The sequence below is a fragment of the Thermobia domestica genome, unplaced genomic scaffold (genome assembly GCF_964235325.1).
Source record: "Thermobia domestica unplaced genomic scaffold, izTheDome1.hap1.1 HAP1_SCAFFOLD_190, whole genome shotgun sequence".
In the NCBI taxonomy this organism is placed as follows: Eukaryota; Metazoa; Arthropoda; class Insecta; order Zygentoma; family Lepismatidae; genus Thermobia; species Thermobia domestica.
Genome location: NW_027655920.1, coordinates 79,056 through 151,144, shown reverse-complemented (window position 1 = coordinate 151,144; position 72,089 = coordinate 79,056).

Below are 72,089 nucleotides of genomic sequence, written 5' to 3'. Positions count from 1 at the left end.
AATCGAATAATACAAGTAAATGCTGCACAAAAACCTGTGTATGAAGAAACCACATGCAGGGTTTTCAGATCAGTTGGCCAAAGTAGGTAGGCCTTTTATAGACTTGCTATCATGGGTAGATACTCAGAAAGCCAATGGTTGATATAGAACATATTTTGCATTCTGATCATTCCGCTGAGAATATATATATGCACTTGTTGAGGAAATGGGTGAAATTTTGGCCAAGTGCACTAATGATAATAATGTCAAAATCAAAGTATGTTGATGAGTCCACTACACTTAGTCACGAGCCAATGCTCGTCGGTTGCTTGCAAATATTCTTCCCTAATTCAGTTGATGAAGCAAGTATTTTCTTTCTATTTGCTCAAGTTTCAAACGTTACAACACAGTGTATTTATGATAGTTCAAAATTCTTTTGAATAAATATTCCTTTTTTAAAAATTTTATCATCATCATCATTATAGGTATTCTGCCCTTATTGGCAGATCACTTGCCTCAGCTGAGAAGCTTCCATGCTCCACAGTTCTCCGCTAACCTCTTCGTCTTTCTGTTTTTATATCATCTATTAATTGTAGTCTCCTTCGCCCTCTCCCTCTCTTTCCTGCCACCATACCCTCTAGGGCGTCCCTCATGATACAATCTCTTCTTAGGCAATGTCCCAACCAGTTTATCTTCCTCTTCTAAATAATATCTAGAAGTGTTCTTTCCATCCCCATCATTTCTAACACCCTCTCATTTGTTTTCTGCTCGACCCAAATTATTCTTTTCATTCTTCTCCACACCCACATTTTGAATGCTTCCAGTCGTTTTTCATCAGTGTTGCTTAAAATACATATTTCTGATCCATACAGTACAACACTCCACACGAAGCATTTTATGAGTCTTTTTCTCAACTCTTTATTCAAGGTCTCACATAACATACTTTTTTTTATTCCTAAAAGCTTCTTTCACCATTCCTATGCTTGCTTTTATTTCACGTTCGCACTTCATGTCATTACTAAGAATACTATCATTCATGTCATTACTAAGAATACTATCAGAATTTAATTTTATCATAACCTTTTTAATATCATTTACTTATGATGGTGCATCTAATAGCTTGGGCATGGTTTCTGGATTGGCTACAGGAAGAGTTTTCAGAATTCACAGTGTGGCAGTGTGCTACCTACCGTCTAGAACTTACAGTGAGTAATGTTATTACTAAAATGTATGAGATTAACTACATGAAGATTTATTTTTGACAAACGTTACGCTTTATATAATACGTCATCTAAAAATCAATTACATCAATGTGCTTTTAATCTAGGTATAAGTATCCAAAGTATTAGTAGGATTTTTGGTATAAGGTGGGTTGCAGGTTTTGATAACTGAAAAATCATAAGCTCGATACTGTAACCATAACCTTTTGGGTCACATTTATACAGATGATAGAGGGGTCTAGTATACGCATTTTGCAATATGAAACCAAAGGTCGAAAACGGCTAGTTCAAGCGCCACGCCATCTTGTAGTTGCAGCAGTCTGTGGGAACAAGTCCGACTTTTCAATAACAAATGTGTTTATCAAGTCAGAATGTAACATCCTTTATTGTGCATAACACTACATCGGAGTATGTAAGGTTTAGTACAGACTATCTACTACTGCACTGTGCGTACCAAAAACTATCGCACAATAACTGTGGACAATGACGACCACCAACCTCGATTCACGCATCACAATGTCTAAGGAAATTTTGCTTCACTCGCTCAAAATATCTCCGGCGTCTCCTGCACAATCAAGTAGGCAGATAGGACTCTTGCAAGCAAGACTTCCTCGGATTCTACTGGCAAATTTCTGTAACTTCAAAATGGCATGACGCTTGAACTAGGCGTTTTCGACTTTCTGTTTCCTATCTCAAAATTCGTGTATTTTACTCCTCTATCACCTGTGCAAATTAAACCCAAAAGGTTATGGTAAGACCGTGTTTTGAGATGGGCGGATTTAAGGGCTTTCTGATTTGGGGGTCGAATTCCTGGACTCCTCTCAGTTTGGATTCCAGGAGTTTTCCGATGGGAAATTCTTTAATAATTGTTAATATGAAAGATCGGTTTTAGAACATTTTCTTGTATAATTCTCTATAATACAGTGTAAGGGGATACTGATATAATTTTAAAAATTTTTCATAGAAAGTTGGGGACGGGTAGAAAATACTCTACATGACCCTTCCTCCTACGTAACTACGGAAAAGTTCTCCCATGGTTTTGAATCATTATGTAAATAGAAATGCAATCTTTTAGGTAACATACCCTCACTATATTTCAACATTTATATGACCGGTATGTCGAATCAAAGTCTTTTGTTTTCTTTAACTTCGAACACTGTGTTAAACTTCACGTCTTGAACCCGCATTAATCAATTAATAGGACTTGCCATTGTAATTTATTCGTATGCACACAATAAACAAATTTCCGGAAAACTCATGCGTGGCCAAATTGAAGTGTTCTCAAGTTTGACATAAGAGACCTGAGTTCAAGCCTCGGGTTCAATACATGAGGTCCTGATAATTCGTATGCTGTATATTTATGGTATCCAGTAATGTCACTTGGAACGGCAGAGGGAATTGCCCCTTTGAGTTTGAACTTACACTTTTTTAATAAATTGTATAGTCATCCGTCAAAATCTCAGATGACGCTACTGATGGTATCTACAGTCTTTTTGTTAGAGAGATGTTAACTGAAAGCAATCCTTGAGCATGGCAAAGTTTTGGAGTTTAACATCACTTTTAGCACTAAAACCAGGGGTAGAAGTGAGGGGAAACGCAGGAGGTTGGCTTCCCTTCACCTCCAAAAATACGTACTGCGTCCTCTCACTTCTTAAACAATTACAATGGGCATAGATAGACAGGGGCAAGGGCGCCGGTCCTGGGTCTACCGAGGCCCCCCCCCCAAAGCCCATATGGGCTCCCTCATTGTATTTGTAAATTTACAATATTTGGCATAATTTGAATGCAATTTGTCTTAAAATCCTCATATATGCTTTCTGCATCTGAACGGGACCCCCAAATTCTCAGAGAAATCAGCACTCTTGGACAGGGGAACGGAATAATGTCATGGCGCTACCTAACGTCCCCCTACCTTTTCATGTTCACTTTTACCCCTGACAAACACTATGCAATATGTACACACTTGTTACTAATACCCAGGCCCGTATCCACAGGGGGGGCAAGAGGGGGCCGGGCCCCCCTAAATTTTGGCTGGCCCCCATAAAATTTCACGGTAGGCTTGCAAATGAACTATAATATGGTGATGAAGTATAATAAGATTGGGTCGTGCCCCCCTAACTTCTACCGGGCCCCTCCTAAATTTTTGGGCTGGCTACGGGCCTGCTAATACCCAATAACTTCGTCCTAACAGTTTTTGTGCAAGCATTAAAGCGACGGCATACTCGCATTATACGATCAGCCTTCGCCCGATCAAAAATAGAAATATAGTACTATACAGTGGGCCACAAACCTTAAGTCGGTCATGCGGTAATATGAAAATATGAAATCGGTATTAGTTCAATGAGAATTAACAATAAATAATGGTCAGTATTCCATAATAATACATATTTTGTTGCCAAACAATATATATCAGAAACCAAAATAAACTATACGACTTATCTTTATGTTAGAAGATTCCAGTAAACCTCAAATTAAATGCTTAACTCTTCATTTTATAGACTTACCATTAGTGCTGTCACCTTGTAATCTACATATAAATTTATCTTAATTTCTATAATGTTAGCTAGCATTCAACAATGACAACAAAAGTAATGTTCAAAATTGAGATATAGCAATCAATAGATCGTCATCAAAGAGGAAAATTATATAAGTAAGTGATAACTCTTATGCGTAGTTTTCGAGAAGTCGATAAAAATTTCTTTAATTTACGATGGTCGGGAATGTCTCATTTTTTGTGCTGACTTTGTATTTTCGTGTAAGATGTCGTTGGTGTAGTGCTAATGCTTGAAATTTCCTCTTTTATTTGCAGCTGGTCCCGTTGTTCTCCGGTAGTTGGCGCCAGCATAGTTGTGTTCGAAAATGGAGCCTGATATGGACGTGCGTATAAAACAACGATCTGTCATTGAATTCCTCAGTGCTGAAGGAATTGCTCCGATTAAAATCCATCAACGCTTGGTGAAGTTTTATGGAGACGATATAATACACAATGTCAGGCGATGAGTACGGCAGTTTCAAGGTGGTGAAAAGGGTGTTCATGACAAGCCACGGCCCGGTCTACCCTGCACAGCTGTCATCCCTCGCAATGAAGAGCGTCTGGATCAAATCATCCGGGCTGATCGCCGGATAACGACCAGACAATTGTGTACAAAGCTGAATGTCGGCTGCAATGCCTTGGAAAAAATGCAAGTGAGGCATTACTTTCAGAACGACCCTCGTAAATTTTAAAATTGATCTTACATGACTGTAGTACTTCCTCATCAAACTTTTCAGTATGACATTATACTATATGATTGACGAAATTGAGCTGAAATTTATTGTTAGTTATTAAAATTTTTGTTTAAATTTTATTTATTTTTATCTTTTTCTTTAAATAATAATAACGGGGTTCATTCTGGCAGACGGTGCTACCAAAGAGAAAATTTATATGTAAAATACGATGTGAAGCATTTTACGAAAAGGAATGAGAGTGTGAATATAAGTAGTTACTGTCAGTGCACAGTATGCTTATTGAAATCAATTTTGAGTGATAGTGGAAGTGTTGTATATGTAAGTGTGCTCTTCCACTATCCTCGCCTATGTGTATATAATGCTTCGCTCACGCACTTGCTTCCTACGAACGCACCTCTCGCTGCCACTCTGGCCACCGTGCTGCACTCCTGCCCTGACTCGGTTAGATGGCATACGTGCTTTCTAGTGGCCACCGAGCACAAGTTGGTTCCAGGTTTATGCACTGTAATTTTTATGCCATACTACCATATTGTATTTATGATGAGCTTTCCAGAAGTCAATCTGCAAGTAGTAGTGGAGTTCCTCATTTAGTGCATGCTCTGCTCAAAGAAATGCAAAGGTCTAACTTGACCTGAAAATTTAAGAAATGTGTCAAAATTTGGTAGAATCGTGTGCTCGAGTAATGCCTAATAATAAATGAAATGCGTTTTTTGTTGTTCTAACGCCCTATACTGATGCAATTTAACCTAAGAAAAAGACAGAAATACTAAGCTGAACAAAATGAAATGGCTGAGGATAAATTCTCATGCGTAATTTTCGACAAAATCGAGGGGAAAACTAGCTTTTATGGCACTAAAATATACTATTTAGTTAGTTACCAATAATAATTCTGTTACAACAAATTGTTTATTCATTTATTTATTGTTCGTTGAAATAAGTACCGTACACGGTAATGCTGTAGATATTATGTATTGTGCTGCATCTTCTCCTAACTGTGTACATGGAAGAAGACAACACGCTCGAGACAGTAATATTCCCGGAAGTACTTTTTTCCGCGCGCTACCCTAGCCAGTTGTTTTGAGTTGGTCACAAAATTTGTCATGGGAGTCAAGGCGGAACAAAACGTGCCCTACGGGGGTTCTAACCCGTTCCTACTACCACTACTACTCGTACTTCTACTCCCAAGGACGCCGATATCTCCATAAATTTGGAGGGGGCCCGTTCATATGCAGACGGTATATATATGAAGATTTTAAGACTAATTTCACTCAAATATTGCCAAATATTGTATATTCATGAATACAATAGGGAGATCACATGTGTTTTGGGGGCTGCGGGCCCCCTTAGCCCCCAGGATCGGCACCCTTGCCTACTCCAACTACTACTAGTAGTAGTACTCCTCCTCTTACTACTACTACTACGACTACTTATTTGCACAAAAATAAGTAAATCACTTTTTGAGTATTATTTTCATCTTATTTTAATGAAAAATGTTTTATGGAAATTATATTTTAAAAAAATAACTCCTTGGACTGGGTTTGAACCCACGCCAAAAAGCGATTTCCGCTACTAGCCCGTAGTGCTAGCACGTTCGGCTACCAAGCGTACAATTTCTGCTGTATATATGCTACGTGCCAAGTAACGGATAACACCAATGAATCAATACAGTGTATTTAGTTCCTACTTCCGGGAGTATTACCCTCTCGAGCTAGTCCTTATGAGAAGTGGAAGTAGTATGAATACTACTTGTAAAAATAACTAACAATATTTTATTAATTGACTTTCAAGCTTAAACATTGTATTTAATATTATAAAACTTTCTTTTTCCTAAGAAGTAAAGGAAGAAACTCTTAACGTTATTTACAATAGAAATTCTAAGCCGTATGCGTATGTGTAAGGTGTAATCAGAAATGTCCATGGTTGAGTGTTTTATCACTGTGTTCATATATATATAAATATAAGGCTGTCCCTTATTTAGGGTAATATCGTCTTGCGATAAGCACACCCGTTTAATGTATTCTAGGTGACCGTAAACACACATTAGTGAAATAGCAGCTCCCTACAAGCATGTTAACCTGTGCCGACTTGACAATAAAGTCATTAAATGACGTCTCCACATTGTAATATAATTTAGAATGTCCAACCATGATAACGGAGAAACCAAAAGAGACTTAGAAACGAAACTTTGCACGAAGGAACTAGAGAAAGGACGACATCTGCCAGTGTGCGGAAGAACATCATTGGATGAACAGTGTTGCCAACTCAAGAGAAAATTGTGTTTTGTAAACCGAATGACCTAAATTGGATATCGTCATTGGAAGCAAAGATGAAATGAAAGAGAGACGGTAAATGCAGGTCAGTGTTGCAAACTTTTCGAGAAATGACGTAAAACATGTGTTAAATGCAAACGCCGTAGCGCAAACAGGGAGTGAGGTACTAACGTTTTGTAGACGTTAAATTAAATATTTACAAGAACTGTTTTTGCTGACTCCAAGTCTAGAAGGGTCCGTTGTACAGTGTTGCCATCAACAGAAGAGAAAAGTTGAGTTTGGGAAAGGTACAATAACTCGGAAAAGATCACTAGTGCAGTATGGTATAAAACCTATAATGCAAGGTGGTAGAGCATGAGGAGCAGTACTGCGGTTATATGAGATCGATAAGTCACGTACTGACCGAGATATTCGGTACCCTGTTAAAGCTGAGAGGTAAGGTTTGTAAAAAATGGCAACGATGTACAGTGGGTTGGAATCCTAACAACCTGGTCAAAATATGAAAACACCTCTATATTCATGGGCTTATGTACTCGGGGGGTTTTCGAGGTCGCTGATAGGGATGATGACGTCAAAGTGACTTATCTTTCACGTTTTGTGCCAATTGTTTTAATGGCATAAAATGATTAGTGTTCTATTAGTAAAACTATAAGTTTATATTATAGTGGCAACACTGCTTGTGTGACACTACTGCCGTTTTCTTCGCCACGTGTCTCCCTCTCATATGTATTAGGTTACCTGCAAAAATTTTCATTTTCTGCCTTTTTCCGGCGTTTTAAGGTTTAACTCGGCAGAGCCTCGCCCAGTCACTGTTTGGTATGTTTATTATACGTAGGGGGTAAATAAGGCATTCCCGCACTGAACGACTATCACCATGATGATTAGCGATCCACAATTAGTCAGGGTACCAATTTTCATATATATATATGTATATATATAGGTGTCACGATTCGCATACGTCCCTTGTGAGTTGATAGTTTGGATTTGGCTACACTATGTGTAGTCCTCTTAATATGAAGCCTACACGAATATTCTAGCTTGAAATATATTTGATCTTTTGACTCAAAAATAAATGTAACTTTTATTTGAACGATAGACTGCTCTAAGATGTTACAATTTACTTTGTGACCGTGTGAATGTGTTGCTGATTCTTTATAATATACACCACTCAATAGTGTAACTGAAGTTTCGTTTGGGAACCAGTAGTGTATGTTTATACAATTACCATCATTTAAAATATGTACAGGATGTTAATAAACATTGTGTCGTAAATTTTGGAAATGATTCCTTGTATCAGATGAAAGAAAAACAGTCCTATAAACGTGGATCTGAAAATGCCTTCTTTCCGAGTCATAATCCGCCAAAATTGCGAAACATGATTTTTAAAATGCCCTTACTGGAAACCTATGTCATTTATTTCAAGCGGTTTCAGGAATCACACAGGAACTAAAATGCCTTCTATCTAAACAACAATATTGCACATCTTCTGGTATCTACGCAACAAATATTCATTTAATCTTTAAAAGTCTATATCTTTCGTAACCCATACAAACTTTATACAATTCATTACGCCAACAGGGGAGAATTGTGAAACATAAATACTTAGAGCGCATACTAGATCATGTGTAATTCTATGCTTGCGATAGATTCCTTCATTTTGAAACCAGGACCTTTTACAACAACCGTTTAAACAGGACCCCCTCAACCCTATCGAATTTCATCAAAATAGTCTCAATGGTTTGTGTACGCAAAATTGGCATTTGTCCAAAAGCAATATTAAGACATTCAAAAATTAATTTTGGAGACTATATGAACTGTAGCTTTACAACCTCTGTTCATTGACACCAAAATGGACTCAATCGCTAGTACATAATTTTTCCATTCTTTTTTAAATGTGCAACTTCATTCCGATCTGAAGATGGGCAGGCAATAGAAGGTAACGCCCTCTCTGAGACCATGACCATTCATTTATTGGTAGTATTATTGAAAGATGGGTATCAGAATATTATTTATTTATTGTTTGTTTAGTGATGATGTAAATGATGAGTTGAAATACAATAAACAAAGCACAAGGGGATGTATTAGTTTAAACAAGAGTGTTATTTTCTGCCCCAGGGCTACTCATAGTAGGTGTAAATTCTTGGAGCCCTGTTAGTAAAAACGAAGGAGTGCAGTAATGAGATTAAGTGTATGGATGACGACTATAAATATGGCAATGAGGGTTTTGGAACTCTGTGACCTGTTCACGTTCATGAATTGCAAGAAAATGGTTGACTGGCGAATAAGTGTAACGTGGTCAAGACTGCACTCTGCTCGAGAACTTAATAGGAAATTGGATAAGCGTCTCTGATACGGTGGTGAATATAACGAGAGCGAAGGCATTAGTGATGTGGGAGAAGTGTCGCAATATATCGGTGCGGCGATAGATTACTTGTGTTGAAAAAAAATACCTTTAAGTTTTACGTCCCACGTTTATGATGGCTAGGCTAAAGGAGACGGTGATGATGAGAAATGAGTGAGATGGTGGAATGAAGAAAGTGGTAGAAAAGGTGGAGAACACCGATAAAACCAACGCACAAGGTGTTTGTCCACCATAAAATTCACCTAGCGCTAGCTGGGATCGAACGAAGGACTCCATACATTAAAGGTGAACTTTCTACCACTGAGCCACCGCAGCGCCCTTCTTGTGTTGGAGTGTTACGTGGTAGAGACTATGCAAGGCGTAAAGCATGACGTTTCAGGACTTGTAATTCGTTATAAAACTTTAATGCAATGGTGCTGACAACCGACAATATTTCCAAAAGTTACAGCAGGGCGTACAAAGACCTTGTAAGTTTAAAGTATCAGTCTCGAATTGAGAGCCCAATTTGTGCTTCGTAAACTACGTAACAAATTGATTCGACGGTGAGTATTAGTTTCGAGTTTGGAGAGATGAGCTTCCCAAGTGAGATACTTGTTAAAGGTGACACCAAAATACTTCATACTATTTTGTAAGTTTAATGTGCAACATAAGTGTGTGAGATGTAAACAATCAGGATTTAGAGTCGGACACTAGCGTTTGAGTCCAAATAACGTCATTTAAATTAATAATAAAGTAGAGTTAAATTTCCGTTCCACCTGACACACTATGTTAGTGAACGCAAAAATATTGTTTATGCAAAAAAAGAAATGTGAGACATTTTTGTATTTAGTTGAGGCACCAGATTCCCCAACTCAGCCAATTGGCGCCAAAATGGTCTGAATCGTCAGTATATCGTTTATGCAAACGGAAAAGTTTCGTTTGTGTACAAAATGATGTTTTAGATACTAGCGTATCTATTTAAGGCACCTGTCCCAGAACCACCACTGGTGCAAATTCCAAAATAGAAAGGTTATTAAGAGTATACTATTACTGTTTTATTTGTAGTACTGCCTTGTTATTTATTTGCTCTAGAGATGGTAACTGTGAAGTAATTATTTTCTCGCACACGGTGTTGGATGTGCTCTTTATGTTGGCATCCAAGGTTTGCTTAGAAAATCAGTAAAATAATGCGTCCATGGCACAGAAAATCGGAGCTGTTTACAGCCTAAAGGTGATTCCCTATGCAAAATAAACAAATTCTCGTTCTCCCTGTGATCCCATGTTTATTTCTAGTGAAACTGTGTAGTGTCTTACTTTCAGGAGTACAACCAAATATACAAGTAGTTCTACAAGTCACGCAAAATTATTGCATTCTGAACCACCTTCGAGATGCTCTATTGAAAGATCAATTCATCATTTACGTCGTTACGTTGGGTCCTCTTGGAAAATTGGACACAGAGTGATGACACCTTTAATCCCACCACTAGTAGTGTAATCTTTAACCGGTTGACTGCATGAGCATCATATGTGGGGCTCACCTTATTTTTCACTGGGGTCATGAGCACCATACGTATATGATGCTCATCCTTGATATCACAAATTACTAACTTATCCAGGTTCTTGAGCATTATATATGATGCTCATTGTCACAAATTAGTGTGAGACAATGAGAATCACATAAGGTGCTCGGCTCCCATTGGGTACATTTTCGGGAGAAACAAAATATCGCGACAAAAATGTGATATAACTATCCATATTCGAGCCAAAGGTAATATGAAATTTATGGTCTCCTGGGACCAGTACACTCAAATCACTTTGGTACACGAAATATTCACTTTGTGAATTTGTTATGTTGTGATTAAAGTACAGTATGTATAATTGATAATGAAAACTAAACAATAAAATAAAATAAAATAAAAGGTAAGTTGCTAGTAATAGCACGGATTAAGATTTATATTCGTTATTACATTCGAAATATTTAATCACGTCCCAAAGACGAGCGCATGCATTGAAACTAAAACAGTTGTTATTACGGTAAGATCCCATTAACATATTGGAAGAAAACGAATGATGTTTTGTTAATATATATATATCTTGCTATGTTAAAATACACGCACTAGTTGGGTGTACTCATATACATTCATTTTAGGATATTATTTTCGGTGCAGATTTAAGAGGTGTCGACATAGAAATGACAATATTACAGTTAAAACGAGTGACCGTATGTGAAAAAAAATGGCATTTAATCTTTCCACAATATAGGACTGCTGTATTTTACGCTTATAAGATGAAAGTTACAGATGTAAGATTACATGGACTGACCGACTAACATGGAAAGATATTTAAAAAAAAAAAAAAAAGAAAGAAAAAAAAGAAAACGAAATCTTTGAGTTTTACGTCCCACGATTATGCCGGTTAGGCTAAAGGAGACGGTGATGATGAGTAATGAATGAAATGGAGGAATGAAGAAAATAGGAGAACCCCGAGGAAACCTACGCACACGGTGTTTGCTTACCACAAAATTAACTTGGCGGGGGCTGGGATTGAATCCGGGACCCCAAGCACCAGAGGTGAACGCTCTACCACTGAGTCACCGCAGCCCCCAACAAGATATTTCAAAGTGGTAGGTGATAAGAGGGCGAGCATTCTCTGGAGGAACGCCAATTAGACTGGACACATGTTGCAAAGAAATTGTCTTTTTCATACTGCCATAGAGGTAAAGATGGAAGGAAAGTGAGGAATAGGAAGAAGAAGAACACAGCTGATCGATGATTTGAAAAATAGAAACAAATATTGGGAGTTAAAAGAGGAAGTTGAAGATCAAGAAATGTGGGAGAAATATTTCCAGGCCCATCCCTAAGAGAGAAAGAAATTAAAACCTCATTACTCGCAGGTCCTACCAACAGGCATAATACTTAATAACAACAGCTCCTGCAAGAAGTGACACAATTCCTGCTCTGCATTTCAAATGCGAACTTCAATCACTTATTCATTCAGGTAGCAAGAAAGTTTTATTATTATTATTATTATTATTATTATTATTATTATTATTATTATTATTATTATTATTATTATTATTATTATTATTATTATTATTATTATTATTATTATTATAGACCATCTCTATATGCTGGGAGTGAAGTTATACATATGCAGTTTTATTGCCCAGAGTTTACTACGCTCTGAAGGGAAGGGATAAATCGTTAGATTCAATTACTTAGTTTCATTCAAAATTTCGTCTTACAATATATTTTGATGTTTATTTTTTTAATGTTTTATTTAACCCACAAAAATCCAAACATTGTTCAAGTAAGAATTTTTGAACAAAACTTTCATGGTTCACTAAATGAGGGTCTTAGATAACAGAAATGCCCAAAAAAAATGTTTTTGAATGAATTGGAAACCCAATGTGACACCTGTGACTCAGCGAGGAACAGACGTAGTTTACAAATTTAATTTAGTGCATGGAAAATTACAAATTTTACCAGAGTAATTATTGACCTTTTTAGATACAGGAAGAATAAATTATTAAGGAGTTAAATATTTACTTATCATAGGAATAAATAAAATATATCCGGAAGCTGAGAGGCGCTCGAGAACTCCATGAGCCATATGCAGCTACTGACAAGAAAAGTTGAATAAAATTGCTAAAACCTGAAGAAAAGGAATGAATCAAAGCTTGCTACAAAGGTTTATATGTGGCTTACAAAGTACAATAGGTATTTGTGTAAAACGGTTTGAAACTAACTTTATAAGGTCAACAGGAAATCAATGTGACACCTATGATACACAGGGAATTTGTGTGTTAATGGTAACGTCTTAGCCTCTCAAAAAGGTAATACATTCAGATCTAAGTCCACTCTATTGAGAACACAAATAGATCTAGAGATTGTTTTGTCATTCATTTTGTCAAGATCTAGAGTCTTGTCTTGGACGACCTAAGGAACCATGACCAAAAAATGTCAACAATACAAATAATTTGCATCCTTACTATACATTTTAGTTTGGCTCTGTCAGACTTATAGTGATTGGTCACAAGACAAGTTTCTCGTTTTATCTTGATTGTGGTCTTCAAACGGTATGAGAAGGATCTTTCAAATTCGAGATGAGCAAACTAATTTTCGAGGTGAGCAACGTAATACCTCATTTTCTAGATAAGCAGTGCAATAGCTCATTTTCGAGATGAGTAACAACTCATATTCGAGAAGATCACACGTAATAACTCATTTCCAAGATGAGCAATGTAATAACTCATTTTCATAATGAGTAATGTAATAACTCATTTTCGAGATGAGCAATAACTCATTTTAGAGACGAGCAAGCGTAATAATTCTTTTTCCAAGATGAGCAATGCAGTAACTCATTTTTGAGGTGAGCAATGTAATAACTCATTTCCGAGACAAGCAAATATAATAACTCGTTTTTGAAATGAGCAATGTAATAACTCATTTCCCAGATGGGTATTGTAATAACTCATTGACGAGACGAGATGACAAATTTCACGAGTCTAATGTGCAACACTACTTCACCTAAGTCTTACATTTTAAACGCTGTTTCAGTGTTTAATGATTCATAGTTTAAAGACTATAATTGATAAAGTTATTGTATGAACTTAATGAAAATCATGTATCAACTTTTAAGGATGCATAAGCTTTTGTACACTCCAATGATAAATATGATTTAAATGTTATTATATAAGATTTTTCGTGGACTTCTCTGGCGTGGAACTGTTCTGATGACTTGTAAATGACATTATGAAAAAAAAAATAGGGCATACGTTTTGTACATTAATATACAAACCGAGACGATACAAGAAAAGCTTTCCGAGAATCGATACGAGTTATTTGAGAAGAGAGACGAGAAAACTTTTTTACGTCTCGTTTCGTGGACTACATTACAGGTTTGCCATGTAAGCTGAATCAGCTGAAAAAGGCAGTCTTCCAGATCACTCACTATATTTCTCTCACTCACCTTTGCTGATGATTTTTTTTTATTTCATTCAGTATAAAATACGAATTTTAGTAAAAATTATATACCCAGTAATAATACCAATAATAATAATAATAATAATAATAATAATAATAATAATAATAATAATAATAATAAACTTTATTTTACGTGCTGAGAACAGCTAAAATACAGCAAAAATACAGCACTTTGTCTTATTCTACATTATTTTAGCAATGAATATATAATACTAGTGATAAAATTAGGATTACATCTATATCATTAATTATTAATAATAAAAACATTGACAGTGTAGTGTACGTCAATTATTAAAACAAAGAAGTGTCAAAAATTAAAAGTAATAAAATAAAATAAAATAAAAATAAAAAGTACTAAGTTACGTATATTTAAAATTCTAAAATAAAGTCATATTTTAAGATATGCATTCATTATAGCTTTCTAAAATCCTACAGATTAAAATATGTTTTCTATTATGCGGTTGCAATAAAATTTTTGCCCTTGTACCATATGTTGGAACTTTAAAATCAACATTTTTAAAAATATAGTCTGAGGTATATTGGTTGTCAAGTAATTTTCCTACAAATACAGATTCAATCAATTTTCTCCTGTCAGCCAGTCGTTCCAAATTAAAATACGTTATCCAATGTTCATACGTGCTAGAATAATAGTCAAGTCCTAACTTAAAACAAAGTATTCTAATAAAACACTTTTGCACCATCTCGAGTTTGTTTACGAGAGTTTTTGTTAGGCTGTTCCAAGTCACTGATGCATATTCTAGTTTCGACCTTACCAGTAATTTATATCAGAGTACATATGTATTTGATTGACAGAAAGCAGGCCATTGATTAAACAGGTAACCAATTATTTTTCTTGCTTCATTACATACATTTTGTATATGATCACCAAAGCTTAGTGACCTGTCAAATGTTACACCTAAATCCTTTATTGTGTCAACTTTCTGTATTACAGTACCTTGTATTTCGTATTGACTTACATAGTATTGCGATTTGTTACTGTAGGTCATGCACTTAGTTTTCAGACAATTGATACTCATACCGTTATCCTTGCACCACATAATGATTCTATTTAAGTCATCTTGTAGCCTATCGTTGTCCTCAATATTATTTACTACACTAATAATAATAATAATAATAATAATAATAATAATAAAAGCTTAAATAGGTGAGAAACCATACCATTTTAGAATAATATTTATTTTCATTATTTTACTTAAAAACACAAACTCATTGATTAGTGTATTATTGTATTAGTTTTGTATTGTTCTGTTGTCTTTTATGTGTTTTATTTGTATGTATCTATGTACTTTGTTTAATAATATTTGTTTTCAATTTTTCAGATTAAGGAATAAATACAGGATACAAGGCCTGATTTAATAATAGGGTATCAGGCAAAAAAATAATGAGCCCCACACCCAGCTTTTGGGAAAGATTAAAACGAAAAGAGAGTAGAGATAAAGTGCTAGAGAGAGATTTTAGAGAGTTAGGGCAGATGCGTCTGCCAGTAAGACCGTACGAACACGGCAAAGGCAGGGGTAGTGGAGGACATTTAAAAAATTATATACTATATGTATTTGTACTCAACAAATTCATTTCATTAGTTTGATTCCCCGTAGGAGCTCATAAGGCTCGAATCCCACGTTAAACTGTAGCCCTCTGTCTTATATAGCCTTGGTGCTGGAAGACACCCTAAACTCTAATCCAATTAATTTACAAGTTTATTTCATTTTCAATACCAATATGAAAATGTATATCTCCAACTTTAGAGTGCCACTCAGTGTTGCCAGAGTCCTAGCTCTGGAGTGGGCTGGAAAATAATAATAAATTGAAACAAAAAGGGCTAAATTTATTATTTTATACCAGTGTAATACATGGCTCTATAGCACAAAACTAAAAGAGGTGAAGTTCTAGAACATACCCCCTCCTCCATCCCCGTCTTCCAAGAGTCCAAATCGAGAAAGTGCTCTTTAAAAAAAAAAAACACTCCAAACAGGAGGACCCCGAACAACCGTGGAAGTAGATGAAACTTTTCTCGCACGTAGGAAGAATAACAGACGCCGCATCAGGGACATACGCAGAGGGTAGGTCCTGGAAGTCCGGACCCTCCCCGAAATTTCTACTTTTGTGTAAATTTACCCTAATTTTAGCGGCAACTTTAGGAATTTTAATATAAAATACCCTCATATTGAGTTTGGACCCCTCCCGAAATAAACTCCTGCGTACGCTACTACGCCGCATATTAAAAGGGAAAACAGTTATCACCTTTGGTATGTATTGTAAGGAAACCAAACCGCGCCTCTATTTCAAAGTGACCAATAAACCAAAATATATCATGGCCATATACGAAAAAAATATATGAAACGAGGAAAAAATCAATCATCTCCGAGTTCGTGCTGAAACAGTACATTATAATAAAATATTAAAATATAAATTAGTGCACCTTTTTCTTGCTTATTTCACAACCGAAGGAGGATAGACCCTGGACTATAAAAAGAATATAAGGTAAGTAAACTGACATTTGTAAAAAAAATGTAAAACCAGTCCAGGGTCCTAGAACCTCCCCTGAAAGACATCACAACAGATTAGGGCCTATTAATAATTTTAAGTCACAATGGTATCTATCATTTCTGCATCTAGGAAAGGTCTTACTGACACTTTTGAAAATGTGACAAATGTTTGTTAAATAGAGCTGAATTGGGTAGAATTGTATCAATTTTTTCACAAAAGGGGCTGAAAATGCCAGCGTAGTACGAACGGGCCGATCAATGATAAAAAGGACTGAATTTGGTACAATTGTACCAAGTGTGGCAACACTGGTGCCACTCCTTTATGGAAAATACGTTACAGTTTCATTTTTTTTTTTTTTTATTCTATTGCATCATTCATTGCTCGTTAACTACTGATTAGCGTCCCGCTTAAGCACCGAGGCTAAATACTCTCACTCCGGGAATGAACTTCGTACCACGCGAAATATACAATAAGTACATAACAGTTTCCTTGCTGGAGTAATTTTCCTTTTATAAGAACAAAAATGGCTCTAATACGTAGTGCCAAATAGTAAATTTAGGAAACGGCATGCTTTGGACAATACTGCTTTTTCTCTCTTTCTTGAAGAACAGAATTACCTAACGAAGAAATTAAAAAAAAAAAACACTAAAAGCATCCCATACTGGCATATAACTTATAATTAATTATTATTTTCTGTACAAGAAGCACAGATTTCCTTTTAGTACACTTAGCAAGCCTACATAATAAACGATAACTGTAATAGAACTAAACCAATTTTAACAAAATTTGGTATGCGCCATTTTAGAACATGACCAAATAATAATGTTGTTTGAGGTTGAAATCCATCAAGTATAATGGAGTAAAAAGGCGTCAAATCCACTCTTTTTTGCAAATTTACGCACGTACATACATACAAGACATCATTCTGATACAAACCATGTGAAAAAATATTTGATTCTGACAAAACTTGGTGTTAGTTCTTTATGGTATTGTGAATATTCCTACAGCTTAGGATTAAAATCTGCCAAAAATTAAGGTGTCAATTCAACTTCCACCTCACCTCCCATTAAATTTCATAAATATGTTTCATGTCCTGTAAATGTCATATAGGAAGGAGGGGCAAGAGTACGCAAATTTTATTTTAATTAGTGTATTATTGAAAATAATGTCTACAAGAAAAATAACTTTTGCTTGCATTTAAAACTTTGAAGTTGAGAGCACCAAATATTTGCATCATATGTATATATATAAAAAATAGTTACAATGCAGGATTACAAGAAACAACATCATACAGTTGCGTACACTTGTCCCTATATGTTGGGCAAGAATACGAATAAGAAGGGGCAAAAGTACGCACTAAGAAGGTTTAACATGTCACAAATATAATTGCCAATTTCTTCATAAGATGTACACTGCTCATGCTACCACAATTTACACTTGTTACATTTAATCTGATCTTCTGTTGGAGGATCACTATAGATGTCATCCCATTCTGGACACTTGCATAAAATGTTATCACTTTTTTGTTTACTTTATTAGAAGAGCATTTCATTTTCAATTTTATTTGGACACTTTTAATGTTTTTCCGCTTGTCATTATTTGTTGTAGCCCTTGAATGAGAACGTTTCCGAGACAAATTATGTTTAAAAGGTGACGATGTTAATATTTCAGACGGTGCGCCAACGGTTTTGCGCTTAACAGTTCAGGAACGTGTGGCTGCTAGTGGAGGATTTATTGAAACTAGTGGACAATGTGATGTTGACGGTCCGGGGGTGATGGTGTCTTTTGCTGAACAATGAGCTTCTGATTGTTCAATTTAAAGAGATGAGGAAACATTTGTTGCAACTGCAGATACAATATCATCATCGGAACCAGCAGAATCGTTTCCGTTTCGAGAACTGGAACAGTAGTTGGCAAAAGGTCTGCAACGATGAATACCGGTATGTTTCGATCTCGTGGAACTATATTACGCTGTTCAAAATCAGACACAATGTTTGTAATTGTTGCAGCCTTATAATAAGCTTCTGAAAACAAGAGTACACACGCACCTATTCTTACCTCATCCATACGTGCGTACTCCTTCCCCCTGTTCATATAATGGACTAGTTCAGAACACTACATACCCATCTCATGACACCGGAGCGAAACAAGTGCAAGGTGTGCTCTATGATATGCAGTAAAAGTTGAGTATTATTAGCACATTCGAATATATTGTCAATTTTGTCGGATATACTAAATTCATAAACCACAATATTACATCAAAATAAAGAGAAACAAATTTTCTTACCTAGATTTCTTGTCCTTTTTTGTATTTACCTCAGAAATGATTACTTGCTCGCCTGTATAACTTTCCATCCTCGCTTGATGGTAGTGTTGCAATACCCATAATTTTTCTCCTGATTTTAGCGATTCGTATCCTTACCTCCTTCATACGCTTGCTCACTCCTCCTCTACCTTTTTTGGGGGGAGGGGTCCCAGCCTCGTCCCTTGCAGACAGATTTGATTTGATTTAATATTTAGTTTAGTGTCTTTTCCAGAAGCGAGGCTATGTGAGGTGTGGACCTACAACTTAACGTGGGATTCGAACCACATGAGCTCCCGGATCTCTCAAACAAAAGGCGTGTACACTAACCGTTTAACCACAAGGGAACTCTCCAGAGAAACAAAATCAGAAAAGAACAATATAATGTATTTGCACCCTAGTCCTTACTTACGGTTACCAGATATTTCAGAGAGATAAAAAGATAGATCTTACTATTTTCAGGGAGAAAAATGGAAGAAATATGATATTGAGAATTTACATACAACTAAAGTATTGCTTCACATAGTAATGGGGAATAATCTTTATTGGAAACTGGAGTAGTTTCGTTAAAACAACTGCACAACATAAAACACAGAAAATGTATTATGATACTCGGTAGGAGATCATGTGACTCTATACTTGACGTTAAACCTTAGATCCTACGGGTACATTCTATAACGTTTTTTCCGGAACGCAACTCAAACTATGCAATTTACTTTACAAAAATCTACATAGTAATTATAACGAGTTTTGCATCATTTTGCATTTTAGCACTCAGAATTTTATGAAGATTTGTACTGAATAATATCCACAATCTTACCTAAAATCTGTGCTAAAAAGGCGAAACACTCAAACCCAACCAATTTTGTATATTACGCAAATCTGTTTTTGTCTTTTAACTTCATTTTTAATTTAAAAAAATTGCGTCTCTAAACGGTCCTATCATCACAGTCTCCTTTAGGTTAGCCGGGATAAGTGTGATAGGTAAAACAGTCCCACATCTTTATATACATTTTTGATCCCCAAAAAAAAAAAAAAAAATGTATCAAAAGATTGCGGTCTTAGCAAAGAATTAGTTTTATGGATCAGAGGCCTCTAATTTTTTAATGGCCCCTAAATTGAGTTTTCGTATTTCTTGCGGAATAAGCACATCATATTCAGTTAAGTGATAGTTTGATTTTGGGTACACTATATGTATTTTGCCAGATATAAGGCGTACAAGAAAATTTTTGATTAAAATATATTAGAGATCTTGGGTCAAGGACCAGAAATTTTTTGAACGGCCCCTAAATCAAGTTTTCGTATTTTGTTTACGGAATAAGCACATCATACTTACTTATTTGGTAGTTTGAATTTGGGTACACTACATGTAGTTTTCCAAATATAAGGCGTGCACAGCCATTCCATTTGTAACGGAGGTTACACTTTTACTACTGCTAAATGATATATTATGCAAATAAAACTTGTGCTGTCCGTGTTGTTATAGACCAAACAATGCATGCCCATGCCACCATTTATACGATAAAAGTACATGTGGAAATATCACATCGTTGTGGAGAGAAAACGTTATTTGTTTCGTAACGGAGGTTACAGCTTTTGGGAATAGATTTAACTCTTCATACTTTTCCAATCAGAACTCTGGTTCCTTGTAGCACCGAAACTATTGCTGTTCGATTTTTCTGTTTATTAAAAGATAAAACTAGGAAGTGAAAGGAGAGTTGTGAGGACAAAAAAATAAAATTTATTTCTGACATGTTTATTATGTAACGGAGGTTACATATGATTTGTAACGGAGGTTACAAGTAATTTGAGATCAGTGACTGAAATACTCCTGAGGTGACTACATCGTAATATAACTCGGTTTATGTTACTAAAACAATTATCTACATAATACATTCAATTGTAGGCAGTCTATAATCATATTTATACATACTGTATATCTTAATGAATGTTCGTCTTATACTAGTACCAAACAAGACAAAGACTTGCAAGGCGACATATAATATCGTCTCGATAATATCGAATCGTGAGTGTATAGAAGAGTGTATTATATAGCACAAAAAAGATAATAGTCTGTTGACAACTGATGTCAAGCTCAGGATTTCCACTCAAGAGCAATACAAACTATTGTGCACTGAAGCTAGAAAGCAATGACAACTACAGAGCATAGATACAAAATAACTTCACGTTACGGAAAGAGACAAATGAAACTGTTACTTGCGTAAAATAATTAACAGAAATAAATATACTCCATCAAGTTTTAAAGCTTGTTTCTAGAGGATCGGGGTAATTGGCCTGATTTTAATCAAATATTCATTTATCATATACATCAGCTGAACTCGAAAATTTATACAGTATCCTGTTATCTTCAGATTTGCAGGAGCTAAAATTTTGTCTATTTGCTCGTAGCTAACATACTTTTCATTATGTTCATTAAGCTGAAACAATGTACCGTCACTTCCACACAATTTTAGAAATGCCACCCGAACTTCATCGTCTTCATAAAAGTTTTATGCAAACAGTCCTTTCGATTTGACCAACTATGGCATCTATCAGTTCTTTTCCATGTCCTGGTGCAAAGTTGAAGTTTTTATGTAACTAAGAAACCTATTGTCTTTGATTTCAGTTTAGTGTTGCCAACCTGAAGCAGCATAAAATCCCTTTTCCTTTTCAGTTCAAATGTTCCACAATGCAAATAATTGTTTTTTTTTTTTTTTATCAATGATGTGAATGCTCTCCTCACGCACCCACAATAACTATGCCCTATATAACTACCTAGATTTTCTTTTAACGGTAAATGAAACCGATATTAGAACACTCACATAGGAAAATGACACCTGGAGCGCAAGTGATTAAAAAATGTATTCGAAGAAGGTACCTTTCGTAAGTATATTAGAATTTCAAGGAATATGATCTAGACCCTATTCTTTCCTAGCCTTCACAAACATTGTTTGGGTGTAAATTCAAACGAGAGCGAGTAAGTGAATCTCTCTCGTTCTCTCTCTCCCCCCCCCTCTCTCTCTCCCATAGGTTTAAACAGGGTCAGATTAAGGGGCTAGAGTCCAGGCCCTCCGCGTGGACAGGGCCAGGCCCGTACCCAGGGGGTCTAGGGGAGCCTGGCCCCCCTAAATTTTCGCTGCCCCCCTAAAATTTTCACTGTAGGCTTGCAAATGCACTATAATATAGTGATGAACTATAAATGATTGGATCGGCCCCCCTAACTTCAGCCGCCCCCCCCCCTACATTTTTGGGCTGGCTACCGGCCTGGATAGGGCCTCTACTCTGATCAAAATCTCAACTGGCTATCTACCAGGTAAAAAGAATCATCATCACAAAATAAAATGTGACCGAAAATATGAAACATAATCCCTTAACTTTCCTACTGTTCTTTCACAGTGTATTAGGTGAAGTCGGCATTGGGCACATATTTTTTTCTAGCCTCTGGCCTCCAGGTGAGTTAATCCGTCCCTGGGTTTAAACAATATTTTAATCAATATACATTAAAAAGTACTCCACTTTTATAGACGTTTGTCTGTGTTGTCGGCTGAAAAAAATAGGGAAATGGATCACGTAACGCCGTCCCCCGTGCTTGTATTTGCCCATTGTTTTTTTTTTTTTTTTTTTTTTTTTTTTTTTTTTGAAAGTGGAGAGAAGCCATAGATGATTATTGGAACTGAGGGAACGACCTCGTCCTGCATTCCCCCTCATTTTTACACCTGGGTTTTAGGCTGAAATTAGTGAGAAGAAGGATCACTCGATTCAACAATGCGCAATATTACTAATTAAAAATGTTTTTTTCTAAACTACAGAGAGTTTCAATAAAAAATTATTAGCTTTGAATTTAATTATGTGTAAGTTTATATGAAGAATGAAAGATGGTAGCTTTGTTGGTAAATCTAACTATAAAAACTGTAGCCTTAATTTGAGATCTTATGGCACATATTAACATGAGTAGGAATAGTATTATTCGTTTTGAGTTGGAATATTTATATTACGAGTTAAAAATTGCAATATATTATGGAATATTAAGTCGATTTCCCGTTCGATCCACTTGGAGCTAATTGTGTTTGCAATTATATTTTCAAAGCCACATAGTGAGCTCCGAAGAAAAAATCCATGTCAGTGCGAAAAGTATTTTTGAATAAGCAAAGTCTTGTCAAGCTATAGAATAAGGCTTTTGCTTTATACCGAGTTAGAAGTCATATGCGTACAGGAGTAACATTTGAGGGAAATTCGTATATGAAACAGGTTAATAACCATACACTGGACATCTCATGCTAGTGACACACACGCTATACTTGTCTTTTCTACCGCTAGATCGCACCACAACAAATATTCATGATTCTCACCCCATTATCACGATGTTGCCAGTTATAACATTAAAATATAACGTTTCATCTGCAGAGCGGCAGAAATTTGTTTTGTAATTATTATTATTGTCCTTAATTTGATCTTTCCCTCAAAAATCAAAAACACATACTTAGCATGATTATAGACTTTACTATATATAATAGAGAATAAAATAAAATGTCATGGAGACTTCAGGTACCCGAATTATCAGCGGTAAAGTTTTGAATCATATTTTCGAAATAATAAACAAAACTCATCAACTCGGGACTAAACTTGGCATGGTGGTAAGACCTTGCTTAACCCTTTAACTCGTTATGACGTAGTACTACGTCATAGTACTACGTCATAGCACATGTGCAGTGGAAACGTTTACGACGTAGTACTATGTCTTGACTAAAAAGTCACTAATGTTCAGTAGCAATGACGATGGCCTCTCTTGAAAACTTTTCTTCTTACATTTAAATTAGAAACAAAACAATAGATGGCTCTGAATGCCCATAATGTGCAAACGACATTGGGTTTTGAAAACCCAAATGGCACATTATTGCTCGTAAGAAGAACATAGCTGCTGCTGTAATAAAAGCAGAAACTACATTTCTAAACAGTAGCAAACGTGCTGATGAGGCGGAGACGTCTTTATAACGTTCTTTTGCTTATTGTTGTGTGCGATTGTTGTTTGTGTGAAACATACAACATAGTTTCATAGTTGTACTGTTTTTGTGGCTACGACGCAGTACTACGTTTGCCACCTGAGAGTACACATTTCCAGAAAACTGTGCCAGTTAAAGGGTTAACCTGCTATACAAGAGCGTAAAATAACGTGTAATAGACTTTTGTTTCCCGATGTGTGAAGGTGTAATTTTAAACTACATTTTCAGAAATAAAAGGTATATAAACGAAACGCATCCAATCGGGTTCAATCCTAGTATGGTGATAAAATTTGACCTGCTATACGAGCATTTAAAAGATGATCGTGCAGAGGCCTTTCGGTTCCTTGTGCACAAAGACATAATAAAACCGTAAGAAATACCACTAAATAGGAATTAAGGGCCAATCTTGGGCGAGAAAAGAAATAAAATTATATACTTCTTTTTTAGAACTATGCGTACTCCACTTCTTAAAAAAAAAGTCTTGTAAGGCTTTAATACGGTAATTGAAAGTATATGCTTTCGTCTTATTTAGTACGAGATGAATGAAAACCATGTTTTTGCACATTCATGCAGTGCAAACCATGAATTCATTCATTTTAATTTACTATAGTATTTGCTTTTTAATTTTCATTTTAATCGATAAAGTTACATTAGAGCTAGTGGTCTACTTCCACGCTTTATCGCACGTTGGCAAGATGTGCTGTGGCTGCTCGACCTATTTGTGGGATCGGAACCGCTTTGTTGCACCCGACCCGCTTTCCTCAATCTGGACCTTGGTCCTCGTGCAAAATGTGCACCGTCAAGACTTGTCCCCTAATCTTGACGCCTAGTCGTGTAACCCACATTCTCTGAGGGAGTGGGATACGCCTACTGCACGGCAAAGCCAAAGCCCGACCTACCAGTTACCTACTGGTGGAATCAGACTGCTAGCGAACCAGTTCTACCACACTATGTAGGTATGGCGCTCGAGCATTTCAAGGCAAGCTCACCTCCCCCACACGTTCACCGTTACTAAGATTCCTGGGATTAGCTCCCATGTGGTACCAAATCCCACGGTATGACCACAGCCCGGCAGAGTCTAACCCAAATCCGGAGCCCCAGGCAATGCCCGAGGTGGCTTGTTCAATCCCGGCCTGCCTACCTCTATCGTTCAACTGGAAACCGCCTTCGCGTGTAGAGGTACCACGTACACGTCGAGATCCTCCCGTATCTCATCCCGGACCCAACAGAAACCTTGCCCAGATTCCTGGGATTGGCCCCTCCCCCACCTCCATTCAGTCCCCCAGCAGGCAGGAATCCGACACCCCCCTCCGATAGGGTAATCCAAACAATACTGGACTTTCTCTAATTACGGTAGAGATACACCGTACATTACCAGAGCCAATGACTGAAGTAGACCGTCTGCTCAAGGCAGACATTGTCATTTGGGAGCCGTGTCTCCCCTTTTAGGCAAGCCCAAACAATACGGGGCTGCCTATCTTTTACGTGTTTAGGTACCATGTACACATTGTAGCTATGCTACGTGTCCGAAACCCAACATGTAAACCACCATTAGAAGGGACACCACACATTTCCTCGGTAGGGCCGTTCAAACAATACGGAACTTCCTCTAATTACGGTAGAGGTACACCGTACATTACCAGACCCAATGGCTGATATAAACTGTTTCCTTTTAAAGAACATGGCCATTTGGGAGCCGCGGTTCCCCTGGTAGGGTTGTGGCTTCTGCACTCAGACCACGCTAAACTGGGATGAAGGGGGACCCCACTTCCTCAGCACTCCTGAGGTACGAGTGTGCGTTAGGATACTAAGTATCCCAGACCCGGACCCAAGAGCACGCACTACATACTCTTTGAGGGCAGTACCTACATAATCCTCCCGTAGGGCGCTGGATCTGCCCACACTTTGGACACACCAACTACCCACTCTTTCATACGTGTTGGGGTACCACGTAGCCTTATCTCCCACACACAAGGGCACGGCCTAGTTGCCCATTTAGGAGAATAGCGAAGCCTCACGTCGGCCGGTAGAGGCGGCAGCAGAAGCTACCTAACTCACGGAGGACGTGATGAGGTCACACGTACTCTCCGAGATTCAATGGCCGCCCATTTCGGAGGATAGTAAGCCTCACCTCCGCCGGTAGGTTGTTGTCCAGCGATTAGAGAACAGCCCATAAGAACATGAGCTGATCATGTGGACTGGACATCCGAGATAGTAGCTTCTTTCCAAGCCCCATTCGAACCGATTTCCCCCACTGGCACACGGTTGCTATAAGTCCGTGCGTCATAATTCGGTCATTGGTAGTTGAAATATGAACACGTTTCTTCCTGAGTTTTGTGCCAAATAGATTAAAAGCCCTGCCAATAACACAACCAGCATCATTTCAAACTTCACTTGGAAGAAGGAGGCAAGATTCTTTGCCGACATAAGAATTTCATATTTTTCTTAGTATATTACTATTGAATTGATTAAAAATTATGTATTTCTGAAACCTCGGGGATCAATATCTGCCCTGCTGTCACCAAAATGACTCCACTGAACAGATCACACACTTTTTAGAATTTGCTTACAACGTACTAACGTTAATATTTAAAATCAAGCAACGAACACTTAGACAGTTTCAGTTGTCTCAATGTTGGCATCTGTTAATAAAAAGAACAGTCTCTCGTGTATTATTTTACGAGAAGCAATCATAAAGATCCCAAAATCCTATTGTAGCTCTTTATTACCACAATATAAGAACACATTCACTTAATTGCCTTGAAAATTGGCACCTTCGGAACACACACATACACTTGTTCCACCACTAATGCGATTGGTAGAAACACCGACGAAAGTCATTTTTGGTAACTTTCGTAGTTTAGGTGTCGCGTTAATTTTAATCTCTTCTGCGTTGGTGAAACGAAAAAGGCCCATTTTTGGCTTTGGTTAGAGTCAAACAATTGATGGTTCTAAACTGTTTTTAAGGCTATCAAAGTGTCTGAAGGTTTTCCCCAATTTGTACATGAACTTGATGTTTTGGACGTTACTCGATTTACCACATTGTTCCAACTGCGCATGCGCAAACTGTTCCGATTCATGTTTCAGTTCTGATTCCTGTTCTGGTTCCGATTCTTGTTCTGGTTCCGATTCCTGCTCCGATTCATGTTCCGACTCCTGTTCCGATTCATGTTCCAGTACCTCACCACACACTTCCTGCGTTCAGCTACACTACTCATACAGTGCCTGTTGTGACCCTTTCATACATGTCAAATTCATAATTAGGCACCCAAAAACCTGTACTGTATAAGATTCGTTGTGATTGCATCACAAATGGAAAAACTAGAACAACATTCCGAAAACGTTTAGACCGCTCCTCGTATAAAAGATCGGCTTACAATCGGGTAAATCAGAAACTCGAACTCCTACCATACAACTCCTCATGCTTGTATGATAGGAGTTCGAGTTTCCTGCAGACGATGACATATGCACTAGAGCGTCCAGATTTTCAGACTAAAAAGCCTGACATAATTATATGACAACTTACTCTAAAGGTTGGAATATCCTTAGAAAATTTAAAGTGAGCAGGCGTGCAACCATAATTTTCCCTTATGAGTGGTGTGAAGTTTGCGGATCCATATAACAAGACGCTACGTACAGGTAGTATTGGACTGCTGTTATTCTAAACTCTAAAAAAAAGTAATTGTTCAGTGTTGCCACCTAGATTCTAAGAAAAACTAATACAACTAGACTGGTTTTAAAAGAAAGGAAAGAGTACAAATGAAGTGTAAGGCAAAAATCTTTAAACTACATCAAAATCTTTTCTCTCCTAAACAAGGATTTAGGATTTAGATTTCTGGGCTCTCGGCATCTTATGGCCATTTAGCCCTTCACGTTTGAGGGATGACGTCCATCGGCGAGCACACTATCCGGGGAGAGGGAAGGAAGGAAGGATTGGGGAAGGAAGGAAGCGGCCTGGGACCTATAAGTTAGGTACCACCCCGGCATTTGCCTGGTATGAATGAGGAAAACGCAGGAAAACCTCATTCAAGGTGGCTGGCCTGAAAAAGTTGTTACACTTTCTCGACCGAGTGCCCCCACCGGGAATCGAACAAGGGACCGCTCGCACCGAAGCCGACAGCGTTAGCGACTACGCTACGCGGGGCCAGAGTCTCTCCTAAAGAAGTAGCCTATAGTTTTATTAAGAAAGAGTTGAACTCGACTTACTAAGTTTTAAGTGATTCCGACCTGATGAACCCGTCACGTTGGTAAGGCCCTGTGTGGGAGCACCACACTCTTTTTAGTACTTAGGGCCTCTGTACTACTTAATCTGGCTCTGTACAAGATACTACCAGTATTATTCTGCATCCAAAAAGACGATAAGTAATTCTTATGTATTGTCATATTTTTTTCAGAAAAACTACAGAATTAGTTATTTTTATAAGAAAGAAAAAGTAGATTAAATGTAAGATCAAATAAAGAAAGTGTAAAAACGTATGTAGAATTATGAAATTTTTAAGGGGTCCGGCTCTGATAAACCCACACGTGGGTGCGCTCGTGTAATGTAGTTACAGTTACTTACCTTTTGTTGAAATATCATTTGTTAATTAATTAATAAATCAATACTCACCAAAAATCACTAAATACCATTGATATTCCTTAATTTTTTTTAAAAAAAATGATAATTGACTTATACTGTGGAAAAAACTCGAAACTGTTTCCGCAATTTGGAAATTAACACTTGTAAATGTTCTGCAATTTGGTTAAATATGTCTATTGATCTCTTTAACGTTCCAGCATAAATCCTTTAGGCCAGACAGGCATAGCGGCATATTAGTACAGTAGAAAGAAGGGTGAACCCGAAAAAAAATGGTACAGAAACGATTTATGACTTGTTTGAAAGGTTTATGTTTGTACTTCAACATAACCAAAATCCACCAAAATCCCTCTCGGAAATATCAAGATATGACGTCATCAAAATGGCCGCCTGTGCATTTCGCTTAAGTACATTGAAAAGTGCATAAAACCTCTACCGTTTGTTAGAAAAGTTACATTTTCGGTTCATTTTAATTACATTTGTATGTTCATCGCCACTGACAATTTCCTCACAATATGCGCTGTTTACAACAAATATACGTTGTTCAATCGTTGACACTGCTGTTAATCGATATTTATGTTCCTTTCTTTCTTCTTTTTCTTTAAAATTTATTTATCTTTGAATGCTGAAGAAGAAAATATCGATTAACAAAAGAAAAACTCTGATAACTTAATATAACATGTAGCACAAAAAGCAAAAGGTAGACAAAGTTCTACCAAACTTCAATTGAGTCCTCCAGCAGTTCACCATTTTCTTCAACTTGCAGAAATTCAGTATTCTGGCATCCTTCACCATTACAATGACTGCAGGGCACAACACATTTTAGGCCGTACTTACATGAGCAAACACTTGTTCCACGTGGCCGCTTGGAGGACATCTTGTATTTACAACCTACCGCTTTTAGCAGGTCACCAGGAGCAGGTGCTTGGTCAGTTAAAATGGGTGCCAGCTTCCCATGCTCGAGCTTTCAGCCCCATACAAGAGGACAGTAAAAGTTGCTTTCATGAAACAACATGTAGATGCACTCGCAGGCAGTGAAAATTCGTTGCTCTTTCTGTGCATGGCAGTCTCAGGTTGAGGTAGAGAACCACCGGTTGCAGCTATATTCATGGATAGTTTAGAACGCAGAACACTGAGGGAATCTGAGGCACTACCACCATATAATTTAACAAGAAATTGGAGGCCACTGGATGCAATAGTTTCTTGGGTGGAGTTAACTTTGCCAATCTGTTCACTTTGATGATCCTTTTATACTGCGAGATTTTTACACAACTTCCTTTTCCACATCCGAAGAGAGCGGATGTGGTATCACACCCAGTCATTGCATGGATGAACAACAGATGTGACTGAAGATTTTCTCCCACATTCTGTAACATATGGCGCACACTAATATCTTTAGTTGCACCTGTAGCATAATGAGAATATTTGTATCATCAGCAATTACGGTCACTTCGTGACCTTCTAAAGCTATTTGAAGTGAGGCTGTAACGACTTCGGTGTCTGCGTTACCATAAGCTTAGATCGCCTTGTCGCCATCGTGTGAAAGATACTTGCAGAGTATGGAAATGAACTGTCTTCTGTTGTATGTATTTACGAGGAAAGCATTTTGGTTTATCTGGATTTTCGTGTCTTCAGTAACTTTTACGTTGGCTGACATGACTTCAGCAGAGCGCCGTCGATGTTTATGGCCTTTAATGGAAGACTGGTCACCATAGCCATCAAATACTACTGTTCGCAAATGTCTAAGTAGGTTCCAGTTGTAGGCCATTGAATATGATTAAGAAAAGCTCTATTATCTAAGACATATCTGTCACACACTTTAGGTTGTGGAGTATCAGGTATGCCTTCATTAATATTATTAGGTTAGCCTTGTCGGGCTTTCTCATGTAGCTGTCTTTGAACAATGCTGCAGACTCAGCAGTAAGCTCATATTTGAGTTGTTCAGCCATATTTCCATTTCGTTCAGCGATGGTAGTAACTCGCAAAAACAATACGGACGGATCAATGTGGAGCACTGTGTGACAACTTGATTCCTTTCTGCGAAATTATTAGCGTTTGAACTTGGTCTACTTTTCGAATTGGTGCTTTGCACACCTTTTTGTTGTTCTACCTCTTCTGTATTCTTGTGCCATCTTGAGTGTCATCGCAATTAATCGCATCTTTCAAAATAGCACGAATACCTCATGTCAAATTTCGAAGTGAATCGTCACTGATGTCAAATGGATTGTGAACTTCAAACCACTCAGATACCTGATTTAGATCTGCTGCATCACGGTTCCTTCTAGTCATCCTCATTTCAATGTGTTGTTCTCCGGAAATGTGACGATTTGCAGTTACCGAAGTCATTGCTTCGTGGACAGTAGAACACATATGCACAGTGTGGACCCAAAGCAATCTTATTGTCAGAGAATCCCCTTCTTTGAATCAGACCGCCTCTTAATTAGCGTTTGTTCAATGACAAGGTCTGGCCATAAACCAGTCCATTCGCAACTCGATCGATAGATTGTACAGGCATTTGCTACGAACTGTTCATATAACCACTAATGAAATGTCGGGAGTTTGTACATGAATTGCAAGTAGAGGCGAGCACATTTTGCTTATTGTATGTGTCCAGTTTCTGCAAAGAGATAGGAGCATACGACTGACAGCAAACAAGTACAAGTGTTAATTACCAATACGCTCAGCATGAACAAATAATTTCACACTTTCCACGTACGAGATACTGCAACCACAATCGCGATGTCCGGGAATATTGAAGAAATTCTTTGTACTTCTGGAGATGCTGTTCCACTACAAGTACTTTACTGCAGTCATATTCGCTTAATACTTCAAACAAGAGTATACACCTTGCACTATAAAACAGGTTACATCTTTGCCACCTTAACGCATACAGCACTGATACTGGGCTCGTTTGAATGTTCATGATATACTCAAATCCTGATATAAATATATTTGCACACACACACACACACACACACATATATATATATATATATATATATATATATATATATATATATATATATATATATATAAGTTATTTACCATTAAATGCACACTGAATGTTGATTTCTTTTATTGTTAGATACCATATTTAAAAATGGCGGCAATATATGAACGGTATTTTTCACAGAAGTTCCTTTCTGATGTATTCTCTAAGAAATGAACAAAAAATTTAACTTTTCTAATGAACGGTAGAAGTTTTATACACTTTTCAACGTACTGAGGCGAAATTCAATGACAGCCATATTGATGACATCATATCTTGATATTCCCGAGGGGGATTTTGGTTATGTTGGAGTGCAAACATAAACCTTTCAAACAAGGCATAAACCATTTCTGTACCAATTTTTTCCGGGTTTCACCTAAATGAAGGGTTCTGCTACTGTACTATATTTAGGATTTTGTTTCGGGTGGGGGAGGGAAGCTATGCACAACAGGTGAATAAGCACTTATATTTTTCCTTTTGGGTGCCGATAAATTTTAATGAAGTTGTTTATATAACAAGTTTATTCCGGAGGTCTTGAGCCACCCCCTAAATACGCCACTGGGCAGCCGTATGCATTAACCTCGCTTAATTCCGTATCAACTTCTACTTATTTTTTTAACAAAGTCAAAAAATACCACATTAATGTTTTACAGGTTTATTCAATCTGACAATCTTCCTGGTCAAATTGATATCAATTTACTTTTTTGTTTTTCAATATGTTTAACGTTCGCTAGATGCTACTGCCATCAGCGTATCTAAGGTGCATAAGATAGCCCCCAATTATGTTTATGATTTTATTCCCTTAGTCACCATAATATGTAATCAAATAAGTTCTTTAAAACGATTGCAACAAACAGTAATATCTTTACACACTTCAGCTCGATTCTTATGATCTATCTACACGGACACATTTTAACGTTAGTGTGCCTTGTTGATAAGGTTCTCTCATTCTACATTGGGTGGATAATTTTTTTAACTCTATTGCGAATTCTATGTTCGCATAATTACTATTATAATTGAAAATGAGACAATATCAGCGTTGCCAGATCTAGGATAATGATGCTAGATCTAGCATAATTTGCATGTCTATAGCATCTAGCATCTTGCTTTTAGCATCCTGCCCAAATCTAGCATAATTTCAGCAAGTTTATCAAAAAGCCGCAAAACCTGAACATGAGAAAGAAGTTGGTCGTGGGAAGATAAAGAACGGCAGAAGTGTATCCTCTCTCATTGATTCATACTGTTGGTAAACCATACAGGCAGTCTCATTTTCCGAAGTAAGTTAGAAACGGCTTTTTTTTTTTTTTTTGGCTCCACCCAGGGTTTTCCCTTTAACTGCGAGGCATAGGCGGAGCTATGGGGGCCATTCTCCCCCCAACTTTTTGACAACTTCACTATCTTTGTTTCTGACTTCATGACCATCTTTATTCCTGAAATGAAAGGTCCGAGACCGACCAAAAATCTGACCCCCAGCTCCGCTTATGCTGCAAGGTTATTTTCTTTCAAAATATGTAAACAAACACTTTGCATTCATTTATACGATATATACGTTATTGAGTCTGGCAACGACTGCACTAGTTTAGTTGAGTTAAAGCTTTGGTGCGTGAAGTATTGAGTTCTATCCTCGCATTCTTGCGCTCTGCGTATTTTAAGTTACGTTACCATATCTCAACATCGTTTCTTTTCTTTTAAAACTCCTGAATTAGTAATTATGAGGAGTAATTTGACCGAATCTAGCGTAATGTTGATCAGGTTTTGGAATAATTCCGAGCTGTGAGTTTGGCAACGCTGGACAATATTGATGTAAGTTGTTCCAAAGTAGTAAGGATACTGAAGAAGGGTAAGCACTGCAATGCCATCCGACTATCCTCAGACCAGATCCATAGCCAGGCGCAGGATTATTTCATTGGGGGCACACCTTCTTGTTGGGAGCGTACTAAAAAATTATTTTCATTATATAAAACAGCTTTTCTTTTAGATTTTGCTCGTTGCGTAGCTATTTGCAAATCCATTTTAAATTTGAATCGTAATTTATAATTTTTGTACCATATTGCTGTAAGCGAAAGAAATTATTATCTATCTTTTCTATTGCTTTACGTGGACGTAAAAGAACAAATGTAAAAATTTGTGTGTGTGTGTGAAAAAACTATATATATATAGTCATGCTAGAGATTACGTAAGTTAACAGTTGGTTTAGAATGTGCTCAATGGAGGGTTTCTTTTTTTCTTTTTTTTCTGAATCAAGAAATGGAGACTTGTGATGAATAGCCGAATAAGTATATCTTCATTTTTATGATTCTTCATTAAAAATGAACGGAAAGTTTCAGTTTCTGAAAATATTTGTTTTAAGGGAAAGAGGGCAAGGGGGTATCATATTAGGTGTATGAATATGACTTGCAGAAATGCCACTAGGTGGCGTTATTTCTTGCACGGGCATTTTGTTTCATGTGGCAACCCTTGTATTTAAGAGGTCGCTATGAAACTGTCCACTTTTGTTCTGACGGTGAGTAAACATCATTTGCGTGATGGTTTTATTTCACTACATTTTTTTATCAGAAAAGTTTTGTGAAGCCCATTGCATCGTATGCTTGTGGAAACCTACAAGAAACATTTCCCTTCAGTCAACATGTGTAAAGGATGGTTTAAACGATTCAAAGGTTGCGATCTCAGTGTTGAGGACAAAGAACATGGAAACTTTCAAGAAAGTTTGAAGACGTTGAATTGCGAATCTTGCTGGATGAAGATTAATCCCAAACGTAAAAGTTGTTGCAGAGACATTATAAATTAATCACGCAACTGTTTCCAGATATTTACATGTTTTAGGAAAGATTCAAAATTTAGGAAATTGTCCCATACGAATTAGCGGAAAGACGAAAAGCTAGCGAAATTTTGATTGCAAGGCAATAACGGAAGTCTTTTCTGTATCGAATTGTTACTGGCGATGAAAAATGAATTTACTTGGACAATCCAAAACGTAAAAAATCATTGGTTCATCCAGGCTATTCATCAACATATCAAGGAAAACGCAATATACACGGGAAGACGGTTTTACTCTGCATCCGGTGGGATCAGAAGGGTATTGAAGCCTTTTCACACACTTACTACGGACCACTACCGTCAACAACTACATGATTTGAACCGAATTTTGAAGCAAAGGAATTGTACCAAAAGTAGCAGAGTGAGCCAAAAGGCATGGCAGAGTCGTGATTCTTCATAATATTTCTCGACCATATGTTGCTAAACCTGTCCGGGAAAAGTTGGAAGCACTGGGCTGAGATATTTACTCCACCACGCGTATTCACCAAACATAGCCTCTCCGACCACCATTTGTTTCGTTCGATGTCGCACGGGCTTTCGGAACAACGCTTCAATTCTTATAAAGAAGTTAAAAAATTGGCTTGATGAATGATTTGCCTAAAAAGATGATCAATTATTTTGCCGAGGACTGGTGAACTGAAAGATGGATGAAGGTTGTGAGAAATAAACTAACGTGTTTCGTTTCTGGAAAAGTTCCTCGTCATATGCATACATCTAATATACTTCAACATGCAACAATGTGATTGAACCATTCAATATAGACATCATTCCAGCCATTCGTTTCTCCTTTTTTAATTGGACAAGTGATGCTTACTTAACAATAATTACGTAACTTATATGTACAATATGAAAATGATGCAGCTTTTGTAATGTATTTAATAACCACTTGAAAGAAAAGAGAAGGTGGATTTGAGATGGGGATAAGTATATTGCAAAATAGAGAGACTTTCTTCCGTATTTCTCTCAACCAGAGATAGATTAGTTTGTGTGCAAACTTTTCAGCTGCTATAACTGGGTGCTTCTTATAATGCATCCGAAAGGAAATTCTTTATAGATGCTTGATTTAAAATCCAGCCTAAAAGAAGTTCTGTTACATAACGGAAAGCAACTTGGAACTGTGGCCGTATCATACCGTTATGAAACGTATAGTACTTCGAAATTAAAATACGAAGAACATAGATTAACTGTTTGCTGGTTCATTGTTCTAATACGAATGCAGCTAAGCTCTACAAATTTATATATATTTTTTAAATATGAATGGGCTAGTAGTAAGGGTGTTTATGTTGTGGTTTCCAAGGGGGGGGGCAAGTATAAGCGACGTTTCAAAAATAGTTTCAAATTTTGCTGTAACTAATGTAAAAATTTTATTGGATTTTCGTTATTCTGAAGTACAATTTCCTCTAAGGGGGGAGGGCGTGCACCCCACCTTGCATCCCCTGATGGGCGCCCTTGGCTAGTAAAACCAGAGACTAATAGGGGAATGTCAGGAATTAGCTTCAGCTTGATCTGTAGCTAGAAGAAGCGTAATGCACACTACAGTTATTGATTCCAATAAGGTAATATGTCCACCTCTGCATCTGAAACTAAAACTTATGAAGTTGTTTCCAGAGCTAACAAGACATAAGAGTACCTTGTCGTTACCCCTGTCACTTACTAAATTTGAATTGATTCTACCAGAAGAATCTGCCGAATCAGATAGCCTACCAACTCTATAAGCCATGTAGCCAGCCATACCAAGAATATCGCTGGCCAACGTCATCCAAGAGAACATAAGAGCCAGTATACTTGAGGGAGAATTATTTTGCTTATAACCCAATCCTGAAGCAAATCCTTTTTCTCTCATTCCTTTTCAACTTTTTATCATTCTAGTTGGTTTTCTGTACATTTTAAGTCTTATATTTTAGGTATACATTCTTCGTAAAGATCCCAGTATCAACTAAAACCTTAAGCGTAAGCTTGTCAGCTCCCGTCTTCAACCATCCCTTTGCATTAAGAGTATATCTGAGCTTTCAGGGCTCACAACCTCGATATACGCATGATAGAGATGCTGTGATTTTTACCCCTTAACACTAGATAATTGTCCCATTCAATCCTTCTTTACTTCTTGTTTTAGTTTTCCTTCTCCTCCCAAGGAGTAGTCTAATTTCGTAGAAAGTTTTTATTTTTCTTTTATAATTATTGTTATTGCTGGCTTGCATCCATTTAAGAACAATTAAAAGTTCTTTCTGTCAACTTCTATAATATTTGCAGTATTTCTTTTCCTTTAGCGAATTTCGTAATTATTTCTTTAGGATTTTTGGTAACGTTTGTTACCATGGTGTATTATCGTCTTTGACCGCTTATTTAAGTTCTATAACAAGTATTTAAGCCGGCTTTTTGTTGATCAAGTCAATAATGTACCAAAATAACACACCAGATGCGTTTTGAAACCGGATGGTCAATTTTTCGGCCCCAAGCGGAGGCGAAAGGGCGTGACTTTTTATTTTTTTTCTTAAGGCAAATTTCAAAAAAAAAATAATAAATAAATAAATAAATAATCACGATATCAGATTTGAAGATATCAGATGAAAGTTTTCAATACATCAGATTTAAACTATGTATATGGATTGTGTGTACCTTTGGATATTTCTCAGGTTTTTTGAGAACTCTACGCGAAACCAGGGCCGGGCCGGACTGGCGCAAGTGTTCCGATGGGCTGATTTTTTCAGGAAAAAAATCCAGTTTTCCCGATTTTTCCGGATTAGATGTATTATAAGGACATGCGAGTGGTACCATTGGAAAGGGCTCTTATATTGAAGAAAATAGCGTTTGAAACATGACTCTGGATCAAATACTAATGACACACATTTCTGAAGTAGTATTTTTTTATAGATATGTGTATATATTTATATGAAAAAATGGGTCACCTTGAGACTTTTAAAAATTTCTCCCGACCTTAGTTTTAAAGATACAAGTTTAAAGTTTTGTACATATATTATGTACACAGCAACGTATTCTTTTAATAAAGCCCAGATCCCTACGTGAAACTAGGTCAGTGCTATAGGTGTGCAACAATTTTCAAAATATTGTTTTCAAGAAAATCTCCCGGTTTTACCCAATTTTCCCGTTTCTTGTGGATTATACGAACAAGCAAGTGGTACCTTTCGGAAGTATGCTGTATCTTGAAAAAACCGAAGCATGAACCATGATCCTACGATAAATAGTAAGGAAGCAGTAGCTGTTTGAGTGAATTTACTTCAAGAAGTGGAAATTCTTAAAGGGTTAAAAGAAACGTAAATTTATTCTTTTTTGCTGACAATTAGTCATGTACAGCACCCATTATTAAACATTAGTATGCGAGCTAAGTGAAAAAAAATTGCTTTTATAGCATTATTTTCGTTTAATTCTTGTATATATTAGGGTGATTCAGAAGTAATACCTCCAAGCCCACTTGGGCAATAGTTCTACAAACATTCTAAACTGCTTATCACTAATCCAGTGGTGTTTAAGCTATAGAATATAACTTGTTTCAGGTTCCTATCTCTTATCGTTCCAGAGTAGTGGAGCAATCCATGACATCCAGTTGAAACACGGGTTGTCATTGAATTTCTGAGTGTGGAAGGTTGTCCTCCCAGGAACACTCATCGCGGCGAAGAGTCGTGGATACATCATTACGACCCGGAAACGAATCATCAGTCGATGGAGTACCGCCACACGTCCTCTCTGCCAAAAAAATCAAAGTTATCCCATCTGTTGGGAAAGTGTTGTTGACATTCTACATCATCCAGCCTATAGTCCGGATCTTGGGCCCTGCGAACTTTTGGCTCTTCCCCAAACTTAAGAATCACCTTAAGGGCCAACGCAACAGTTGTGACGCGAGGTGGAAGCAGCAGTTCGGGAGTGGTCTTAGCAGCAGCCACCACAATTCTTTGCCAACAGCCTTGTTAAAACACCTTGCTTCACGTTGGCTCAATTGTGTTGCCCTTACTGGGAACTATGTTGAAGAATGATGCCACCATTTGTAGTTGATGTTGCAAGCTTTGCACTGATACCTGTATCGGTGCTATTTGTGAAAGCAAATAAGGGTATCACCTTGGAGGCATTACTTTCCGAACCACATTCGTATTTATTAGTATGGAATATTGGAATTTATTAGTATGTACTATGTTTTATAATTTGATTTTGAATATGGTTATAACGGAGAATATTAGAGATGCGCACGAGACAAGATTTGTGGCTGTCTCGTCTCGAAAATGTGCTGTAAAAGTGGTGTCTCGACTCGAAAAATGTACATTTCACTATTGGAAGAGCCGTGTCTCGACTCGAATTTTGTCAGGAAAATCCTGTCTCGACTCGTCTCGTACGCATCCCTAGAGAATATCTCTGTTCTCTCCATGTTGCTAGACTAGTTTGCTGATCATGAAATCTTTGTCAGTAATTTTGACGAGACATTTATTGATTTGTTCGAGGATTATGCTGCAATTTATGCCTGGAATGATGTCAAAAACGGCACTGTTGTGCAAGATTGGTATTAAGAGAGGTTAAATTAATGTTTTCGCGTTACACAAAAGGAAAGAATATGTTGATTTAGCATCGTTTAAATACAATCACGATTAATCAAAACATAATAAAAAGGACGCAAATGAAAAAAAAGGCATATTTCACAATATGTTATTATTTGGCATATAAGTGCATATCTTAGCATAAATAATAGCAATTATGATTTGAAATACTTTCAAATTTTAGATTTCTATTTTATATCAAGGAGTTTATTTTGAAAACAAAGCTGTAACTTTCGGAAAGTAACCTCTGATTGGTCATAGTGCGTGAAGTATTGGGAGCAGTGCTACTATCTTTGCACAGACATGTGCGGTAGATAAGTCTGCATCCAGCCGTGGAAGGGTGAAGATTATGTGATCATAACTTCCTCTTTTGTAGCGTCTCAAAATGTGTGTTGCAATAGAGAACCCCGCCAAGTGCGAGCTGTTATACGTTTTCTTACGGCAAAACAGTATACGGCAGCAGCTATTCATCGGAAACTTTGTGCCGTGTGTGTATCAAGCGTCATGAGTGAAGTTGTTCGTGAGTGGGTTCGTTCATTTAAAAGTGGACGAACAAATATTTTCATTACAAATAGATGAGTGACAGGCCATCAGTGGTCACTGAAGAACTCGTTCGGAAAATTGATAGAAAAGTTCGTAAAAATCGACGTTTCAACATCTCGGAGCTTTCCGATGAATTTAACACAAATTTCCAGGATTGTGTTATATGACGTAGTGACATTACAACGGTATATAATGGTATTGACAATCTTTTATATAACGGTAACGATATATAATGGTATTGACAATCTGTACCTATTTTATTGATATATGATCAGAGGCGTAATAATCAAACATATATACAATCTGAAAAAAAAAAGATAAAACGAAAAATACTTTATTTATTTAGTTTTTCGTTCTAGCCCTAATCCGCTGAAATATCAAATCTATCTCTATGGGTTATAACATTAAACAAGGTTAAATTCCAAAGTTGGGCGTCCGTTTCCATGAAAATTTTTAAAATTTACAGGAAAGATATGGATAATTTAATCGTTTGTGTGCTTGAAAATATATAAGAGTCTCGAAAAATCTGTTTATTTGCTATATATAAGCGGTTATAAACATGGGACTATACGGCGTGCGGAGGGAACTACTTGGCGCAAGGTAACCGAACAGTTGCATTGTGGGAAAGAAACGAGCATTTATGTTAGCAACATGGCGAATGTACAAGGGCAATAAACTAACAGTTTTAACATTTGCGAAGCAATACGTTGATAACGAGCAAAATCTTTTAAAAGTTTGTGAAGAGCACGGATTAATAAACCTAATAACAAATTGCAGAAAGTGTGCAAAGGAGATAACAACGAAAAAACGTGGCGAAAGCGGACGCCAAACTTCGGAATAAATGCCCATTAAACATATCAACTAATGACTACTAACCATTTTTAGTCCTTTTAAATCACACGAATCGTGTTCAGATATCGTCGATTTATTCTTCTATCTATACATACATATTACATCCACAGCCATTCATTTTGTGTATATCGTGTCAATAATAATGTTTACCACTACAACCGATTAATTTAATTACTTATTTTCTCTCTTTTTTTTTCAAAATGTATATATGTTTGATTATTACGCCTCTGATCATATATCAATAAAATAGGTACAGATTGTCAATACCATTACATACCGTTGTAGCATGAAGTGATGATAAGGAGCGCAAAGATACGGTCACAAGCTGGATTAAAGCACAGGCAGAAGATTTTTGTGCTGATGGAATTTATAAGTTAGTGCTGAGACAAGATAAATACTTTAAAGTTTATGGAAACTATGTTCAAAAATAAAGCAAAGAAGTAGTTGTCAGATGTAGATAATATACGTTAATATATTCTGTATATACACCGTGAGCATAAAGTCCTGCCCTAATTATTAAAATGTATTACGAAATAACCGTTGGACAGAATAATGTAAACTCTGGTCCGTTACGTAGGTTAGTCAAACGGTTCTTCTGTAATAAATTGTTGTAATCAGGGAAAGACTTTATCCTCACCCTATACAATAAATTCTTCTTATTTACTTTGGTGTGTCTTTCTTAACCAATCGGAGATCACTTTCCGAACGGCCCTCGTGTGTTCAATGTCCGTATTTTTTACAAAATTAAATATACACCATCATCACGAAATCTAACTTCTTTTAACTTAAACATTATAGAATATGTGTTAAAAATTTTGTTTACTTTGCATAAAGTTTGTTTACATAAATGTTTCCAACTAGATATCTTTGAACATTTCATTTAGAATCATAAAATAGTTGTAACCACAATGCCCTTATTTGTATATACATGTCTTAATGCAACATAACAGGAATCTTGCAAGTAAACTGAGGAGTTAAATTTCATTTGAAACGTAATATCATATATTAAAACTTATATACATACGTTTCAATTAGTAGTTTTACAGAATCAATGTCAAAACTCAGACAGATAATTTTGAAGTGAATTTTCTAAGGTTGCTCTGTTTGATAAATTAAGAAGTCCTTTAAACGCGCCTTTCATCTTCCATTTTTAAGTTAAAATATTTTTAAGGTTTAACTTCTCAGTTACAGCAAGTGACCTGCCAATAATGGGTGAATGCTGTCGATGATGGTGATGATGATATAATGACAATAGGTTATGGTAGTACATAAATAGATTAAACAAATACAAAATACACAAAGCTACTCTTGAATAATAAATCAGAAATGTCAGATACCTATTTTTTTTAAAAGATTTCCCCACCCTTACGCCACTGATTACTACGTGGTCAAGTCTTGTATTCTTTAACAAGGGAACTTGGGGAGAAAGCACTCGGCTGTAGAGAAACTAAGCATACCATTTGAAGGTCCAGTTCATGTTGATTACAACAAGCTAATAAAATTCCTGTAGGGTTGAGAACTGTTGGAGAGATTCCACTTGGAAGTAGTATGAAACAGTGAGTATATGGACACTTAAACACGTTAAGTGTTCTTTCTCATGTCGAAGGCTGATGATTTGAACTTTCTACTGCATGATCACTAGAGTCCATTCATAGACAAATTGTCGATTGCAAGTTGGATAACGGATGGCAAAGACATAATTGTTGAGAATATAGCAAAGAACAGCACACGATTTGTAGAATTATTTGATGTGTTTGGATTCCGACCAATAAAAGATTTTGCCTGCAAGGAAGTATTTTGCCTGCATCATTGTTATGTTCGATAGACTTCACTTCGTACGTCAACATTCGTAGCTAAAAAATGCTGTACTTAACGCGTTTAAGTGAACACACACACACACACACACACACACACACACTCACATACATACATACATACATACATACATACATACATACATATATATATATATATATATATATATATATATATATATATATATATATATATATATATATATATATAGGGTGTTTCAAACAACACCGACAACGTTTGGGAGGTGATTCCTGACCCCAAAATAAGACGAAAAGTATAGACCAACCTGGGTGCACAAATGCTTCCGTTAGGAGTTATAGGCTGCCAAAAACATTTTAAAAAATGAACTTTAAAGGTTCATACCTTCAAAACTACGGGAGCAACCGTAGTAGGGTCAAGACTTTACTTAGGAACTAATATGTGCTGTATCCCAAAATACATGTTCCAGAATCCTAAGGTACTTACGCAACAACTTTTGAACAGGCAGTTTAGATACTGGCATACAATCTAAAGTACTCACTAACTACCTCTATAAAAATGTTGCGGAAGTACTGCAGGATTCTGAAGCGTATATTTTTGGATAGAGCACATACTGGTTCCTTAGTAAAGTCTTGACCCGCTTACGGCAGACCCCATAGTTTTGGGGCTATTGACCTTTAAAGTTAATTTTTCACGTTTTCGGCAGCTTATATCTCCGAAAGAAAGCATTTGTGCACCCCAGTTGGTCTATACCTTTTGGCTTATATTGGTGTCAGGAATCACCTTCCAAACGTTGTCGGTGTTGTTTTGAAACACCCTGTATATATAAACTTCCAAGTTGAATCTCCCGAACTTCCCTTGTAAGCCATGTGCTGATTGTATGAATTATTAAGAAAGACACATCAAGTGAATCGAAATTCGAACCAACATAATCCGTTTTCCGATGTTATATTACAAAGAATACTATAATAAATATTATATGAAAAATACTCAAACTTATTGTACATAAGTAGCTTTTTCTACTTTCGAATTGTAACATTTTTGTCATTAAATAAACAATAAAAAAAGAAAGAATCAATATGAAGATTCAACTATAATTATTCGTGTAGGCCTATAGTGTTAGTTATTAGCACTTGGTGGACAAACAAATCATCACTTAAATTCATATGATACACATGAAATAATCAGTAAGAGGGAATATATTTAAGAAATATCTCCTATCAAGTGTAATTATTGTTTTTTTCACCATGTTGTCTCTGGTGTTACATATGAATTAATGGTTTAATACACATTCTAGAACAAAATTGTTTCTCAGTTAAACTCGACGTTCGTAAATATTAATTATAGCCGTTTAATTGTCACGCAGTCTTCACAAATTGATCTTCACACACATAGCATACGACGTCCCTAGCACGTCCCATTCAATAGTTTCCGGGATTATTGAGACAATGAGTAGACATCCCATGGACGTCCTGCATGGAACGTCCTAAAGGATTCTCACGTAGGATGTAAACGGAACGTCCTGCATGGGACAGGAAACCCCAGGGAAATCTTACGCCGGACTCCTAGGACCACATTATCCGATTATTTACCATTAGACATTTCTTTAAGCCGCGTTCAATATCCCGTTTTCCGGGATATTAGAGGACATCTGGACATCCCATGGAGGTCCTATGGATGTCCCGGGAGCAAATTTGGATGATCCCGCGATGTCCCGTTATCCATTGCGGATCAGTCTCGGACGTCCCGTTGATGTTCGTGTGCTATGTAGGCAGAGGCAAAGCTTGTTTGCTTCTGCTAAGAAAGAGTGATAGATATTAAGGGTGGTACCAGAAGAATAAAGTTCTCATAATACGAATATATCGTATTTTCTTATCTTCTCAAAGTAGGCCTTCCTTACGCTTTGAAAACAAATATACATAGACCCATGAATGTACTATAAGTAAAAATGTGTATTTTCTAGAGGTTACTTCTTTGTTCTAAATTATTATATAATATTATACGGGAAAAACTTCACTTTGGCTAATTAAAAACAAATAATCATATCATTGGTCGAATATTAGCTTTATCAGTTGCACATAAAAGTAATATTTTTTGACAGTCAGGCTATAATTACTTGCCAATTAAAGTGTTTGTCAATTAACTGTCAGCATTACCTTTTCCAAAACTAGTATCAAACTGTCTATATAGTTGCCGATGCTTACATATTCAAACTAAGATAAACTTGACTAAGAACACACATTTTCTGTCGAACCAATTCAAGAATTAATATGAACCCTTGCCTTCTTCTTACTGTATACAGGGTTAAAAAATGTGTGACAATACTTTGGAAACATATTCCTCGCATCACAATAAGAAGAAAAAAGTTCCTATAGACCTGTGCTCAAAAGTAGATAGTTTCGGAGTTATAGGGTGTCGAAAATGTGAAATAAGTTAACTTTAAAAGTTCATAGCTCCACTACTATGGGACCTATCATAATCGGGTCAAGACATCACTGAGGAACTGATACTTGAACTTATCCATGTTTATGAATGCTTCAGTACTTGCACACCAATTTTTAGAGAGGCAGAAAGACAGTGATCAAGTACTTCCAAACAGCCTCTCTAAAAATGATTGTGCAAGTACCAGAGATTCTGAAAGATGAATATTTGGATAGTTCACGTACTAGTTCCTCAGTGATATCTTGACCCGACTACCATTGGTCGTATAGTGGACCTATAGACATTTAAAGTTCTTTTCTTTACATTATCGGCACTCTATAACTACGAAACTATGCACTTCCGACCACAGGACCATATGATTTTTTTTCTTATTTTGATGTGAGGAATCAATTCTGAAACTATTGTGACAAATTTTTGTGTAACACCCTGTATATTGAAAAAGACTAATATTTGGAAATAACGTGCATAATACGTAATATATTGAAATCATAAAATATATCTGTAAACACACATTGTAAATATTATTGTTTCATAAATTGGAAGTAACATTTAACAACTAATTCAAGCACAAATGCTAATATACTCAACGCTGTTCCGAAAACAAGCAAAATGAATGCACTTATCAAATTCTTTAGAGAAATGGCTACTTCACTTTCATTGTTATCATACAAATTTGAATGTTGCCCTTTCATCAACAATTCAAATAGAGCATCCTTTTCCCACTTCTGACGTAAACCGTACTGAACACAATATTGGATCACCTTATTGATATAATTTACATAAGGAGAATTTGGACGCAGGAAATAAAAACTAGGGAGCACAGCAACAGTTTCTTCAATTTTGTGAATCAAAGGATTTCCTTGTGAATCAAACAGAGAATGAGAGTATAATAAATAGTCGACGAAACTAGATATCCAAAGTATTCCCCATTTTTCACCACGAGCAATATTTATTACCTTTTCGTCTACTGCTTTCCTAAAATGGAAACTCTTATAATTGTCTAGAATCCGTTTCGTAACTTGGTCCCTAGGGTTACTGAAATATGTTATTAGAAATGTGTGCCCACCAAATGGAATACCCGACTCTAGAAGATCTTTCATTGTGTTCATGAACGGATATTTTATTGGCTTTGTTAGAAAGCCGAAAAGCAAAGCCTGGTAGCTGTTACTCAGAACAAAAGAACCAAACACCCACATTAGAAATACTATTCTTACCAATGGTATACGAGGTGGCTTTGGGACAGATATCCCAAGAAGTATTGATAAGTAATAGAGAAAAGTATATTGAAATATTAAACTTCTCTTGTTACTAACAAGAGATTCTATTAGTTTAATGCAAATAACATAGAAGCCATAAATAAATAAGATTAGTAACCAACAAGTCAGTTCAAAAGGAAAGAATATAATCATCCATTTAGGATATGTCGAAGGTTGGTGAACAATCCATATCAAACGGGCGAAGTCTCCACTCAATATTGGATGATATTGCTCATAAAGATGCAATGATAATCCCCAACCCACAAAACTACCTTCCAACTTTTCTAATGCTATCTGTCCCATATCACGTGCAAAGGTTCCGTTAGGTAAGCGGATAGGTGTGCCATGATCAACTACACTAGTTCTGAGTAAGAGTTTCCAACTAAAATTCATCTGTTCCGCAATTGTATGCAGTATCTTTGGAGTTGGGCCCTTAGCAACTACATTGCTGTTTGAAGTGGTTTCCAATATAATCGAAGGAGGAAAATTGTATGTTGTAGCATTCAATACGCATGAATGAAGGTTTTGAATCTTATCTGGAAATAAATCAACTCCTGCTAGCATGTTCCCTTTATACCATTGGTCTATAAGTATAACTCTCCCCACTGATTTGCAGTGAGTTTCTGAGAATGGAAGGTATGTATATATATCGATATGTTGCTGCTGCAATTTTTCACTTTCTGCTGTTACAATAACCAAGTCGAATATGCTTTGTTCAAACGCAATTCTAAAAATATTTGCTGCTTCATTTGAAAGACATTTGGATCCAGCAAGAACGACAATATACTTACTTCTAGAGCTTAAATAGAGGACTTTTATCTGGTAAATTGCTTCCAAAAATTCATCGCTTCTTTCTAGGAAGATTAAATAACTTACAGAATCTTCTGACCACTCAGATACAGAGACTTCCGGTATTGATGCATTAAGTACATCTGAAAATTTGTTATTAATAATTACAAATGTACAGTTACATCTCACTAATGATATTTCCAGTTGAATGGTACTGTTCTTTGTAAAAACCATTAAGGATCTGATATGCTTTTCATACATGCGTATAATGTATGAAATACATTGAAACAATTCATTTCTGGGTTCAACTTTTGACATGCGGACATTCTGATATGCTTGACATGGTATTTCTTCCGTTCTCGTTGAGCTTGCTGCTATGCAGATTACGAAACAAATTAGGTAATATGTTTTCATTTTAATACCAGTGTATCCTGAAAAAGAAAGCATGTATGTACAATAAATAAACTTATTTTAACTTAGTAATCTCAAATACAGTTACAATATTTATACTTAAAATCTTATCAAATGTAATTCTTGGAGAAAATGTTTAGATTAGAGAATGACAGAATACTAGTTAACCAAAGAAATGTCAATGCAATCATGATGTTAAGTAAATTAAAGTACATCTTTTAAGAATGAAAAAAATATGTTAAGGAATTCCACATTCACAATCGTTTCGGAAAGATTTGTTTATATTTCAAAGTAAATTAGTGTCATCTTTATACATTTTATCCCTAACGTATGAAAGAATAGACGCTCACAGTATGATGGATCTCAGAGACTTACTGATGTCAGTAGACAGAGTACAAATCGCTGGTAAAACTGTCACATTTGTATCTACCTAGGTTACATGTTGGTACAATTTCTATCATAGTATCTTTATTCAATATTAATCTAAAATATTGGAATATTGTAATAAACATAGTTCTATTGAATAGAAAATCATAAATAAATAAATAAATAACACTCATGGATAATATGGAATAATCACGATAATGGAAATAAGCAACATATATGTACAACGCATGTGGCATCAATAACATATATAAGGTTGCAAATAAACGAATTCTAATTTGTATATAATACACATATTGCCCAATATGTTTATGCTTACATATATTGTATATTTGTAAGTATATAATATAAACAAAGACAAAAACGCATGAATAGATTTCTACATTACTTCAAATTTCTTGTGTACCAAGTTGAATTACAAATAGTTTCCGCAAGTGAATTGCTTCCTTCCTTTGGTAATAACTCATATTTTGTGAAACCAGTTATTGCGGCTTTAACATCTTATGCAATTACTTTTGGAAGCTGAGGTAGCATTGTAGTAGCTTACAATACAAAACGAGCAAACATCGTAATCTTATGAGAAGCTTCTGCATTCTTCTGCATTCTTCGTCCAGTTTTTACCCCATCTTGGTTTCACTTGCTTTGATGTTAGCATCAGTAGAGAGGTGAGTCGATGCTTTCCTTTCTCTCCTTCTAGCAATAAGATTCCTCTTTGGGGTCGGAATCACCTCTCTGATGCTGACATTAGGTGATGTATTTTTTTGAGGAGCAACCTTCAATTCCTTACAAAGAAACTAAAACTGTCATCCGTTGATACCCTGTTCTAGGGTTAAGTAAGGTCGCACAGTGTCTGTCTTCGATTTGTCGAATGTCTTGAAAGATTGGGGCAACTGTGTCATCAACACAATGGAACACAAGATAAGGAACAAAATTTTCCTCTGGGATAATACCAGGTGAAAGCTTAAATATAGCTGTACAATTGAAAACTTTCACAGTATTTCCGAAGGTAGCAATTTTGTTCCGAGCTCCGTAAAAGGTACAAGGGAATCTCATTTTCGTGAGTGACTGTTGTAGCGCTATCGTGCTACCTAGGGATAACTCGATTCAATTACCAGAATTTAGATTTTTTAAAAATATTTTTGATCCTCAGTACAGTGGGGTGTTTTACCTATCCCTGGTCAGGGACCAGTCAAGCCCCTGGAAAAGTCAGGCTCAAAAATCGGAAGCAAAATTCCTACGCAATAAAAATGAGCTAATCACACAAGAAAAATATCAAGTTAATATAAATTTTAAAAATATATTTAAAGCTGAAGCTGAATAGTTAGACTTCAGAAATAGAAATATATAATAACCTCTAATATAACTCCTTTTTCTAAACAAGAAATCAAAACAATCCGTCAAAAAATGTGATAATTAGCAATAAGTTACAATTTTTATAATTGTTCCAAATAACCTCAAATCTAATGATTTACATAGATTTTTTTAACACTTCTCGTCCAAAAAAATTAGCGTCTGTCTAGCAACCAATGTCCGAAGAAATGAACTTTGCAAAACTAGTAAGAGTCAAAAACAAATTTATTGACTCAGTAAAAGCGACACAAAGCTAGTATGTTTTATTAATCTACTCAATTCATTATTACTCGTTTAGTCAGAATAACACAACAGTTAATTAATTTCAATGTGTCGAAATGCATTACAAGTTCAATGTTATTGTAACAGGAAAAAGTCAAAGCTTTAAAGCTTTTATGACTTACATGGTTGTCAAAAATTAAAACAGCTTTTCCATTCGTCTTGTATCCAGCAGAATGTTTCAACCAATACAGAAATATCTTGAGTGATGTCATCTTCTTTACTGACTTCTACTATGGAACTAACAGGTGAACTATGTAGAAATTCAGGTTTTGTACGCTTAGCTTTGAAAATGATAAAGGGTGGAATGTAGGAACCTACTGCATTGAAATAGGCACATACTAACACAGTTCCTCCTCTTTATATATTCGCCATTGAAATTACCTCTCGTTACCCTTTCTTGGCAATAATTTTTGGAGGTCTTTTGTTGATTCGAAGGCCGCATTCATCCATGTCATAAATGCATTTGGCTTTAGAAGCACGTCACTATTTTTCATAACATTCATGCAGTACTTCAAAAGTATTTTTCCGTTTCACTTCTCTCCACTCCAACCGCTCGAGTACCCTCAGAGTAGTATGATGTTTCATGAATGTACGAAATCAATCAAAGCCAGCAATAGTTTTTCACCCCAAGGATGATCCATTTTGTTTTCGGTTGTTAAGTGGTATGCTGCTTTCCTAACTTTTTTTTAGTGTAATCCCTAAATCTCTCGCTTCCAAGAGTAAAACCCTTACAACAATTGCTTCCACCAACTCCTTGGTAAATATTTTTGGATGATCGCTATCATTATATGACGAAGTCACACCTACAGCTTCCTGATCTTACTGACGTGTCATCATTACTTCATTCTATAAGGGAGTGTATAGAACATGATGAAGTTTTGACACTCCTCGGGTGGATAAGTGGCATTTAGACTAGTTTTTAACTAATATTTACAGTTATGATACAATAATTTTTCTTAACTTGAAGATTATTGGACATATAATAGTATTTAAACCAAAAATAGTATTATGCTACATTATGAACTTATTAATGTTCTGGTTTAACAAGCCAAAGATTAATTACCAAAAAAAAGGAGTACTTCTGGTTCCATATTTATGATTCTATGTACTGTAGGGGCTTATAACGTACTTGAACAGGGAAAATTGGGAGAATGTCAGGAAAATTCCGTCCAGAAATCACTCTCATCAACTTTTAACTCCTGTGGACAGGCCCCGGGTAAAAGCACACAATCCAAATGTATCTCGAAACAAACTGTAGGGGATAAGAAATGTGTGTACCAAGTTTTGTATCAATAGATGGAACAGATATGAGGGAAAAGTTTGCATACTAATACGACGCTTTCCTCTCATATCGATTTGTCTATCAGTACAAAACTTCGTACACACATTTCTTATCTCCTATAGTATTTTATGTGATACATTTGAATTGTGTGCGTTTACCCGGAGCTACTCCACAGGGGTTAAAAGTTGATGGGAGGGATTTCTGGTGGGAATTTTCCCAATATTCTCCCAATTTTCCCTTTTCATATACGTTATAAGCCCCAACACTAAGCGCCTGTTTAAAGCTTGTTTCATACTGAAGACAATGAACTATAAACCATGACTTTCCAATGAACAGTGTTGATGCAATAGGCATTTCAATATGAGTCTACAATTTTCTTTATACTAACATGGTTAATGGGCCCCAGGGACTGACTCCGTTGTCCATGGTACCTTAGTTTTTGTGCATTAACATATCTTTGTTATGATTATCGAATGGACTAGGTTTGATTCGGGTGTCCGGAAGATAGATTTATGTCCGTTCCTTGTGAGTTGAGTCTGTGTTATTGATATAGATTATCTAAAATAGTATAATGATTATGGTTGTACCAATATATTAATTGGTGCACGGTTAAATTGTTAGCACTAATCCTATAGATATTGCATTCTAAAATATTACTTTGAAATAAACCTATTGGCATTCGAGTATTGCTATAAGTCTAACAGCAATATAGGTACGAGGGAAGAAACATTGTGCCTCATCTTTTTTGATTGATTATTGTGGTATTTGACAAGTCGAATGCAGTGATACAATTTTTAAAAAATGGCTGAAGGATCAATGGTATTTTTGCAGCTTAACTTGAAAAATTAAAGAGAAGAATGTAACTGGGACTGAAGGTTTTCGCCGTCAAACTGCATCTGCTATTCAGCACGAGTTCCACACTGCATCGGGCACATCAGTTTCACTGAACACTGTCAGGACTTAACTGCATGAATTTGGTTTCCATCGTAGAGCAGCTGCCCACAAGCCACACATCATTCCAACGAACAAAGTCAGGAGGTTGGCATGACATAAGGCTCATCGAAATTTTACCCTAGACCAATGGAAACATGTGTTATGGAGTGATGAATCACGCTACACGTGTTTCATGTCAGATGGTCTGGTGTGGGTGTGGCGACAACGCGGGGCACGCTTCTTGCCAGACTGCATTGTGCCAACAGTGAAATTTAGTGGTGATGGTGTAATGGTGTGTGGTGCATTTTGTTGGTTCGGCCTAAGACCGCTTTTTGTAGTACCTCGTAACATTACGAATGCAAATCATCTAGACATTTTGGACAATTCAGTGCTTTCCACATTGTGGAAATTATTTGGAATAGGCCCATGTTACTATCAGGATTATAATGCCCCTTGCCATAACGCTGCCAATGTTATGTTGTGGTATGACGAGAACAATGTGCAACGACTCCAGTGGCCTGCTCAATCGCCTTACTTGAACACCATGGGACATCTGTGGGATGAATTGGAGCGGTTTTCAAGGTCCAGACCAACTCGTCCAAATTCACCTGCCGCAGAACGAACCGCCTTGCAGTAGGAGTGGGCTGCCATCCCACCTGATACCTATCAGTAACTGGTAGAAGGCCTTTCTCGTAGGATACATACTGTGATCCAGACAAAAGGAGGCGCTACCCAATATTAGATACGTCGTGATTTGCTTCATTCCGAAAGTTGGAATGATCGGTGATTTTTTGATAGATAGTATATATATATATATATATATATATATATATATATATATATATATATATATATACATTAGAGATGGCAAATTCCTGAATTTTTACTTCCGGAAAGTAAACTCGAAAAAATTCGGAATCAGAAAATCCGGATTTCTTGAAAATTCCAATTTCGGAAAAATTCTGGATTTCGAAGAATTTCAATTTCGTGAAAATTTCTATTTTGGAAAAAATCTGTAATTTTTACGAATTCCGGAATTTTCTAAATTCTGGATTTTCCGAATTGACTCAATTCCGGAAGTTTTCTCAATTCTGAAATTTTCCGAATTCCGGAAATTTTCAGAATTCTGTTATTTTTCTGAAATCCGGAAACTGAAATTTCCGGCCGGATCCCGAAAAATGTTGGCCATCCCTAAGATATATATATATATATATATATATATATATATATATATATATATATATATATATATATATATATATATATATATATATAAGACAGTAAATAGGTCAAATCGGTGCCAGAAATTCATGGCTACACCGTACGAAGACAAAGAAGTAGCCGTAGCTGACATGGTAAATGGATGGACTGATGCCAGAGGAGCTCGTGTTCGAATTTCACTACATTCATTCATCATAATTTTTCACAGTAGTCGCGATTCCGTTGCTACATATTTTCACATTTACTCGTAATGTTCAATTGGTGAGTTCATATATATCTTGTCACATATCCTTTCAATGATACTGCTTACAAAATCACACGTTTTCATTAATGTTCATTTAATATAATAAAAATGACCTCTAACTAATGCGAAGTATTATTATTAAATTCATGCTGTTCTCACAACATTCCACAAATTTTCTTGTTTTATGAATGTGTTATTAAAACACTGCATTACAGAAAGATTATTGTAACTGTATTAAATAAGCATGAATTAAAAAAAAAAGTCATTCTCTAAGCAAAAGAACGGGAAAAGTATATGCCAAGTGGCATTACAAAAGTTAAACATGTTACATCCAAAAATGAAAACACTACAACACAATTGAAATGAGACCACTACGATACATCTATAAAAAAGAACACCTAGTCGAGATTTTAATACATTCTCTCTAGGTGGTAGTCCATCCTTTAAAAGCAGTGGTACCCACCCACCCTTATGTCCATGACGCACCCCCCCCCCAATTGTCTATCCATAGGTGTTCTTCCATGAAAAAAATCTTTTCGATTAATTTTTACACCCCCTCAAACATTTTTATAAACATATTTTTAACCCCCCCAAATATTTCAATGACGCAGTTTGCGTCATAGCCCCCCCTTGTGGGAACCCCTGTTTAAAAGTGTGAGTTATCGCCATTTCCTGGCTGTCAGACGTTGTATCGATGCCTTTATGACACCCGCTTTGCCGTACCTCGACTTACTGTTAATGTTTGTGAGTACGTTCGATATTTTGCATTGTGCCTACCAGAGATGGTCATCCTCCCTCATTTTGCCCTCATGAGGACCACCCTCACCCTCATTTTAGTAGTTGAGGGTGAGGGTGTTGGAGGGTGAGGGTGTTGGAGGGTGAGGGCGATAAAGTAATTGAGGGTGAGTGTGAGGGCGTCAATGGAGGGTGAGGTTGAGGGGATGCCGTCAATGGAGGGTGAGTGTGAGGGTGGGTTAGGAAAAATGACCATCTCTGGTGCGTACTACCCAATTTCGTCTTCTTGATCGAAATTTGATCGAAATTGAATCACCGACGTATGAATATATTATCTTGTAAATTATAACAGTTTAAATTATCGTCAGAAAATACGGAAGCACTGATCAAACATGGAGCATTAATTCCGAAGTAGGATTCAGCACTTTATAATAGTTTAGTCAGAATTAAACGCGTGCGCGTGTCACGTGGAGAATCTGGATTATCTGTGAGAAGAGATATGAAATGCGTGAGTTCAAACCCTATGCAGTCATAGTTATGTTTTTCTCGTAAAAATCAACAAAGAAAGCAAGTACTATAGTATGTAAACTCTATGTCTTTATTTTTTTTCTGTCGATAGTTCTCATATTGGGTGTCTCAATATTTTGGGAAACTATTCCTCATATAAAGGAAAAGCAAAATAACCGAACATAAGTTTTGCGAGAACGTTTCGTTTCCGAGATACACGATATCTCAGCCAAACTTTTTTAAATCTTTAAGTGAACGATAAAAAATGCCACCAATAAACAAAAATTATCCATATAATATACTAGGTATGTAACTGTGAAACTATTTATGCCAACAGTTATGTGATAGAGAACAAACATATATGAGTATAATGTAGTTGACACTGTTGCCAACCACAAACAAATTTAAATTTATACTATTATACCAAGTACATGATTCTAGCCACAGCAAGTATTTCGAACGTCACATTCTGGAAGAATCCTGGCTCAATTCTGTGTTATAATTAGTATAGCAGCTCGCTCAGGTGAGCTCGTGCTGGATTCTGGAAGGGTGACCAATGCAATCCATAATCAATTACTAGAGAACAAGCTACTGCCATCGTTTCACAGGCATTTCCTGGAACAAGAATAATACATTTTATGCAGGACATTAGTGCTGTTCATACAACAAGACAGATGACGAAATGGTTCGGTGATTACCTTGAACTGATGTCCCTAGATTGGCCTCCGAAATCTCTTGATCTTAACCCCATATTGCATCTTTGGGCTTCCATGGTTCAAGAGTGTGAAATAAGTCAACAGGACCGAAAACAGGAACTTCTTCAGGCTCAGTTGGGTCAACTTTGGAATCATTTCCGACAGCATCCGACAGTGTGTTCCAATCTGGTAGTCAATATAAGGAAACGTCTGTCTGATGTTATTTCTGCAAATGGTAATTAGACCGAGTTTTAATGTCTCCTTACGAAACCCGACGTGATTTCTACACTTCTTTCCCTTTTCGGAATAGTCATACGGCCATACGAGGCACGGTAGTTCAGTGCTAGAGCGCTCATCTCTGGCTGCAAGAGAACCGTCATGTGAGTTTGTGATTTACAACATCGAGCTCGTGGACTTTCTCTGGTATATCCCGTTTCCTCCCACATTCTATATTCCACCAATTCTTTTTTTCAGACATAATTTTCATTATCCTTCATTGCCCTGGGAGCACAGCTGAGGAGAGATTAAAGTAAAATGTCGAGTCTTATGTGAAACTTTTATTTCGTTCAATTTTCTCTTCCTTATCCAAACATCTTTATTTCATAGCTTTCAGGCAAATGAAATTCTTTGCTTTGGTTATTACCATAAATGCCAGTGTAAATACTAGTAAGAGTAAAGTTATATCCTTAGTTATTTAATATATAGCATTTTTGACTACCATTCGCATGGTTTTATGATACTCCAATACTTAAGTATTATTACCTCAATGTCTGAAAGAGAAATGCTGTAGTTTATTTCATAATTTTCTGTTAATGTTTCTGAACGCGAAAAAAAATCACCTCTCATGCTCATACAAATTCAAAGAGTTTCTTTTGTTGAATGTATTGTGATTGTGTTTTATTCCTTATTTTAAGAGTGAGCACAATCCACTTGTCTCCCAAAAGAACAATTATTCTAATTTCTTCTTTCATTTATACTCGCATTTCTAGACAAAGATAACTTCCTTCCACTATTTTATTACTTCTTTAAACAAGTCACATAATGACCCATAACCTTGGTTCGGTATGTGCTCCAAATTTGACGTGAATCGAAAGATTTTTATTGGCTTTTATATTTGTTCTCAAGAAATAAAAAGGGCTAGGTGTGAGTGGGAATCGATCTGCTGAACACAACATTATCAGACTGCTTTGCTATGCAATACTCCACAAGGGAAGGTAATGGGAAATAGGAAAATTGATTTATTTGTTGCGAGAGCCACATGTTAGTTCGATGTCTATACGTGTTATGTAAGAATTTATAAAGGTCTATAACTGACTCGGCCTTCGCATTTTACTCTTAATTTCGTCAATAATTATTATGGACTTTAGTGCTTCATACAGTTTATAAAGCGTCAAAGGAAAGACACATATCACAAATAATGATCGAACTTATAAATCTTATCGTTGTAGTCATAAGAATTATTAAATTAAAGATGTCACCTCATCTTCCTAGCTAGAAGAACGGCGAAACAAAATTCGTTACTGCTACCAGCTGTCAAATATTTATACTCCATTTCTTGTTATCATGAAATGGTGTTGTAGTTCTGTTTGTAAAGTCATAAGTATGATAATATTTATTACGTTGATGTGTAAACCTGAGAAGCATCTGACATATCTCTTTTATTCCTATCAGCAACTTCGGCTATGTAGCTTTTTCCTTTCATTTCTCGTTCTAAAAATAATAATATAATAAAAAGACCGTTTTCGTCGGAAAGTTGTGACTTTAAGATTAATGGTGTAGAGATTTGCTGACAATACACCGGATAATGTTTCCAAAAACAGAGATAAGCGCTGTTTGCTAGTCCTATCCACGAATTGGACTGCAAGAAATGAAAATATTTCTTCATTCTAATGTACCTGCCAAAGTGAAATGTAATGTTTCTACACAATTTGCTTTTTCATATGACAAGATAATTAAAAACCTCTATTGTGGTAAAGAAAACAAAAACGTTGCATTTTTAGTATAATGCATGAATAAACGAATACATTTTCGCTACGATATCCAGGATTACTGTCTTAACTGATCAAGAAATAGAAAACTAAAAGCACAGTGATATGAGGTAATCTCTGGTATTTTATTTTCGTACCATTAATAACAGGAAGGAGCACGCGATACTATCCTGCGAAAAACATTCATTTACTTGTTTCACAGATAGTGTATAAAACGGCTATTTTTTTGACCTAGTCATTATCCGCCTTATGCAGAGTCGTTTTGATAAATGATTAGCGTCATGCTAAAAGCGCGACTTCTGCAGGAAGCATATGTAAGTCGAACGCTTTAGTATGGCACTAATCACACTTCACTGCATATGGCCCAATGAGTCTTCAGATATTTTTTGTTATCGAGGTGACAGCTTCAATTTACCCTCTTTGTAAATATCTGCAACCTGAGAGTGCTAACAGACTGGAACTGGTTCTTGAGCACTTGACTGTCACTGAACTGCTTCGACGCAAGTTACTTTTTAAGATAAATAAAAATAATGTATGGATGGTCAATGTCAGGGTTGAAGGGAGATGATTGAATAGTTCTCATCGGAAACTTTGAATTGTTTGGACAGTGTTAACAACTCCGTGTTGCCGATTGTTATCATGAAACAGAAGAATTAGCGAGCGCAGCATTTCTCTGTGCCGATTTTGGATGACATGTCGCTGATTGTTTAGTCTTTGGCCATACGCATCTGCCTCAATTAATCGTCCTGGTTCACGAACTTTTAAAAGACTCACCGGTGTTTTGGTAAAAGGTTAGCTTTTGCTGATTTTGTGAACTGAAGGATGAGGTTTGAATTTCTTCATTTCGGAGAACCAGAGCACCGCCATTGCGTGGACTGCTGCTATGAGTGATCAGTGGCGTACGATATCCAGGTTTCATCTTCGTTTACTATCTGAGAAAAGAGGTTGTCCTCAGAGTGAGCCAAAAAGTCACGTGCAACTATCATCCTGAAGAAGAAGAAAAAAGATTTTACTTTCGCGAATCTCGAATAAAGGATTTAAAAAAAAGACTCCTACTGCGAACATGACAACATATGTGATGGAAGAAGAAACTAAGCGAGGCGAAAGAGACTACAACTGATAAACAGTTTTAAAACGGAAGATTGTTTCGTTTGTGTTAGTTAAGAACACTCATTTATAAAATCTTTACAGCTTTTAAGCAAGTAATTTGAATGCAACTACAGAACACCCATGAAAGTAATAGAGATTTGAGTTTCCAATTAAAACATCATGCATTCAAATTTTGTTGTAGGTTTATTTTTGTACTCTGCTTTTATGTTTCAAACACATTCTCAAGAGCGGGTCGATGATCTGATTCACCAAAGTAGGTCATAAATTACTTTGACTTCAATTTTGGTTCAAATTAGCCCAAAGCAGCTAGAGAAGGGAAATGAAAGTTCAAGGTTAAGACGTCTTTATACACAATTACGATAGCTCGTTCAGGAATCCACGTAGAGTATAGTAAGAAATTAATAATGAAAACTAACTTTAAGATAGCAACAAGTCTACAGTCAACAAGAAATTTCTCGATAATAATGCTCAGTACGTCCAGTTTGTCGCAAATAATTATTCTTCTCCATTCTAGTCATATCGAAAAATAAATATATGTAATAATACATGAGGTTAAATGAAGAAAATATCGTGCATGATAGATGATTCATGAATATTTTATAACATTTGACTTGTGTTGCATCCCTAGGACCAATTCAACCTCAAGACAAGTTGACCGGTCGAAGAACATAGTAAATACTTTAATATATCTTAATCAACGTATCAGCCACCTTTATGTTTGTATACACGACAGGTTTGCCAACAGCAGTAGACATTCAAATACAAATTCTTCATTTATATGATTAACCCACAAACGCCCAAGACCAGTTAGGTCACAAAAATTTGCATACACTAGCAACTGCCTGAACAATACCGTGTTACATCGAAAACCTGAGAAGAAAACTGAACGAAACTCTTACAACAAGAGAACGGGTAGTGTGCCTGAAGTGGAACAACGGGGTTTTGACTAAATGAATGATATAGCCCATGTAACGTAGTGAAATATAGTGGGTCACTGGTGGCACAAGGAGCGTTTGTGGGTTTTAATGATATACAGTTTGTAACTTGTTCAAAATTATTATTATATGTGTCATGTTATAACATTTAGATCAATTTAATGGCTAAGTTAGTTCTAGCACATTATCCACGTCTAAATAGTCTGTGTTTTTATTTACACATTTTTACGGTAATTATATTTTTGTCGGTCGTTTCCCGGCTTCGGCCGTGCAGAACTGTAGGTATAGATAAAATCGCCTTCGTCGTAGAATAGATGGAAAAAAAGGGAAAAATATAAAGAGGCATTTAGTAAGCATTCGTATTTGCAAAAAAATTTAACCACGACAAAAACCATTATTTCAATGTCAATATTTTTCAATTTTACTGTTGCGATTGGTGGTGATAGGGTTCCTTGAAACGCTGAATCGATTGCAATAAACCACTAACCATTTTCTATGCATTATTCGGCGTAAGCTCTAAACTGCGATAAACAAAGCCACGTGAAACTAAATCTCGCTGATTTGCTGTTGTCCTACCGATGTTTGTACTCCTCCGCAAAATAGTTCATGTGATTGCATTATTACTTTTACTATGAAGCTTCATATAAAACTGCTATATTATTATAAATGACAAAAATATAATATGGATTATCTAATAATACTGCAATCGAGTGTGGCTAATGAAACAATAGAAATAAACACTAAGCATGCGCAGTAATTATGGACGGGTGTTCTGCTTTTAAAGTCTGAAAGATGACTGGCATGAATCCCGGTTCCGCGAGTGTTGTGGTGAAACACCAACAAGGCAAACCTTTACTCACTAAGCAACAATTGTTTACGAGCGAAATTCAAATACTTTTTTTTTTAATCTTTCGAGTTTCTTTTCTTTCTTTCTTCTGCTGCTGTAAGTAACTGAACAACACGAGACAGTATTGTCAAAATGCACGTGTATAATTTGCTCCTCCCCGTGGGAAGTGGGAGTGATACATCACTAGCTAATCGTATTTATGACAAGCGGAAGGATACAAATATTTTGTTTATCGGAGTTTAGAGCTTACGCTGAACAATGTATAGTACTTGTTTTGGTATTATTGCTATAAACGTTAAAGCAGGAACTGGTTGATTTCTACCATTTTCGATATTATTTAAAGGACGGAACGGAGAAGATGGAACGTAGTCTTGAGTCACTGAATCAACTACAGAAACCTCTTCTGGATATCTTTTACCGGTTTTGTTTAATAAAAAGTAGTATAGAAACCGATATTACTAGTTAATTTCAACTGCTTCCGGTTTTAGTAAGTGTTGAGTGTTGTGGTAATATCTTCTTTTGAGATGCTGAATCGATTGCAGATAATTCCATGCAGCTATAAATTATCACTTAATTCAAAGGCGATAAACGTTCAAACTGGTAAAAGTTAATTTGAACCACTTCACATTCCAATCGAGAGTTATGTAGGAGAGAAAACTTATTCTTGGACGCTGAATCGATTACATTAAACTGTTTCTCGATATCTCTAACTGTTTTTTGCTCTGATACCTGTCAACAGACGGACAGATGGATGGATGGAGAAAGTCACGTATAATTGTTATTTTTAAGAAGAAGAAATATGCTTTTACTGTTGAGAGTCTTGTATAAAGGATTAGGAAGAAGACTTGTACTAAGAATATCATAAGATAAGAGATTTTGCAAGAAAATAAGCGAGGCAAAAAAGCTACATTGATTGATTGAAAAGAAAGATTGTTTCGTTCCTGTTAGTTAAGAACACTCTTGTATAGAAACTTTACTGCTTGTAAGCAAGTAATTTAAATGCAAATACAGAACACCAATGAAAATAATAAAGATTTGAGGTTCCCATTAAAATATCATGTATTCAAATTTCGTTGTAGGTTTTTTTGTTCTTTTCTATTTTTATGTTACGTAACGTACTCTCAAGGCCAGAACGATTGATCTTATTCACAGAAGAAGGTCGTAAATTACTTTGAGTTTAGTTTTGGGGTTCAAATTAGCTCAAAAGCAATCGCAGATGGAGAATTAAAGTTCAAGGGTAGTACGACTTCATAATTCTCAGTACGCCCAGTTTGCCGCAAATAATTATTCTCCTCTATTCTAGCCAGAATGAAAAATAAATATGTAAGAATAAATGACGTTAAATGAAAAAATATCTTGCATGATAGACGATTCATGAATATTTTATAACATTTGACTTGCGTTGCATTTTATAGCGCATATCACCGCCAGATAAACGTCAATGCCGTTCATTATATTCTGAAATGGAGAAAAATGTATTACCACAAATATAAATATAACGTTTTTCCACAAATATAATATTAATTTGTGTACAAACTAAGGATAACTTAAACCGAGAAACGGACATAGAGCAATTTCGGATATATTCTTATTTCAAGTATTTTTTTTCTATAGTAAAAACTACTGAAACGATTTTTTAGGTTGTCCGGGGTAAAATACGTGACTACCATCATAACCCCGAACAATACCAAGAGTCACGAACCCGAGAAATCTCAGGTCGGAGATGTTTCAAAGAAAATTTATTTACCTCAGGTCTTTAAGGCTTAGAGAGAACAGAACATAACAGAACAAATGCAAATTATTATTAATGATTATTTATTAAAATAAAATAAAAACAAACAAAATATTAAAAGAAAACGAAAAACAATAACTGACAATGGATAAGATGACTTAAAACGACACAACATTTCAAAAAGGATATAGCTCATTCTTTATGATTCAAAAGATCCTCTAAAGCAATATGATTAGCAATATGTGTATGCCAAGTGGCACCTGTTCTAGTTTTTGTATCTTGAAATTTTGTAAGTCATGGCTCTGAAAAATTTTAAACTATTACTTGAGCCATGACAAGATTAATGTTGTCTAGGGGAAAGAAGTTACGATTATAACAACTTCGTCATTAACAAAGTCAAAGACATATGTCAAATAGTCCTGTAGTTGCTACAACCACATTTTCCGTACAATGTGTTTCCCGTAGGAAACCACAACCATCAAAATTTAACTTTGTGGTTTCTGCATTTCCAGGATAATATCTGCCATCCTGTTATTCTTGGAGCGTTGAAAAACTGGAATTTCATTTTTCAGTTAGAATAATAATAAAATTTCAAGTCCAAAACCAACCAAGAGAAAACAAGTCTCTGTTATATGAAAAATAATGATTTAGTTAATCTAAAATTACCTATAAATTATCCAAATCAAAAAATCCCTTGCACTACATTCAAGGATTTTTTAAAAATTTCTTATTCACATGACAAACGATAAATTGTTGGTAGCGGATTCTGATGAAGAGTGTCTCTTGTTGATTAGGCATTGCCTCTTGCCATGTCCCTAGTACTCCAAAGGAGAAAAGCATGCAGGAGTTCCGAAAATTAAGATCACGTTCAGTGTAACAAGAAAGGGTCAAATTTCTACCTAGTCATTTAATCGTTCGAATGATTAAAATTATACTACGTTTTATTTGAAGTAGGATTATAATAAGCACTATAAATCTAACATGATCATAAACTTTTAACAAATGATTTGTTTCACAGTTGTAAAACGACGGTAGATTTTAAACTATGCGAATTCAATATAAAAATAAATATATACCACTTTAACTCTGAGTAGAAAGATAGAAGAGAATCTTTGCTTAAAATCTTAAATCGATTCCAAACGCCAAATTCAAGTTATCTATTACCGATTTTGTTCTGTGGCGATCAAGATTACGGCTCCAAATAATAGATTTCTAGCACGCCCGGTTTTATGGAGAGTGAATGCTTGGGACACTGAATCTATTACCCATCCACCCCTAAAAAAAACAAGCACTTCTCGATATCACATACCATTTGAGCTTCAGGAAGATCAATAATGGCACCTGAAGTAAGTTACTAGTAAACTTGGAACACTTTTAATATTTTTAGTGTATTCTGGATGGTGATAACATGTTCTCCTGAAACTCCAAAACAATAAGAGAAATGAATTATCTCTATCGCTTACCATTTGTGTTCTATGACCGTCAACGCTGAAATGTGAAATGGTCAATAATGCTATTTCCAATTTGACTAAAGGCCTAAGGAAGGATATGAAACGTATTTTTGGAATACTAAATGGATTGAACAAAAATGTTTTTCGAATATTTGACTGCTTTTGCTCCGTTGAAATCAGCATTGAAAACGGGAGTACTAGTAAATGCAAACCTTTCTCGGATTTGTTTTTGTAGCTGGTTGTGTTATGTACTTTTGAGATGCTTGACTATTTGCAGTAAACGATTAACCCATTTCTAGTATCGTTTCTTCTACTTTGGCGATAAACGTTAAAACAGGAACTGGTTGATTTCTAATATTTCTGCTATTAATAAAAGGATAACGAAGAAGGTGGGACATATGTTTGGCACACTGAATTAACTACAAGAAACCGCTTCTGGATATCGTTTATCGTTTCTGTTTAATGAAAAGCAGTATAGAGACCGTAATTAACTGATTCGATTTTAGTAAGTGTTCAGGGTTATGATGATACCTTCTCTTGAGACGCTGAATCGATTGCAGATATATCCTTGTTGTCATAAATTATCATTTAATTCAAAGGTGATAAGTGTTCAAACCGCTAAAAGTTAAGTTGAATCATTTCACGTTCTAATAGAGAGTTAATGTAATAGAGAAAACTTTTTAAGCTGAATCGATTACATAAACTGCTTCTTGATATCTCTTACCGTCTTTGTTCTGAGACCTGTGAACAGACGGACGGATGGATGCACGGATTGACCAATAAAACCATTCTATTATGTTTCCAATACTTATTCATATGATAGTTTGGAAGTCTCAGAAAAGGTACTAACTATCCTCGAAAAGTTATTTCAGACGTTTCCCCGACCACGAAAATTATTAACTTGACACAAATCTAAGTCATTTTATATTTCATCTCCCTCACGAGTGGCGTATTTAAGGAGGTGTTTTGGGCCTAATCCCGCCATGAAATTGTATTTACTATTTTAAAGTAAATGAAATATCTTGCAGAATATTCACATTTCCAGGAATAAAGTTAGCAAAGTTTGTGCCGAAACAAAATCATAAATACGCCACTGTCCCTCACCCTCTACCGATGGGATGAACTTGATCTTAAACGGCATTGGGAGTATCTCCATTCATTTCAGTCCTCAGGAGCTATGAATTGCACACTAATATCGGTCATTTTATTTTATTTTCTTTCTCTTCTATTCAATATAAGTGCTAGTGGCCTGTTACCCCAACTGGCATTTGACCTCGCACTTAAATATTACTAACATTGTCACCAATTAAGTTAGGAATACGGAAAACAACGAGTTCTTCAGGAATATAAGACATTTTAAATTATTTATACATGTAACTATCTGCAACTTCTGGAATATTAATTGGGCCTGGATTTGCATTTAAACAGAATGAAATTTTCACTATTCATCTTAGCAACCCGAAGAACTACCAATTCTATATAAAAAATATCAAGTATTTTCCATCATTTTTGTATGTTGTCTCTCATACTCCCCTTAGGTGGGCAACGGGGACTTACTCTAAGTCTTGGGTTAACATAGACTTAAAAGGCATCAGAACTGTCACCAATGATCTTATGAACCCCGAAAACTATTGATTTGACACTAATATCGCTCGTTTGTTGACCATAGTAAGAGAAATTAACATTTTATGATAAGTGAAAGACTAACGGTTAATAGAACACTAACATTTAATGTAACACATGCTCAAAGTGTCCACCCTGAAAATTAGACTCTACCCTGACCCTGATGCTTGTGTTATCAAAAACCTTCCCAAGGATGACGTCACTAACTGCTGCCGTACACTGCTCAATGTTTGCTCTTAATTCATTTAAAGATCGGAGTTTAAGCTTGAATACCTCCTGCTTGAGGTAACTCCATAAAAATATCACAAGGGTTAATGTGTGGGCTGCATGGAAGCCACTCTAAGCCTGTTCTAAAAAGCAATGGATACCCATTAGAGATCACACGATTGTGAAATTTTGTGTGAAGGAAATTAAGGACAGGTGCTATTGAATGTGGTTTAGATCTATCCTATTGGAACCATTGCCGATGAAGTAGACACCTTTTACGACGAAGGCCAGGATAGAAGTAAAGCTCAAGCATTTCAAAATAATTTTCTGATGTGATATAGCCTCAAAGAAGAAAGATACAATTATGCCACGTTTTGATACAGGACACCAAACCAAAACCTTTCCCGAATGCAGAGGCGAATCTACCATTTCATGTTGATTTTGTGTTGCCCCAAATCTTACATTTTGTTTGTTTATTTTACATGACAGACAAAAGTAAGCTTGGTCTGTACACCACAACTTTTCAATAATGTCGGGGTCATTATTAATTAACGCACTGAAGTGATTTGCAAAATGCAGACACCTTCTTTTTGTAATGTCTATTAATTTTTGAAGCATCTGCATTTCGTAGGGGAACTTTTGCAGGTCTTTTTGCCAACATGATATTATGGATATTGCGTTTTCTGCTGACAAACGTCGCAGAGATTTTTTAGTAGGGCTATTCATAACAGATGCTCGCACTACTGCAATGCGCTGTTGTGTAGGCACAGTTGGTCTGGATCCCCCTCTTCAAAGTCCTGTAACATTACCAGTCTTATTGAACTGATCAACATAACATAATATGGACTTGGTGGATGGTGTTCATGCACAATGATTCTCCTGTCAGAATCGTCGTTGGACACTAACAAGGGAGCGTGATTCAATGAACCAAGTCACAAATGAGATCTGCTAGAACGCAAGTCTCCTGTCCACCATTATTTTACTGGACTATGCAACCTGAATCAAAAACAAAACATTGTAAAACAAAATTTATACTTTGTTTGCTTTGTATTTACATATAGATATTACTATACTATTATTCAAATACATTTTGTAGCCGCTAGAAATCACGGCTTTATGGGTGAAACACCGTGATTCACCTATATATACTTCTCCCACTCTCGACTACTAGCCATGACAATACTCTTCTTAGACTGCAATATATTTACAAAATTTGAATAAAACTGCTCCAAATGTTCTAGAGTGATGCTAAGACATACACACCCACAAATATAAATTTTATGTATGTCGAATGTCGAAAAAGAACATATTTAAAAATAACAATAAAATGATAGGAAAAAATTATTGTCATTGATTTACAAATATATACGACGACTATTTTTTGACCTACTCACCATGAAACTCCAGAAGTTTCTGCTATTATGACGCCAGCTTTCATTCACCATCTCTGCAAATATCTGCCTCCTGAGAGTGCTCCCAGTCCAGAATTGGTTCTTGACATTTTACTATCACTGAAACGCTTCGATGCAAGTCACTTTTCCAGATGAATAAAAAAAAGAAAGAGTAAACAAATGTGTCGCGTCTTAAAGAGATGACTGAATAGTTCTGATCGATATCTTTGAATTGTCTGAACAGTATGAGCAACTGTATGTTGGCGGTTTTTTGTCATATATCAAAAGAATCAGCAAGCGGAGCAATTATCTGTATCGGTTTTCAATGGCAGGTCGCTGATTATTTAGTGTTTGGCAACACAGATCTGCTACAAATCATCATCCTGGTTAAAACAACTTCAACAAAAAATAACAGCCTTTTTGGTCCTAACACAAGCTTGGCACAATTTTGTGAACTGATGACGTTGGTTTGAATTTCTTCGCTTCGCCGTCATGTCTTGCACAGATCAAAACGTCTTAGTAAACTCCTCGTTGATTTATATTTTTAACCAATACAGAGCATTGTCTTATTATTGTGGAGGATAAAGAACAGATAAAATGTGTATTACTCTTGTCATTGCACAAAGAATCACCAGGTTAATGCTCTTCTAAATCTTTACTAATCAACTGGACTCATGAGAAGTAATACTTAATTAGTATTTTTATTATTACACTTTATGAAGAATGAAGAAATTAAATTATACCACACTTTTCTCGAATCAGAACTTAGGTAAAGAAATGACAATAAATAAAATGAGATTTATTCATTCGAAGTGAGATAATACTTCAAACCCTAAATTAAACAACAAAAAAGTCGTTAAGTAAAGTTAGGTTACGGGTTGGTTCCAAAACCCCAATATGTTTTTGACAATGTTCCATCTATTTAAGGACAATTTGCTTATACAATATAGAATCTAGATAATCTCTTCTACATTTGAGCTGAAAATGAAATGAAATGAAATCTTTGAGTTTTACGTCCCACGGTTATGCCGGTTAGGCTAAAGGAGACGGTGATGATGAGTAATGAATGAAATGGTGGAATGAAGAAAGTGGGAGGAAACGGGAGAACTCCGAGAAGACCCACGCACACGGTGTTTGTCCACCACAAAGTTCACTTGGCGGAGGCTGGGATCGAACCCGGGACCCCAAGCACCAGAGGTGAACGCTCTACCACTGAGCCACCGCGGCCCCCACATTTGAGCTGAATTTTAGCCTCCTCCCTCTTTTGGTTTTCGAGCTAAGTGGAGAAATTATTTGTTTTACATTGGTTTTCTATTGACGTTAGTGTTTCGTGCTTTTATTTTTTGGCTATGTTCCATCCATTTTAGGACAATTTGCTTTCAGAATATAGAATGTACATAGTCTCTTCTACATTTGAACTAAATTTTAGCCATCTCCCCCAAAGTCTGTACACATCATTGTAATCGGATTGCCCCTTTAAGAATTAATCATATTTTTGGTCTCACTAGGTTAATCGTATTGTATGTCATATTTCTGTTACTGGCAATGCAAAACTAGATAAGGAAATGCTTCAGGAGCAGCTTGGTCTTAAATAACGTGAATATCGTAAAGCATGAATTCTGGAATTAAATTCGTTTCTTCCGAAAATATTATTTTCTTGGAGTGCACTTGAGCAGATCGTTCTACCAAATAGAAAATTTATAGATAAAATAAGATGTGGAAAACTTTTTGGTCATGGAATGAGAGTGTGAATATAATTGATTACTGTCAGTACACAGCATACTGAGTAACAGCGTAATAACTTTAGAGTAATAGCGAAAGTATTGTATGTATATGTGTGCTCTTCTACTATCATCGTTTATGCTTATACCCCCCTTGCTGACGCGCCTTCTCCCTACGGACGAACCCTCTCGCTATCGCACGAACCCCTGCTGCGCTCCTGTTCTGACTCGGTTTGTGTTTTAGTGGCCATCTAGCACCGATTGGTTCGTGTTTTATGCACTGTAGTTTTTATGCCCTACGCCCACACTGTCTTTAAACTGAGCCCTGCTCAACTCAATCTACAAAGTAGTAATGGATCTCCTAATTTGGTATATGCTCTACTAAAACAAATACATAGCTCCAACCTGACCTGCAAATATAAGAAATGTTTGAAAATTTGGTAGAGCCGTCTGATGAGTCATGACTTTTCTTCTGCTCTGTAAGATCTATCAATTGGTAGGTTTCTCAATTTTGGACTCTTCGAAAAAGGAACACATACACACGCTAATAAAATTGTACTATTCGGATCAGTGTGACCACCCAGCTAAAATATTTCGTTCTAATATATGGAGAAAAAAGTACTAGATCTGGGGAAAAAGTACTAAAATTTTATCTGCTCCCAATTCATCCTATTTATGACATTTTAAGATCTTAATATCTTATTACAAGGTTTCTGGCAGCTCCCCCTCCCCTGTGGGTGGGAAGTGACTCCCATATTCTTGAAAGAACCCTGAACTTTAATTTTTTTAATAGTCAAAATTCGATACAAACCGTGCAAACCACTTACTCCCTCTCAATTTTTAATTTACAACCCAAAACTAAAAATCCTGACGGAATTTCTGCTTTGTTGTTGCAGGCGACATGTCGCCTTTTAATAATGTAATAATGTTACATTGTTCATTTTCTTTCCTCCACCTTAACACTTGTCCAAAAACATTTGCTCTGATTAATAAAGAAGCACTAGGTCTATCATCCCATTTCCCGAGCCCGATGAATAATCAAGCTAGGAACAACTAACCACTGCTGGAATTCCTTCTCGTTCGAGAAGGCAACCAGACGGTATCTATGTCCCACTTCTGCTCTTGTAAATACCACTGTTAAAAAACAGGCAGAAAAAAGTTACCAGGATCAGTGAAATTTTCCAACATTGCAAAAATTTTCATGAGATTCCTTTTACTCTCCCAAATATATTTATGAGAAAAGTACTAGATTTGTTGGTGAACGTATTAGAACACTAAAATATTATAAATGGTACTAGGTCTAGTACGAAAGTACTAGCGGTGGTCACACTGATTCGGATTTCCTCTGTTGACTCAAATATAAAAAGTGATTGTGTTAAGAAAAAAATCTAATTATAACAAGTATCATAGTTCTGTAAATTCGACTTTTTTTTTAACAAGAGTTTCATTCCCATCCAATGGATGGGCGGGCCGTAGAAGGCAACACCTTCTCTGTGGCCAGAGATATTTTCAACTTTTTGAATTAGATGACATGGAGAATGATTTCAGGCTATAGAATAATGTGGATGGAAGTAAGGAACTAATAGCAAATCAAGTTGACGAGGATCTGTAAGAGGTGGCTATTGTGTTAAAATGTTTGTTGGTTACATGGGCAGGGGTTATGAGCAATATATATGTGGATTTCGGTGGTAGATACGGCGGTCAGGATTATACTGATCTATGGCTTCGGTGCTTTCGTATATTGCTAACAGATGATCCAGTGGTGGGTAGGCATAGCGTGGTACAGCAGGAACTTGGTCTAACAGCTCATGGATAATGGGATGTGCCAATTGGATTCGTTTCGTTATGTAGCGTTGGCGTAGATGGTAGATGTGTGGCAAAATAGTTGGAAATTGCGCACGACGATATATTTCAGCGGTGGGAGTATCGAAAGCGAGAGAGTAGGCCAGACGTAAGGCATGTCTTTCGAGAACTTTCAGACGTTCGTAGTAAGTTGGTGCTGCTGATAACCAGGCAAGATGTCCATACGTGAGTGCTGGGCGTACGAAGACTTTATATGTTAGCAGTAGAAGTTTTGTATTAAGACCCCACGTGGTGCCTTTAAGGCTTCGTAAAAGGTTCAAACGGCGCCGGATATTAGCTTCCAATTGTTTTAGATGAGGCTTCCAAGTAAGATGTTTGTCGAATATTACTCCCAGATATTTGAGACTGTTTTGAATTGGGATTGGAGAGTCAAAAAGGGTTAAATGTAGACGTTCCGGATTGCGACTGTTACAGTATTTATTGCGTTTGAGCCCAAAGAGAGTCATTTGAGTCTTAGTGGAATTCAGCTTGAGCTTCCATTTCAGGCACCATGTAACTAGGTTGTCCAAAGCTGGTTGTAGGAGTTGATTAATGCGATCCACAGAAGATCCCAATGCGACATAAGCGGTATCATCAGCAAATTGTAAGGCATATAGTGGGGGCTGGGGTTGAGACATGTCGGCTACATAAAGAATATATAATAGAGGAGATAAAACAGATCCTTGGGGCACACCGGCGCGGAGTTGAAAGATGCGTGACTTTGCACTGTTGATCTGAACGAAAGCCTGGCGCTGATGTAGAAAATTGGCTATTAATCGGACATAGCTGTGAGGAAGCAGACGTTTGAGTTTGTAAATTAACCCTTCATGCCAAACAGTATCAAACGCTCTTTCAATATCAAAGGAGATCAAAACAGATGGTAAACACTTATTAAAATGGTTGACAAGTAGTGTAGAAAGTTTGAGTAATTGATCAGCAGTGCTATAGAGTGGACGGAATCCAGCTTGAATAGTTGGTAGTTTGTTCGTGATTTGTAGATAGTGATGGAGCCGTTTTACCAGAAGACGTTCTAGGGTCTTGCTAAACACGTTAGTAAGGCTAATGGGTCTGTAAGATGACACAGCAGTTGGATCTTTGCGAGGTTTTAGAAAGACCACAATTTTAGCAAGTTTCCATGTAGTTGGAAAATAGCCTGTAGATAAAATAGTTGTATACAAAGAAGCAAGTAAGACTAGAAACGCCACAGGTGCCTTAAGCAGTTTACGATACGTAATTGAGTCTGCCCCCGGAGCTGTGTTGCGACGGCATTTAAGAACAGCTGTAATATCATCTGATGTTATTGGAGCAGTGAGCTGATTTGTGGGATCAAGGTGGTAGTTGAAATCAGGTTGAAATGATGGCTGCACTAGAGAACCAGCGTGTGAGATATGGGTATCTGTAGGACAAGTGAACAACGGTGTAGTGTGTGGAGTGAAGACTCCCTCAAGATATGTAGCGAAAGCAGTTGCCTTTTCTTCATCCGTCGTTGGTACTTGGTCAGCACATATGATGGGGTATTGTGGGCCCTGTTTCTGAAATGTTAGACGTTTAAAGGTATTCCAGAATTTAGTAGGATTTGTTTCTTGGCGCAAAGCATTACAGGAGGCACGCCAGTCTAGTCGTTTGCGGGCTACTATGTAGCTCTGGACCGTTCGTTGGAATTGACGATGAAGAAGAAGAAATCGGCGGTCATGTGTGCGACGAAACTCTGTTAAATACTCGTGTGAGCGCCGGAGCAGATCGAGGGCGCGTGCTGGTAAACGAGGTCTAGATGATTTGGTGGTACATTTAGGAACTGCGTAATCCGTAGCGTGAGAGACTATGTCAGTCAGAGTATGTGAGAGTGTTTCAATAGATGCAACTGTTGTGAGAGTAGGTGCAGTAGCCGGCAGATTTTCGGTAATATAAGTGCTGTACTGATCCCACCGAGCTTTGCTAAAGTTATATCTGGGTGTGCGTGGTGATGCAGATGCAGTGGATGTCAGACGTGGAGTTATAGAGAGAAGTATTGGGAGATGATCACTACCTATGGAACCAAGGACATCTATAGTAGTAAGTGGTAACAGATTATTGGAAATGATTGCCACGTCGGGACTAGTGTTGCTTTCCGGACGAGTAGGATGCGGCAGCTGCAGTAAAGAACTATGGGTAGTTTGGAGGAAATCATGAAAGCGTTGTTTCTGAGCTGCTGTACGAGAATGGTAGTTGATGTCTGCTAAGAAGATGTATGTTTTAAAGTTGAGATCTAAGTATGTCAGAAAACGATACGGAAGTGGCTGTGTAGATCGAACATAGGTGGTGGCTATGGTAATAGTAGTAGCTGGAAAATAGAGCGTCTGTATGACGTGTTCGGGATATTGCCCGGGAGAAGGTGGTATGATATGGCGCCGTGGAATAGAATGCTTAACGGCTATTGCTGCACCACCACGTGCGATGTTTTGTGGCAGATCAGAGCGTATGAGATGATAACGTGGAAGATAGAAGCGGTCAGATCGTTTTAGAAAGGTTTCATTAAGAAGGATGCTATCTGCATTGTGCTGAGTTGCTAAAGTTTCTAGGAGAACTCGATTGGTAGGTAGCGAACGAATATTGCAGAATAGCAATGTAATAGTCGTCCTTCTCTGACCTGTACTATTCATGATGGGTGTCTGTATGAAAATGGAAGTAGGTTGAGAGTCCGGAATATGTAGCTGCCATGTGGAGCTGGAATATATCGAAGGCCGCTTTGGTTGCATGATTTAGTATAGCCTCACGCTGGAAGGGAAA